At 49.5% G+C, this 66,574-nt stretch overlaps 4 protein-coding genes and 1 long non-coding RNA gene across 13 annotated transcripts; 2 read left to right on the top strand and 3 right to left on the bottom strand.

Moving 5' to 3' along the window:
• Nucleotides 1-7,499: 7,499 nt before the first annotated feature.
• On the bottom strand, nt 7,500-31,039 carry ST7L (suppression of tumorigenicity 7 like). 4 transcript variants are annotated; one of them, XR_012039521.1, is made up of 17 exons: nt 30,812-31,038; nt 29,611-29,693; nt 27,791-27,950; nt 27,187-27,241; nt 26,463-26,578; nt 24,765-24,843; nt 23,790-23,944; nt 23,122-23,219; nt 22,376-22,490; nt 20,493-20,565; nt 19,725-19,827; nt 16,384-16,534; nt 16,147-16,239; nt 13,223-13,362; nt 12,751-12,908; nt 8,285-8,363; nt 7,500-8,041 (listed from the first exon to the last, which is right to left on the bottom strand). XR_012039521.1 is itself a non-coding variant. In XM_072844609.1 (16 exons), exons 1-15 carry the CDS (start codon nt 31,017-31,019, stop codon nt 8,310-8,312), a joined length of 1,683 nt encoding a protein of 560 aa, XP_072700710.1. In that variant the 5' UTR covers nt 31,020-31,038; the 3' UTR covers nt 7,500-8,041; nt 8,285-8,309. The 4 variants fall into 4 exon arrangements, 2 of the variants coding, with proteins under 2 accessions (XP_072700710.1, XP_072700711.1); XM_072844609.1 differs by lacking the exon at nt 12,751-12,908; XR_012039522.1 differs by lacking the exons at nt 7,500-8,041; nt 8,285-8,363 and adding an exon at nt 8,370-11,633.
• Nucleotides 31,040-31,289: 250 nt separating this feature from the next.
• On the top strand, nt 31,290-43,329 carry CAPZA1 (capping actin protein of muscle Z-line subunit alpha 1). Its single transcript, XM_072844613.1, has 10 exons — nt 31,290-31,427; nt 36,230-36,293; nt 36,555-36,606; nt 37,453-37,516; nt 38,776-38,982; nt 39,398-39,477; nt 39,889-39,967; nt 40,465-40,536; nt 41,154-41,216; nt 41,791-43,329. Exons 1-10 carry the CDS (start codon nt 31,350-31,352, stop codon nt 41,929-41,931), a joined length of 900 nt encoding a protein of 299 aa, XP_072700714.1. The 5' UTR covers nt 31,290-31,349; the 3' UTR covers nt 41,932-43,329.
• On the bottom strand, nt 32,381-45,435 carry LOC140643150 (uncharacterized). 5 transcript variants are annotated; one of them, XR_012039526.1, is made up of 4 exons: nt 44,759-45,435; nt 43,628-43,799; nt 38,111-38,209; nt 32,381-32,932 (listed from the first exon to the last, which is right to left on the bottom strand). It is a non-coding gene; the product is annotated as an uncharacterized lncRNA (long non-coding RNA). The 5 variants fall into 5 exon arrangements; XR_012039527.1 differs by lacking the exons at nt 38,111-38,209; nt 43,628-43,799; nt 44,759-45,435 and adding exons at nt 35,389-35,851; nt 36,535-36,643; XR_012039528.1 differs by lacking the exons at nt 32,381-32,932; nt 38,111-38,209; nt 43,628-43,799; nt 44,759-45,435 and adding exons at nt 34,596-34,952; nt 35,389-35,851; nt 36,535-36,643.
• A 49-nt stretch (nt 45,436-45,484) lies between these two features.
• On the top strand, nt 45,485-52,832 carry MOV10 (Mov10 RNA helicase). Its single transcript, XM_072844608.1, has 22 exons — nt 45,485-45,714; nt 46,829-46,925; nt 47,047-47,180; nt 47,273-47,511; nt 47,591-47,831; nt 48,082-48,204; nt 48,311-48,464; nt 48,545-48,699; nt 48,832-49,008; nt 49,089-49,236; nt 49,327-49,488; nt 49,582-49,685; nt 49,905-50,002; nt 50,094-50,213; nt 50,299-50,401; nt 50,638-50,761; nt 50,842-51,033; nt 51,176-51,250; nt 51,365-51,490; nt 51,679-51,767; nt 51,952-52,073; nt 52,323-52,832. The coding sequence occupies exons 1-21, from the start codon at nt 45,581-45,583 to the stop codon at nt 52,064-52,066; spliced, it is 2,910 nt and encodes a 969-aa protein (XP_072700709.1). The 5' UTR covers nt 45,485-45,580; the 3' UTR covers nt 52,067-52,073; nt 52,323-52,832.
• Nucleotides 52,833-53,205: 373 nt separating this feature from the next.
• Nucleotides 53,206-63,798, bottom strand: RHOC (ras homolog family member C). 2 transcript variants are annotated; one of them, XM_072844614.1, is made up of 6 exons: nt 63,685-63,768; nt 62,223-62,295; nt 55,103-55,260; nt 54,702-54,822; nt 54,254-54,384; nt 53,206-54,068 (listed from the first exon to the last, which is right to left on the bottom strand). In XM_072844614.1, the coding sequence occupies exons 2-6, from the start codon at nt 62,227-62,229 to the stop codon at nt 53,895-53,897; spliced, it is 591 nt and encodes a 196-aa protein (XP_072700715.1). In that variant the 5' UTR covers nt 62,230-62,295; nt 63,685-63,768; the 3' UTR covers nt 53,206-53,894. The 2 variants fall into 2 exon arrangements, with proteins under 2 accessions (XP_072700715.1, XP_072700716.1); XM_072844615.1 differs by lacking the exon at nt 62,223-62,295 and having other exon boundaries at nt 63,685-63,798.
• Between the last annotated feature and the right edge of the window lie 2,776 nt (nt 63,799-66,574).

Below are 66,574 nucleotides of genomic sequence, written 5' to 3'. Positions count from 1 at the left end.
TATTTAGTGCACAGATATTTTATAGAGTCTGGTCAAAAGGTACAAATCCACACAAACAGCCTTAATGTACAAGACAGACAGTTGAACCTGCAAACTAAATTGACCCAGGTAAAAAAAAAAAATTACCTTAATCATTGCAGTTCCTGAGCATATGCTGAAGCTGATAGGAATGCTTCCACACTTCCCTCCCAGAGCTCGGCTGCCCGTTGCCCCAGGCAGGCTGTGCTTTCTCCCTGACCCAGGAAAAATGCTGTTAGTTTTCCTGATGTTGATGATCATCGCGCTGATGGGCAGGTAAGGATGTTTCACACACTCAAAGCAAGTTGTCATGAAAGTTGTAAGCTTACATCAACAACGGGAAAGGACAAGTCAACAGAAACATTCACTGTAAATGCTTTTAACTGGGGGCTGCTCTCACCCTGCTATTGCTGCTGAAGGGGCTGTCGAAGCTCTCCCAGGAGTCGGGGGTTTCTCCCGGCAGCAGCGAGATGTGTGGGCAGCGGGAGCCGAGCAGGCTACAACGGCGATGTCTGAAGGAAGGTCAAAGTAGCAGGATGGGGTTAAGGCAAAGAAGATTATTCTGGTCCTAAGCCACCCATCGGCTATTGCACGAAGAGCATCTCTAAATGGGGATTTTACCCAATGGCCCTAGGAAATATTAGTTTAAGTGGCAAGAGAAAACCACTTTGAAAACTGCTTTGATGGGAACTGCTCAAAGAATTTAAAGAGTCTGCCATGGGCCACATTAGAGCACCTTACGCCGTGCCGACCACCGAGATTGCTCATGCAGAAAAAGGACCTTCAGCAGAGCCACGGACAAGCAAAAACGTGACCTTCCTGCTGCCTAACCCATTTCTTACAGAATTAAACCATCTCCCTTTTGAATCCCGTACTGACAGCATGAGAGGGCTGAGCAGCACCTTTCGCCCTCTCTGCTCTTGCAGAACTTGCACTCAAGCTGGTGTTTACCTGGGAGGCTCCCAGGTCTCACCCCCGGCCCTTCGAAGCCCTCTGAATTTCAAGGAGAGGCAATTTCCCTGAAGATTTGCACCATCTCGGCTGTGCCGAGGAATGCTGGCAGGTGAGCGGGAGGTCTAAGCCAGGCCAAAGGCATTTCAAGCCTGCCGTAGCACAGCGTCCGTCAGCACACCGGCTAATCTACTGGGAAGAGCTCCCTCATTTATCTTCATTACTGCTCCACCTACCATCAATTTACGACAGGCTTTAAAAAAACGCTGCCCCCTCGGCAATCAATCCAAGCCTCCCTCCCAGAGCAGGACACGCTCTGTGGGCTGGGAGGGACCCAGGGCCTGGGGACCCGGGCTCAGCCGTCAATAAACATTTCTTCCTCTCCAGAGGACCCTGGGAGGTGTCTTCCAGCAGAAATACTGCTCCGTAGCAGACCTGTAGGCCCCCCGATGAATGACACCTTAGTCAATGGCTGCTGCCAAAATGTGTCTTCCCTTTGAATGCAGATGTTCAACATTTTAACACAAAGGAGAAAACTCCCGGGGACAGGCTGTCTTGGGTTTATTGGCTTCCCCTTCCCGTATCATCACAGAGATACTAAAACTGGATGCCTTCAGCACTTTGTAGAATAACCATCGCTGAGAAGGCAACGCTCTATAGCCCTGCCGGGTCCACTGGCACGATGGGACTCCCTGCCCAGCTGCCTTCCCCGTGACAGCACAGCAGGAAATCCAAGGAGTAAAAATACTTGGAAGCAGGTACCGGTATTACAGAAGCATCCGGAGGAGCAGTCGTGGACACAGCCCGGTGAGCTCGAGTCTACCCGACAGAAGAGGTGAGCGTTTCTTCTGCAAAGGGCTACGCAAGACTACACTCACTTCATGTTTATTAACAAGCAATTAGCAAAAGCATGATGCCTGGGAATCAGAAATACACTGGTTAGCTAGAGCTAACTCCCAGCTGCTTGTGCAAGAAGACGTCCCATTGCGGGCTGAAGGAAACTCAGACAGGTCTGTGTCTTCCTGCAGATGAGCCCTACCGAAGCTCCCCTGCAGCACACTCATCCTCACTCAGCAAGCAGATGTTTTCTATCTATAAACGTTTGTGAAGGCTGCAGTCTCATCAGGGAACACTCCGTTCCTGTCACAAGCCCCTCTTAAGTAATCTGCCTAAAATGTGCAGGGAGCCTTTTATGCAAGATCATCTTCTAATTATCCTCCAGTCAAAAGCATGTCTGAAGTCAAGGACAAGGAGCAGAATTAATTGCTTAATGAGCTTCTGAATAAATTACCTTCTCTGAAGAAGCTGGACAGGACAGAGGAGGCAGAAGGCATTGGAAACATGGGCTCCACACAAACTCAGGGTGTTCTCTCCACTAAACCACGTGTCAGTGAGAGCACGTCCTAGCCCAGGTGACACCGCTCTTCTTCTGGATGGATGTAGCGATAAGATCGATTAAGCTTTTGACCCCCAGCAATGCAGAGCGTATACACTGCTCAGCTAAACCCCAGTCCTAAAACCCCCTTGTCGCTGCCGTGGGCCCTTTCTCTTCACCCTCACGTTCATACTTACACAAGAGGCTTTGCTCGTGTACCTGCGCCAGCGACGGCAGGCTCTGTGGGGGTCATCTGCTGTAACAGGTCCAGCTCTCAGGGACAGATTTATTGGGGCATCTTGACTAACATTTGCATAGCCTGTCAAGGTCTGTGTGGGAGCTTTCACATCCCTTATTACTGAAGCCGAGTCACGGAGGGCTGCTCCAGCTAGCAGCAGGGGGGTTACTGCTCTGGAATCTCATCTGATGAGTCAATGCAGGAGAATGCAATAGTCACATACTGTGTCACACTGTTTTGTAACCGATGATAGCCTACAGCCAAATTAGAAAAGAAATCAAGAGGTTCGTAAGAGAAGGGTCTGAGCTGATGAGGCCATGACATGATTGCACAATGCAGTGCATGCAGAGTAAAAGGAAAATGTCACTGGCCAGAAATAACCGAAGCAAGAAGATCCCCAATGGAGAAACGTAGTCATCTTCGTGGATGCACCCTTACTGATGCAATAAGTATGGGTGTGTTATCTAGCTTTCCCCAATGACCAGACTCACCGAAGGGCCTACCAAAAAGCACAATACAACAATCGAAGCTGGAAATGAGGAAAATTCCAAGCACATGAGCAGCATCCCTGATCACTGTCTTCTTCCTACAGTGCCAAGGGCTGGGGCATGCAGAGCACGCCCCGCTCAGGAGGCTCAGGAAAGGGAGGAGGGAGCCAGGAGACCAGAGACAGAGCTGGAAACTGAAGCTGCCTTTCCTCTCTATCCACCTTTGTAAAAGTTGCGTGAATTCAGACCACAGAAGACTGAACACAGAAGCCCACTATGATTGCTACTGTCAACGTGACCTGCTGTTTAGAGGAGATTTTTGACCCATAAGCAGAAGATCAGAACAGCTCGCACGTCATCTATGCAGCCATACAGCCTCAACTGCAGAAGAGAGAGGGAGGAGTCTGTCTGTCCTTTGTAACAGCAAGACAGAGCACACGGGGTACTACTCGGAGGCTGGCAGTGTGAACCCCATCGGCTCTCCCTGCCCTTGCTACCAATACTGTCCTCTGCTACGAACACCGTGCACTTCTGCTCCCTACCTCCACAGCTGGTCCCATTCCGAAATCTCAGCACAGCCTCATGTGGCTCCCAACCACACACCCCATCTATTAGCAGTCTGGGAGGTGCATCTCCCCTCAGTGTCAGCTCTGGGCAGGGGGAAGGGCAAAATTAGTTTATGTCTGTACGAGCCCTGTATGTACAGCTCCTCTTCTCTAAGGGATTTTGCTCTCATATTTAACCTCTTCATCCTGCTGGCACTGGAGGTGGATGATGCAGTTGCAGAGAGGTGCAGGCACTTCACTCTCCCCCTCCCCCTGGAATCTTCCTCTCACTTGTGGTCCTTGGGATTCACCCAATGTTTCTCAGAAAAAAAAAAAAAAAAAAGAGGACCTCAAGACAAGTATGCATTTAATAAGCAGTGAGACAAATAAGCTCCAGTTATCCCAGCAGAATTACAACACCAGAGAACAATTTTCTGCATTCCTCTGAAGGCCTGAAGGAACCCAATTGCCTGCTCTCAGCCTAAATAGGTACCAGACACCAAGTGCTCCATAAGCAAACAGAGCCCCCAAAGTGCAAAAATGAAATAAGTAAAAAGCTTCACATTACATATAAACCAGCCGTTTGCACCTTGTTATTAATGGTCTTGACTATGACCTTTAAACCCTGCCTTGCTCAGAGTCATGGATCTACGAGCCTTGGCACCCTCACAACAATTCCAGGACGAGGAGCAGGGAATAAACAGCCCTGGCCTGCACCGGAGGAGATGCGGGAAGGGAACCGGCCTGCGACAAACCCAGACCGAGAACCACTCCAGTGCAGCAGCCAGAGCTAAGAGGTGACCATCTCCACTATGAATTTGTCAACGTAACCTCAGTGACCAGGGTTTCTGACAGCACGAAAAGTCCTCTTGCCACATATATACCTGCATAGAAGCTTATAACGCATGCATCTATCCCCGGTTTCAAAGAACAAAGGGCTCACAGCATGGTAAATAACTGCAACAACTCATTCCCTAGAGGATAATTCTGATGTGGTTTATAAGCCCACGTGAACTGGAGTTGCCTCGAGCAGACCCTGTTACCCAGAAATATTTATTAGTCTAAACTGCCTCACCGCTGCTTTGAGTTTTGTTATTATAATAGCACCAATAGCCAGAGGGAAGTTTTACCCCTCGAAAGCTGTTCAGTACAAAGTCACCACCTCTGGAGGAGACGACCCTGCAACACCAGGGGCTGGAGAGTGCCCTGGGGACAGACACGTGCTTGGCTTGCTCCTGCATCCTTCCCCGGGCAGCTGGTACCGGCCACTGCAGACCTGGTAGCACCCACTGAACCGCCTCGATACGCTGGGTTGAAACGCTCCTCCTTGTGCAAAGCGGCCAGTTACAGACTGAAGCCGTGGCAGTCACTCTTCCAAACTGATTAATTCCTCAGATAAGTCGGTATAAAGGAATAGTACACCTGATGGACATTTGTCAGGCTCAAAGGATTAGCGTGTCTAAATGACATCAAATAGCCAACAGCATTTAGGTATTAACTTCCAAATACTTCATCTGAAGTCAGCCAACATTAGAAAGTTGTTTCAATAACAAGATAACACATCATGCTTGTGTGATCTCTCCAGATGCATATGCAATAGAAGTCCTGATCCACAGAGATCTTTAGACACGTTTCATTAAAATCAGTGGTGAGATAGGGCAAATTCACACAAGAATTTAGTCGCCTAATTGCCTCACAAACAATAGCTTTACTATCTGTGGTCATACTTCCCTCCTTCCTTCCCTTCCTGCTCTTTTTGGAGATTACTTATGGAAAATAAAGGGGTTGGCAGGAAGAAAGGCAGCATTCCTCTTCCTGGACGTTATGATCAAAAACTAATCTGTCGTGACATGGTGAGACACTGCGAGCAACAAAAAAACCCCCAACAAACCAAACCCACGCCAAACTCAGACCCTGCCTAAATGAATCAAAGAGACTATCACTACCCTGTTTTACAAATACACGTATTAGCAGCAGGTATATAAATAAATGCTGATTTTCAAGTTCCTTGACTTTCATTGGCTACTCTGAATGAAACGAAAATTTGAGAAGTCCACTAACATCACATACAGCCTCGTGGAAAGGCTTTTGCCATCCCAATGGCTATAAGGTCACCCTAGCGCATGTTTCAGGGAAATGGCAACAATCAATGCTTATCTGTCCTGAGTTGTAATTGTAATTTTTATATAGATATACACATACATATATATACACACATGTGCAACTTAACTGCATGTGGACTGATATGGCATTACTATGGTACGGATCAGGTGGCAAGTTCCTGCTCCTAAGTGGCAAACAAATGTTCCTATAAAGCATGACCAATCCTGCTAGGAAATCATACAGAGAGCTCCTCCTTCCTCAAGAATTGCTGGCACTTCTAGAGACACAGGAAGATTTTCATTACATAGCCTGGTGCCAGCTCTACTTTCAGCATAAGCCCATCCCCTTTCTGTTACTGTTATGTCAGGGGAGGACAGTGAAAGAAAGCAGCTCTTGGGATGATACATGGGAGGCAGAGCTTCATTTATAACCCCACACAAATGCTGGAAAATGTTCAACTTTAAAAAGCATTAGGCTGGTTACCTTATGGGCCCCCGCGGACCAAGAAGTGAAATTACATGAACACAACATATCTATTAATCACCACAATGATTCCACAGTGAGAAACAGCCCCAATGGCACACAGTCAACTGGAAAGAAAGTTGAGAAAATTACCTACTAGTAGTTAGGCAACTCAAAAAAATTTGGTAGTACCTTTCTGTAGGGCTCCCCTCTTGACTCCTCAATGAATTCAAGTATGTAACTTGGATTAAAGCCCAGCCAACAGAAATATACAGTGGAGAGTAACAATGGCATTTCTACCAAAACACGTGTGTTTCCTCTAAGCCAGAGTTACAAATAAGCTACACTGTATGAGATGCATAGGTGACTGTCCACTTCATAGTACTTTGTTTACAAGGCAAAGAAGGATTTGGATGGGGGGAAATAAAAATAAATTTAAAAAAAAATTAAAAATCAGTCTTCTGCATCAAGATAGATTATAAGTCAATTAAAATTGACCTGTAATTGATTGATTTAGGTATTATTTCAGAGAACAGAGTAGGCTACAGCAAGCTTCTTCCATGCAGTATTCAGAAACTAGAATAACTTACAACACCTTTGAAGCCATCATCACAGCTTACATCAATCCTTCGCAAAGATCAGTGAAGATTAAACATGTAAAATCTCCCTAGTTATTATGGGTAAGTATGTGTGTTTATCTGTAAAATGTAAGATGATGGACAACTTTTCATGTGCTCAGAATTAGCATTTATCCCCAAGCCTGTGCTATTTTTATCGTTTCCACTTTTAAGAAGCCTCGGCTAACATGACTCCGCTTCCTCAATACCAAGCAGCAGACCCGAATGTGAAAAAGTAGACATTTTCTCTAATGAGGGAGAGTGGAAATGGAGGTCACACCAATTACCTCAAACCACTTGGCTGCCACAGCCATCTTTTCACCTTTGCAGTAAACAAACCCTTGTGGCTGGGCCGTATATGAAGCAATTCCTTTGAAGAGCGCTCCACATCTCAGTTCTCTTCAAGTCTTGATATCAACAACGACAGTACTTTGGACTAACACTTGAAAGTTCAGGTCTCCCAAAAAGACTCTCGTGTGGATATCACAACCACTTTTGGCAGTTTCAGAAACCATCCTGTTCTTCAAGGCAAAGCAGTTTGAAAAACAAAAGATGCACAATTAAATCTGAAGTAACAATATGAAATAGAGGAGTCTGTACTACAATTTCCTTGCGTAATGCAAGCTTACAGGATACGGAAGAAACAAATCTTTGTTTGCACACTATAATCTGTATTAAACAGACGCTTAAGAAGTCAACAAATTCAATGTGTTAAGAAGCAATCTTTTAATAAAGAAAGCAGAACCACACTTTGCTGTTAAACAATATTTTGAAGAAGGCTTATAAAATTAAATCTAAGCCAATTATCTGGTGCATCTGCAGCTGAGAAGGAAGTGTCAATACTCCAAACATCTGCTCGGTTTGTGTCCTCTCCTTTCTTACAGAGGAAGTATTAGCTTCCAGTTGTACAAGTGATTAAGAGAGCAATAAGGTATTGCTCAACAAAAACTACTTTCTTAGATGATTACAGACTAAGGCCAAAGAAGAAGTTCATATGTTAAGCACCATTACCAACATGGAAGCCTGTCAAAGATACCAGTTTGAATAGCACAGCTTTCTTCCTTGCCCCCCACGTCTAGGGGTCAGCTAACCACCGGGGGTGAGGCTCGTGAGAACAACGAAATCAAACCATCGTGGAAAGCACACTCCAGTCACACTGGAGTCAGCTGATGCCACAGACTGGACAGCAGGAGAACCTCGATGTTTTCCGTAATGAAGCTGAAGGGTGAAAGATTCCCAAAGCACTGGAAGAAACAGAACACAACAACAACAAAAAATTAGCTCAATTTCAAAATCAACGTCCTTTTACAGGCTCAAGGCAATGAACAAAAAGCCACCCTGTATCTTTCCCTCAAGGCAGCAGAGCTATGATCCCCTCAACGCTGACGCCATGAGACAGGCTTGCAGTAATCAGGAAATATTAGCAAAGACACACAAAAGAAAAAACCACCCTCTGGGAAGCCAGGGCTCCAGCCTTGTCCACTCACCCCCTGCGTCCCCGGCGCGGTCCGCTCAGCTGGAGGCCAGGACGCTGGGAGCACTCACAGGCCACAGCACCCGCAGCACCTAGGCAGAAGCAGGACGGGTTAGGACGGTGTTTCGCTGTGCTACAACTCTTCCAGCTGCTCTGAGCACTGCGCCTTCAGTGTTGAACAGACTGGGGAGGAGGGTAGCGTATTTTCTCAACTCAAATGTGTGAAAACTGAACAGACAATCCACCAAGACCGGCCTGTGCTTCCAGACAGGATCCATTCTAGATGCCATCTAAACAGTTCCAGAAATAAAGATTAGGCTAAAACAAATGGTGCAAACTCCCCTGCACCTTCTCAACCCATCCCCCAAGTATTCCGGTGGGACTCATGTTATCCTCGTACAAACCCTCTTTTCATGAGGCAGCAATGACAGGACTCATTTACTTTGAGGGTTTTACTTTGGCCCTCCTGGCTTATATCATAACCTCAAATATTACATTAAAAAGGCTTTTAAAACATAACATTCGCAGCAGTGCAGGAGCTTTTCACTGCAGCTAGCTTCTTCCCTGCCTGTTTGCGTGTGGCACCTTCACATTAAGTGCATGAGTTAAGATGTAGATTAGCAAGGCAAGAAACCTTTGCCCTTGGCATTGACACTCAGCTGTGACAGGAAACTTCAGGCTTTTTTTCTACGAAGTGTGGAACCACTCATTACACATTGGCAGGGAAGTGCACATCTCCAAACTATACACATTTTCTCTTAGATAAGCAAAAGACTCAAGTGTTTATAAATATGAAAAGTTCAGCAGCTGGCTAAAAAGTTAATTCTCCAGTCTCACTTAATGAGCTTTGGGGAAAGTGGTAGGGGGATTTGTTCAGAAAGTAAAGCAGAGTGTCACAGAAAGCAGGACTTGCCAGATGGGGCTCTGTTTAGGCCTATTTTCTGTCTCTAGATGGCTGCTATCAGCAAAATGGCAAGGAATCTGCTAACAGGGAGCTACGGAACAACCAGGATGAGAAATGTTTTCTCCTAATCTTGCAATCATAAGAATTAGCCAATTTTTAAGTCCCATGACTTATTTCTTTGTTGTGAAAATATCAAGCAATCCATATCAAAACACTTTGGAGCATGGACTGTCTTAGGATTTCGTCCAATTGTCCAAGTTGTTTTCAGTAGGACTCAGCAGGAACGCTGCTGCAACATTTTTTCAATACTTTAATATTCACTAATACTTGTCTATTCCAGTAGCATAAGGTTCGGAGTTAAAAAATGGGATCGATTTGCTTGGAAGGTAGGCATGTTGGTTGTTTTCAGGAACTTCCGAGAAGACTATTTACAGTGCCTGCTGTCACTCTGCATCTCTAGTTTTCGTGAAGACAGACTTCTCGGTGTCTTTATAAGATATTACAGAAGGAATTGTGCAACATCACTTTTGCAAGATGATACACAGCTACCCAGTTCTCCACCTATGTAATTATTAAAAAATAAAAATTCATACTGAATGGAAAAATAATCAGACCCTTTTGTCTGCAGTTTCAACAGAAGGTGTTTTATGTAACAGAATATTTTTTCAGCTTGCTCAGTGAACTGTCTAGGTTATTGTCATCCCTTTAGCGTACCTCCTCCCTTCTGTCACTTACTGAGAAAATTCTGAACAGCAACTACTTAAGAAACAGCGCTGTCTCTGATGATCAAGAACAGAGCGATTCTCCAAGAGATCAGAAATCTATCTGAAACCAACAGCAAGGCTGAGCTGAAATCTAGCTGAAACCAACAGCAAGGCTGAGCAAGTGCTCCCACGGGGAGCGCTTGTGCTCGTACCGCAGCTCATACGGAGCTCTCTACCACTGCCTGTTCCACTGTCCTCACCTGCACTGACTCACGCGGTACATCTTTCCTTAGTCAAAGAATATTAAAAGTCTGAGTTCAAGAGAACTAGTAAGCCACAGTTGGCTCTAACTAGGTCCACCAATGCTAAGCACTTCTGCCAGCACCAGTCCCCAGGGCCTGCAAACCCTTCCACCTGTGCAAGACACAACGAAAATCCCTCTGGCGCCTGGTCCCAGGGCCAGGGAGCGCGGAGGCAGGGCTGCCTCCCGTTCCAGAGGGAGCCGACTCGCAGCCGGTGCCAGTGCTCAAGTCTCTGTCGATGGTGTATTACGCTTGTATACATTGGAACTAGCAAATGCTTCACTGTGATTTTTGGCCACTTGGAATATTTTTAGCAATTTGCCAAGGTTTACCCTGTGATTTATTACAGAGGAAACAAACTCAAGCACTAACGAATGAAAATATGTAAACTCTGACTTTTCAAGTCAATAGAAAGGTATTCAACTTCTTAAAACCCTTTAGAGGCATGCAGTTCGCTGTAGATTCAATTGCTGGAAACAACCGTTTGATTAAGAAGCAACTGAAATGTAATCTAAGAAGTCATATTTAAGTCACTTAGAGATTGATAGTGAAAAATTCCACACACACGATACTTTCCAATTGTCATTCCCAAAACTGTGTTCTAGATTTGCTGGAAGTTCAACAATTTGTTGGAAATATATTTTGTATCGCTTTTTCACTGAGGCCAAAGCACTCCAGGTATCTACTATCTAGAACTTTATTATCTCAAATTACTATATTTAATAAGTTAAAACACAGTACCATGAAAAAATACTTGAAATAATGAAATACACAGGAAAAAAATGCATTTAGAAAGCTTAAAGCACTGGAATTACCTGCAGATATAACACTAGATACAGCAAATAATAATTGTTTTATTACAGTATTCTTGGGTGGAGAGGCGGGTTTCATTAAAGAGAAGGTAAATTTCCATTTTCAGTATGCAAATTCAACTAGATGCTACTGCCACATACCTCCAGAACACAAGAGATAATGCTTTATAAAATGCTAGCAGCCATCACAGCATTATCTATAGTTAAAATACTGAAGCAATCTATGAATAAGTGTTAGTTTGATAGTGAGTATCATTGTTTCTTACAAGTTTTCTGAATGCTTCCGCAAACATCAGGAATGGGATCAAGAGTACAATAATCTCATAATTAAAATAAGGAAGAATATTAGTCATTAGAGTATGATTGGGAGTTAACATTAATTCTATCTAAAATAGCAGAATACTGGAAGATGGTATTTCCTTCTCAGCTGTCAATCTCAAAAGATTAATACAGAATTCACTTCTTGTCTGTTTCTCTCAATACACAGTTTCCACTTTTGCCAGTATTAAGCTAGCACAGCGAGTGGCAAGAACCCCTTTGTCTGTGCCTGCCACCGCTGTGACTTGGTTGGTGGAATGATGCGGCAATATGCATGCTTCTTGATCATCTTTTCAGCTGAACAGACACTATCCATCCTTTCCTATAGAAAATAAGCAAAATAAACACGCTGCCAAGTGACCAAACCCCGGGAGTTTTTTCCCCACATTTGGACATGCCACTTGACATTCCAAATGCCATTATGCAAAGCCAACTAACTTGTACAAAGTCTTTTTTTGGTTCAAGAAACCCAGCAGAGAACTTCACCAAGCAATTCTTTGTTAGCATAACATTTGACCTTGTATCTCTTTGGAAATCATACAACTTTGCTAATGCAGTCCTTACAGAATTAACCAAGCAGATAGTTAGACCCTAGTTACTATGATCCCAGCCAATTATGAGCAGCACTGAAATTTGTCACTGGCATGTCCAACTACATTTTCCAACATAAAGATCAACAGAACTGTGTGGAAATGAGGCCCCACTCTCAGACCTGCATGACTTGGACGCTGTAGACTAGAATTGCTAGCAAAGCTTTTAGGAACAAAGTATTCTTAAGAAAAAAGGCTTACCTCCCAGGTCTCCATTACCTGCTGCATTAAAACAGCAAGAAAGCATAACACCTTTCACCCTCTATTTTGACTAGCAAAGCTAGAATAAATGATTCATTGAGACTTCAGAGCTCTTTATTTGCCACTCCACTCTACTGCATGAGATCCACAGTTCAATAAAGGCCAAATACACTGCATGGCTTAGTTTGAGAAGTGGGGAGGGGAAGCTGCCTATGCAGTTTCTCCCTCTGTCGAAGTAAGAGAGCACAGCTTTCAGCATCCAGGGAAAGATGGTAAGGTTACAGCCAACAGCAATATTAACAGATAAGCAAGGAAAAGAAACCCTAAAAGGAGCAGGGCAGAGAGAAGGAGAAAGGAGATGGGCACAGAAGGCACTCATAAGAACAAATGGCTCCACAGCAGACATATTTATATATATTTAAAGCAGTACAGATCAGAAACGTATCTAGCCAAAAGCACGTCTGCCATTGTCAAGTCCAATTTCTGTCCTTGAACAGGTACTCAAATGACAGAACTGTGGTCACTGAACATGTTATCCATCTAGTAACTGGAACCAGACGAGATATAAAACCATTGGTCTAGTTCCCAAAAGGTAAGTGACAGCTAACTAACTTCTGAACCTGGCTTGGAAGTTAACAGTTACTTTACCTCTGTTCTTGTCCGTTCCATTCACATCGTGCTACTAGTTTCCAGTGCTCAGCAAGAGACCTGTTTTTCCAGCAGTCCAGCCTGCCTTTTACTCACTTCTCAAAATCTCCAGTCAACAAATTTATTTTTTGAGGTTCTCACACTGCAGTCTTCCACTTCTATGAGAATAAAATCCATACTCAACACAGTGCTCTTTGGCAAAATTTCTCTGGTGCTGAAATGCTGCTCTCTCACCATAAGGGTGCATAAAGCCATGGTATGTTATAGTCACAGTTCACCTTCTTGTCAAAATACACATTTTGCCCAAATTTCAACAAATGCTTGTCACTAACTAGATTCTTACAAAAGGAGATAAAGTAATTCATGCCCCACAAGCATGAGACTGCCTAGCGCCTCCTTCACCATGGACCTCAAAACTCCCAAAGATCCCACAAGTCACCTAAGTAAGCCCCGTGATAGAGACAACACTTACAGCTTTAGCAAAAACGACCATCAGCTCAGGGAACTGGTGCGTGAGGAGGGCAAGCATGGCCGAAAACGAACATAGGCCTGCTGTGAAATGGATGAAAAAGGGAAGTTCCTTCTGTGGGTAAACGGAGACTTCGTGAAATGCTGAAAGGAAAAAATGAAGAATATTGACATTTGCTAATTGAGGAGTTTTCTAAATTATTTACGACCTTGTAACTCAGTTCCAGCCTTCCAGAAGGAGTAAGTGTGGACTCAAGACTATTGTGCAGCACATGTTAGGTCCCAGTATTTAAACTTCTCAAAATTTTTCCCCTACATTAAATGCTTGTCTTCATTATAAATAGTCATTACATCTTTCTCTTCCCAATCTTTTTTCACTTGCACAGGCTTTAGTTTTGAAGCATTTAATCAGGCTTAGTTTTTGGTAGCTACTCTTTTAACAGGACAGAGAGAACTGTAAAATTCACAAGCTGTCAAAATTACCTAGACCAATTTAAACAATTCAGGTGTTTCAACCCTCTGAAGCATTAACCCTGTTACGTGAAGAGAAGAGCACATCTCCCCATCCTATAAGAAGCTCAGCAAGTACAAAACCACCATCGTGTTATATATACATGCAAGGTAGCTCCTTAATGCTTTTCAAAGATTTCTGGTTGGTAGGCTACAGTAAATTTTTTCAGAGCAGCTGACAGAGTAGACCTCAAAGAAAATAGTGCCAGGACTAGGTTATAAATTCTGTACATAGCAGCTCCTTGCAATTTCCAATCTATGGTAACAGAATCAAAAGAAGGTGATTAGACAGGCTAAGGGCTGGCATGTGGAGCTTTCAGCACTCAAGACACTACTACTGGTTACTAGCTGAGGACCTGTTCAGTGAATTTGCAATTACTTACTGGCTCTGAATACCTGCAGCTCTGACTTTTATCCAATGATTTTAAAGGGTTTTTAAAGGAAGAAAAAAATAGTTTCTATGGACATAAGTAACTATGAAAGGGCTGCACACTTCTTGACAAGACATTTTTAAAATCTAACAAAAGCCTCAAAATTTAAGTAAGCCTTTTTGTAAAACAAGAAAATACAATTGTATTCATTTTTAAACTGAAGTCTGAGGAGGAAAAACACACTTTACCCTACCAGTGACTGTTTCTGAATGCTGGCATGTGAAAGCTACCATTGTAAGAGCAAGCCCAGCAAGAGGGGCTTGTGCTGTTGCAACTCATTAATGGCAAAGTGCTTGGGTTTTGTTTCGCTTTTAAGTATATGATTTTGGAGCACAACTAGGTAGAACAGTTGGAGTTCCATGTCTAACGCCCATCAGAGATGTTTAATGTTATCCCAGAGATTACCAGTTCACCTTCTTAACATGCAACCAGCCCTGCTAGGCCACAGTATGATAGTAACACACTCCTCTCTACGGCACAACCAAAGAATCCACTTGTCGACTATGGAACGCTGTTATGCTCTCATACTATGTAGAAATTCACCTGATTTTTATAGCACGGAGCAATATAATCTAGGAAAGGTCCCAACATAAGTTAGGAAAGTGTAAAAAAAAAAAAAAAAGGAAGGATTCTTTTTGCACTAGTTTTTCCGTACATTGGAAAATTAAAATCAAATCCGAAATAGATAAGGACAACTAAAGATAATTCTATACATTCACAGCCATTTGAGAATTGTTACTACTCAGACCAATACAGGATTTTTGAATCACTAATTTGGTCAACATTATTTTAAACAGATAAATTTTAAAAAATTAAGTGTCAGGATTTCTCGAGGAAGTACTGCAATAAAAGTGTTAAGATGATTTTATTTATGGGTAGTTTTATATTTAAAACATAACAGGAATGCGTGAGTGATCGTGTTGAAATATCTGCATGTGTTGGTGTTTAATTATGCTGGGAAGTCTACAATTTAGGGTTAGTTGCTAACCAAGGAATTCCTTGTGCAATATCCTGCATAAGTGAGAAATGAGTAATTTAAAGCAGTCTGGGGGCAAATTTAAATTACACATTTTAAATATAACTTCAGGCTTTTAAATAGAAACACGTATGTGTAGTTTTCCTTTCCACAGCTGTGGTCTCAGTGGGGCTGCTGGTGCTTTTGCAGTAGCCCTTTCCAGTCCCATGGGACTTGCATTTCTTCGTGATGTAGAAGTTCACCCCCAAAGGAATTCTATTAACATGTACAATTAGCAGTCAAATTCTAATCTAAATTAATGCTATTTTCCTAAATATGATGAGCACGGGCCCTAATGATTTAGTTTATTTGCCTTACCTAAAGAAAAAAATACGTAGGCTCACGATTGCATAAAGTAATCTTGAAGTAATGGGCAGCTGAAGAAGACTTACTTTTCAGTGTCAAGTGTTAGTATAAATCCATAAAAATACCTACATGGATAAAAAGTTCCAGGAAGCATACTGTCCAGCAGACAAATACGTACCAACAAATTAATGACAGAAAGCGATACATATTCTGTGAAGCTATAGATTAACCAAGGATTCTCTGTAGGATCGGAGGCAGGTTCTGCTAGATACCTGAACGCAGGACAGGAATCATGCGTTTATTTCCTTGCTAAACGGAAACAGCTCCTCTACACCAGCAGTCAAATCCATGACTTCTTTTAAAAGAAGTAATTTAAAGAGCTGGTCCACTTTGTTGTCCTCAAAGTTGGCCAAACTTAGCCTGAATGTACCACACACAGACTTCATCTTTGAAGGACTTATGTTACTACGGAATCAAGCTAACATTTACCACACACACACGTCAAGTGCTTCAGGATTGTTTGGGAGGGACATCGACAAATAACTGAATCGCCTTCACAGGAAGCTCAAACTAAAAAAAATCACAGTAAGGTAAATACAGACTACCACAAACCGAACATGTCCTTAGCTTATGTTTTATTATCATTACTGCTTAGAAACCACTTACTTGGCAACAGTTCTCTGTCTGCTGTTTCTGTGCAACTTGGATAGGGATAGAAAAGATGGCCTTTCTCTAATGGGTATGGGATCATCCTAAATGCTGAAAAAAGAGTGAGTGACATTAGATCTGTATCTAAACCAAGCGACCAGCTTCTCACAAAGAGAACCAATCGTGTTTGAGGTGAATAAAGGCAGAGAGATTAGTCTACTGTACAGAAAAAAGAAAACAAGGAGAGATACTTACTGCCTTCCCATGTACAGTGTAGCAGATTTAGAGCCCCTTCTATCCTCTTCCAGTGCTGGAGGTGAAAAAAAGCATATGCTACTGCCTCACTGTCCCCTCGTTTCAGAATATGCTCTGGAGGTAGCACTAAGCTTTTCATTTCTAGTAAATACTGAAAGTAAAAATGGAAAGCATGCTTGGTTACATGGAATATTCCAAAATCTTTAATTGTGAAACATAAATGATCATTTGAGGCATAACTGAGCATATCACACAGGGGCCAGCTTCCACCTGTTGAAGAAACAGCCCAATCCTGACACAGTGCATACAGCCCACACTCGCACGGGAAGTGAAAAGCAGCAAAACACAAATCTGTGTGTAAGACTCTTAAATTGGAGTTTTCACACACAAAATACCAGGGAAAAAAAAAATGCATCTTCAGTAAGGCAAAATAAAAATACATTCTTGTGGAATATACATGAAGTACAAAGCCACAGGTACAATACCAATGAGCTACATGTTTAGGCTAATAAAAAAAAACAACAACAAAACAAACAGTATTTTTGCTCATCATTTAATCACTGAAAGTTTCAGTGTAGGAGGCTGAGTACTTGTTAGCTCTCAAGTATGAGTAGCAAACCAGAAAGTGTCAGTATGCTAACCAAAGGAAGAATAATAAACCAAACGCAGGAAAATCTTGTTTTAATGTGGTTTTGCTGGACTACCACAAAGCATCTCTGATTTCAGATTTTTTCAGTTTCAGCCTTCCCCCTACCTCAGCAGAATATCTGATGCACAGAAGGGTCAAAGAACATAAGGATTAATCATTTTCCATTTCCCTTGAAACACAGGACATACCATCTTGTTTTCTGATGGTACATTAAAAAAAGACATGTATTCATTTGAACTTAGCTTTTAAAAGCAGATGACTAATTTCTACAAGAATGAAATGACAGTTTCAGCTCTAGTATTTACCTGCGAGTTGTTCTCTCCTAGCACATAGTGTCTCATTCAATAACAGCCAAAGTTAATCCACATCTTTGATCAATGTAGCTGGCAATTCCTTTGACTGTCTCCCAAAGTGTAAGAATGCAGCTAACTCGCCGATTTATTTCAGCAGATGCCACAAACTATGAGATTATTTACTAATCCAGTTTGAGGACTTAACTTTTCCCATTCAGATTCTTGAAGGAATGTAGGAGGGGTTGTGCCCCGGCCAAATAAAGCACATTTACTGCCTGGCTAGGTTCTTCTCTTAGTGCCTTGGGCCTACACTCCAGAGGGTAATATTCTTGCTAATCCCCTCTAATCCTCTTCAATTTTTTTTTTTTTTTTTTTTTTTAACACAGTAAAGGATCACTCACACAGGGCTGCTGTGGGAAAATGGTCTCAAATATCTGACCCTTGACCTGACTCCTCATGCTCTCCGCAGTGCCCACTTTTCCCTCGTACTAACCGTGCAGAGAGCAAGGGCGTATCAACGCAGCAGCGGCGGTGCAGCCCCACTGCAGGTATCGCCACAACATGCCAACGCTGAACTCCACGCTCTGGCTGCCTCTGCGCCCGTGTTACCACATAAACAGAAAAATTCCACAGTCTGGCAGGTTCTCATGTCCGTGTTTAACCATAAGACAGGCAATGTATCAGTACTGAAAATATCTTGGGTTTTGCAGATTTAAGAAAGTCTTTCTACACAATAAAAATTTGTAAGATATTCAGAAGATCATTGGAAAAGATTGTTTCATGCATTACCAAAATGAAGTTATAGATCTCTAATGTGAAATGCCTTAAGAGTACCAGTTTTCTAGCACTGTAAAATGCCTTCCTAACTTTCCAAACAAAAGCCATCCTTGTAAAAGCATAACTCAGAACAAAGAGAAACAAACATTATTTTATTTTCCTTATGCAAAATGATGTTATGTGCAAAGACAACCACTTTCATCAGATGTGAGAACAAAGGGATTTCTACTTTACATACTCATTTCTTTTTAGTCCACAGGACAGAACAGACTGCAAATTCAAATACCAGATTTTCTTCCCCACTAGTCCACTGTAACCCATTGGGCAAGTTACTTCACTTGTTTGTGCCCTTGTTCACTTGTTTGCTTTGACTATGAGCATTTCAGAGCTCTACATAGCCAGCACCAATAAAATTCTGCCCTGCCATCTAATGAATTGGTGTTTCAAGGCAATATTGTAATTAAAAAATCATGAAGACGACTGGATAGGTATACAATTAGAAGAGAAGATCAAATTACTGAAACGTGGAATCAGTTTCCATGATTGTCTGTAGAACTATGGAATATATTTTGCAAACAGCCTGTTTGAAATGATATCTAACTTATTTAAAATGGTACATGAGGCTCCTGAAACAACTGAAGGATACACAAAATAAAAGAACTTTTAGATAATGATAATGCGTTATAATCTTCTTCCCCTAAAGGCAGAGGCTAAAGAAAAATCTGTCTGAGACTGTCTGAAATGAACTTGCTACGCTCTTGATCAGTCATGCAAACAAGCAGCAATTTCTCCCAGCAATTAGCTTTCTCAGTGCACATTCTATTAGATTGGACAGGCAGACAGAATAGAGCGGCTGGATAATTCAAGCCTTCACAGCAATAGTCATTCGGACTCCATGATCATTTGCAGAGGATTAGGTCCAGGACTAAGCCAACCTTCTGCATTCAAGGTTTCAAACTGAATGCATCACAATACTAGTACAGTAAAAAGCAACGTAAGATTTTATTTTCACCCAATGCTCAGTGGAATCCATATCTTGGCCGCTTCAAGTAATGCCAGACATTAAATTACAGCCTGTAGCAATACTGACTCTTAATCTTGTTTACACGTGGATGAAGAAAATAAGTGACTGTAGGTCTTTCAATAACGCGAGTTCTGGAGCCATGCTTGGAAGTACAGCAGGAAAAAGTATTTTGAAATACTATGAGTGGTTATTGTTTGGAGAACTTAATTTGGCTTCAGGGATTTTAAATATCTAAACTAATATTTATTAATGCTTACCTTTACGCAACAAAGGGCCTTCACTGATACATTACTGGATTTTCCAATGAGTTACAAAATTTTGAGTTTGTAAAAACTCAAAGTTTTTGTAAAAACTCAAAGTTTTACAAAGTTTTTTGTAAAAACCCCAGTTTAAACATCACCTATTGCAAACAACTTATTCTGGCCACCAAACATTTACAATACAAATACTAGTGTGTTTAAGAACTCAATGGCTGGAGTTATAACCACCTTCAAGAAAACATGGGGCCAGAAAGGCTCAAATAACAAGACGATAACATAACACGACTTCTTTCAGAAGACAATAAAAAGTGGTCCAATAGGAAATAAAACACTCTTACCTTTGGAACATGAGGGTTAAATTCCACAGCTCTGTGAATTGCTTCCACAGCATTAATTTCTGCTGTACTGAGCCCTCTTTTGGAGGCAGTTTCTGGGGAGAACCTGAAGGGAAAAACCCATGCTGAGCAAAAGTAAACAATAAATGCTAAGCAGGTGCTTATTTGCATTGTAAGCTTGGAGTTCATTAAAAACTGACTGATTTATCAAAAAAGATAAACAAACCCTTCTAGGAGACAAATGTTCATGTTAATTTAGGTATCTTGACTGTCATCCATGCCCATATGACAGAGTTATGTTTAACTTTTTGAAACTTCACGCCAATCACATAAGGTAATTGAGTGCCCAGCCTTTCATAAGATTGTTACAACATCACCTACTCAGAGGTAAAGCTAGAATCAGCTGTGCAAATAGACCAGAACGAAAGTGAAATGCCAACACAAAGTACCACAAATATCCTGCACCTGATCCACAAAACAAAGAACTGCTGAACATGACAAGCACAACACTGAAAACAAAATTTATACAAAAGCACACGTGTGTACATGGGCTCTTGAAAAACATCTTCACCTGTATTAACTTTATGGATGCTTAAAAGCAACTTTAAGTTATGTTTAACTACACACACATATATATGTGTATATAAATACACTTAACTTGCTCTTAGAAACCTAACTGCTACATATTGGATTTAGACCTTTTAGTTCATATTTTACAGCATAACCCAAGATAAGCAACAAACCACTGTTTTCACAAATGTGCTTGCTTACCTTTCTGAAACGGCTCTGGCTTTTAACAGGGCTGCTGTGTAACATATTGCTGCTGATTTTGGAAGACTGATATCTATGATAAAATAAAATAATTAAGCTGTAAGATTCTAAGGCAAGACAAACATTTTAAACCCACATCCTTTGAGCTTAAAGATTTTTATTTGGGCAGACAATGAATGTAACATCTGGAACATTTCATCTATGATTAGAAACTTTGAATTTCTTTGCACAGTCTTCTTTCTGGTCACCAGTCAGTCTCGGATTAAAAACTCAGAGTTGTAGTTAGGTGGTAGAGTAATTTTTTCTTCTAAACATACCAAGACACTGAAACTGAATTCAAAGAGAAATGGATGTATAAACACACACTTAAGAACAGTGTACCTTTCCTGTATTAACCCACGAAGGTTTCAAATAAGTGTCTAATCTTCACCTAATTTTGCAACTGTACATTAACACAGAGTTTTACATAATACTGAAACAAAGACTGACTAGAAGCTGACCAAAAAAATTACATTATAGACAGGTAGACAAATTTTAATGAAAATGCAATTTCCATTCTTTTCCAGTTCCATGGGGAAAAATTCTATTAGTTGTAGATTTCGTAGAATATCTGAGGCCAAGTTTGAGCTGACAATTACAGATTAGAAGGTTAGCACTCCACAGTACAAGTTTACTTTAAAAGCAGACAAAGTCTGGGGTCTAATTCCCAAGTACCATGTTGTGTATAGTCAGATGGCTCTTGCTTTTTTTGTAAATCCCATCCTGGGCTTGTCCATCACTTACTAGAAGTCTGGCTGTCGTGTCAAGCAAAACACAGGGGCACTACAGAGAGTTTGAAGCTCATACTCATTTTTCCAGATGCTTAGAAAAAAAATCAGCAACCCCTTCTTAAGAAAGTGTCGCAATTCCTGATGTTAACATAAAGAAGCACCAGGAAAAGAGCAAACGGTTTTGTTAAATTAAGAAGACTCCACACAGAAGAACATGGATGGTCAAGTAACAGGAGCAGGCTGCTAGGGTGGCCACGCACAAGGGGCACAGGATTTGGGCAAGAATATCATACTTTTGATTCCCTGAAGCAATAAAGAACAGAGACACAAGAGAGAACATACCAGCTTCTCAAGGGCAGGGAACGATTGCCACAAAATACCCTTTCTATGTCCCTCCATTCTGAGGGATATAGAAAAGGGACAGCTTTGACAGCAGCACTTTGTACACTAATGATGTGTGCATTATCTAGGTGGCAAAACTCTGAGGACAATAAAAAAAGTAAGTATATATTTTATTAACCTTTAGCTAGACTTGCACAACACCTGAAACGTATTAGTTGAGATGGAAAGTGAAAGCAAACTACTGCCATTTAATGGGGCAATACTACTAATCTCTGGCAAGCAAGAGGCTTGCACATTGCTAATCTCTGGCGAGCAACCTCAGTATTACAGAATCACGAGGCCAAGCCTGGAAGACGGCAGAAGGGAAAACTACCTTTTCCAGCTTATTTACATCAATTACTTAGAGGGCTATGTGCTGACTGAAAAAGGCTGATGAAGTTAGGCATAACTAAGGATGTAGAAGAGATTAAAAAACGAAAATAATCCTTGAATTGAAGCAAAGTGAGCTCCAAGATTTCTTTACAGATTAGAAGTAACTTAAAAACATAAAAAGTAATTTATATGCAATTTAGCTTGCCTAAATTTGACCTCATCATTCAAAAGAAAAAACTCCACTTGCACTCTGGAAGCACCTATTTGCTGCTGATGAAGGGAATCTAGTCAACTAGCTGAGATCATGGGCAGACACTTGCTTTTGGACAGGCACACCTTGCCCGCCTCACCTATACTCTTACACGAAAACACCGGTATTTCCCAATAGGCATCCCTTACCATCGTACTTTGCTAGAACTGCCTGGACATCTGCATAAGCCTGTAACTCCAGTAGTGCCTCCAGGAGATTTTCATGAATATTCAGCATGCTGAGAAGTGGAAACTCTTTCATCAACTGCAAATCAGTAAAGATAAATTAATTAAGCACATATAATTAAGCACTTGAATCCCTGAAATACTTAATAGAAATCAGTACAATAATTTAAGCTTCTTCAATGTTCTGTTCTTTCACAGTGTTAGAAACTGGCATGTAAGCAGCATGAAAAGAATCGCATCATTTCTACCTTGCTTTTTGCTTATATTCACCTACTGGAAAATAAGTATACTGAGGTTCATACAACACGCTCTCAGCCCAAATTTGCACAATTCCCAGAGTGAGTTGGTTTGGTCAGTAATATTATCCTATGAAAAAAGAACTTATGATACACCTTGGGCAAGTGAAAGAAAAACTATGATGAAGTCTAAAGTTGACTATTTTGACAAGTTAGTTGCTGAGTCAAGCACGAGGCAAACTGGACAACAGAACTGTGAACGTATGACATTATATAATATAAAAATTTAAAATCTACATGTAGGAACCAAAAAAACCTGTTCTCAAAAAAAAAATCATGAATCATTATGTGCAAATCCCATTGGAAAATAATTCAATTAGATTCATTATGATGCCTAGAAAGGAACTTTAAACCATCAATTTGGACAATGTGACTGAAAACAACAGTTGCTCACTTTTTCTTATTTTTACTTACATCTCTCATCATTTTTACTGCTTCTCGTATTCTTCCAAGTTTTCTTGCACACATAGCTAGTCTCCTTTTCACATATACCAATACATTGGTGTCTCTTCCTGATTACAAAGACAAAAAAAAAAATTAGTCTATCAGTTTCAATCCTTGCCTCTCCTTCCCTCTCTCTCTCAAAAAAAAAACCAAAACCAAAAACCAAAACCCCGTACCAAAACCCCCACAACCTTTTTCCTAACCACAGGTACAAGCACAAAATAACTACTACTGCTGTCCCAACCACGGCCCATCTACACCAATGCTAGTAACTTTTAACTAGGTTAAATGACAAAAAAAAATATGTTTTTTTCCAACATGTTGCATGGAATAAAAGAAGGTGCTACTGACACACACTAATTGCTTCATTAGTCTGCTCTACCTATCCAGCTTTCCAGAACAATAATGTACCGAGCCTCAGCGAGACAACCCACGACGAATACACAGCGTAACTGCCACTTCCTCGGTTTCATTTGGGTACTACAAAAGATCACAGAGCACGCCATGCATAAGCATAGCTAAAATAGCAGGAACTGCCTCACTGAATTGGGAATCAAACTAGAATCACTGAGTATAATTTTAGTTTTACATTTCTGGTCACACAAAACCAAGAGTTTGTGTGACTCAAAAGTGCTTACTCAGCTGTGCTTCGTGCTGGGGACTCTGGGAATGGCAGTTCTGAGACTTTCTGTAAATCATTTCTCCTGCTTTCAGAGCCTGCTTGAAATACTTCTCAGCATCTACAATAGTTGTTGCTTCTTCCTCAGCCAGGAGGACATATGCAGTGGCACAACTGTAATAAGGAAAAAACCACTAATTATTCTGAGGGACAGAGCTTAGTATTTTTTGAATAAGTGTAAAAAGCATTAGAAATGGGCAGGTTTTGCTTATGTTTAATATCTAAGCATTGACAATATTAAAGTACCAAATATTGACTTGAGTTCAGATGGTGAGTGTCAGGAAAACAGAAACCTTTTCCATTTTACAGAAAAAAACACACATTTGGAGAAAGAACAAAAGAAAGAATTGTAACAGCAAGTCAAATTATTTTCCTTGAAATATTAAAAGTGTTCTGGTAACTGTCTGGATATTTTTTTTGTGTTTGGTTTGCTTTTTCAAAACAAGGAGGTAGGCATTTTACACAAAAACAAGACTACATAACAAAACGGATCACAGAAGTGCGTGAAATTCTTTGGTTTGTGTTATAAGAGTATTTTTAAATTCCTTACAGGAGTGGCATCTGTGAACTCCAAATACGGTATTACCACAATGCCATCTCTGAAACACATACGATCACATATTCAATTTAGACTGTTCCACATCTGAATAAGATTTCTCATTTGTTATTGCTACTGATACAAAGACTTTTAAAAAAAAATCCTTTCCAAGAAAAAGGGAGAACAAAAGCTGTTCTTTTTATAGAACAGTTCAATACTTCAGTGCAACTGACGGCCCCACGTGCAATTCTCATAGTCACAGAAGTCCCCCTTAAGCTATTCAGAACTTTGCTAAAAGTAAATTATAAGAAGAAGAAACTCATAGTGTGCTCAATATCCCTCTGCTTAATCTTTCACACTAGAAATACAGCAATTGAACGTATACTCTAAACTTACTCATTGTTCAACTCTAAAGCTTGATATGCTGCTTTAATCCGGGCTTGAGGGTTTCTCTCTCGCCATGCTTTCTGCATAACTGTTGCAAAAACATTGAAAGGCTGGTGAGGGACAGAGACACCGGCGAAACACCTGGGAGCCAATGGAGGCAACGCTGGCTGCTTATGCCTCAGCTCTACATTAACATTCACTTCCATTTTGCAAATTCCCGTTTGCTATATAATTGTTAGAGGGAAGAGTAAACAAGTGTTTTAATTCCAGCATGAGTTTCTACCACAAGCAGCAGAATCTTGCAACTTCTCATTACGCCCCAAATTTAATTTAAGAAAGCAACACCACCAGGAAGATTATTCACTGACCGTTTAAGAACTCCTACACTGAGAAGCAAAGACAGCTTACATAACCAGGCAGATGTACAATTTCTAAATTGCTACAGATTTTTGGAAACATTTCCCAAGACTTGCTGAAAGTTTGGCAGGAGCAATTGTTAAACACAGGCTCTTGCACAGACCTGCACAGAATTTTAATTTAAGCTTTCAAACAGAACTTCAAAGAAAAGAGTGATAGAGTAAGCTGTGTCTTGCACAGGTATAGATTCATACTTAAGTATTTAGACAACTACCAGATCATAAAGGGTTAAACAATTTCTTTTTAAATTTACAAAGCATATTTGAATGGCATAACATGGCAAAGCCAAGTCAAGATATAATATAATAATCATCTTATTAGAAAGTATTCTGGGAAACAATTAAAAAGGGTGAAATCTATCTATTCAAAAGGGTCGTTTGAATTTCAACTTGAATTCAAAATTACAGTCAGATAAGGAGCAAACAAAAGTTCAATCCAATGACTCTAAACCCCTCCCCACTATGCCTCCGTGAGGGAAAAATGGAATCCCAAACTGAAAACCAACTTCTAGCAAAAGAAAAACAACATCCTTGGAGCTACCATTTTCTATGCAGAACTAACAGCTTTCACACTAAGTAACAGTTCTGAAAGAACTCCAAAACCTTGCGTTCATGGAGTTACATATCTGGCCTATCTCAAGTACGATAAGAAAACTGAAGAATCTATACATGTTTCTTTTGGAACAAAACCTTCTGCTGTCCAGCAAGAATAAGGTGGAAAAATGTTTGAGTTTTCTTTTGGAAACAAAATATTAGTCTTGGCTTAGTAAGCGAGACAATACACTCCATTTGTGAAACAAAAACACATCGTTCATATCAAGCATGTCACAGCCAGCTGACAAGTAACACTTCCGGAACTTGACAAATTGACAATAGCTCTCACCCGGTCTGACAATAACCAGGTAGAGAACATTTTCGGCACTAAACATGTGGAACACAACGAAAAAATTCTGGAAGAAACTGCGCTATTCATTACTAAGGTTTAAATGAGACCACGTCTTTGGCTGTTGAGAATACAATCCAGGTTTTCAATATTGTGTTGTTAATTATTTGAAAAGTGTGAGATCTTAAAGTATGTCAGGATCCTGACAGCATTAAAGTCAGTAGAGAAAGCACAAGGTAAAAACACGTCTTTTCACTAAATACATCTATTAAACCTCCTTAGCAGTTGAGAAGGGCTATCATTTCACAAAATATTTGACACAATAGCTTGCGCTACCTTGAAGTACGTTAAAAATACCCACTTTACGCTCTCCAACAGTTATATACCTTATGCATATGACACTGGTACCTGTATCTGAAGGCCGAAGGGCATCTGTATCGCACGTGAAAAAGTTCTGATGATCTTGAGCAGACAAATTCATGTCATAGTATGTAAGAGGCTCCTTCCCAGTCACCCACATGTATCTTTAATAGGAGAAATTTCAGTAAGAGGCACTCCTAGTAAAAAGCAATGCTGATACCAAGGGGGCTATCTGATGTGCCTAACGACTGAAGCTAGTGCAGAAAATTTTTTTTAATAAAAGACTGGAGCTACTAACCAGAAGTTTTCAAGTACTACTGTTCCATAATCTGTACAGGTTGCCAGAAGGCTTCCTGCAGAGGCAAAAAAAAGTCTTTTTATTCCTAAAGTTCTAAACAACTTGAGAACCAGCTTCCCAGGAAGCAGCTTTTCCTATGAAATAACACAAGGACAAGACTTACAAGACAGCCCTATCAGTTTAATAAAAGATAATTTAGATTCAGAATCACTGTCTCAACCTCTGAATAAAGTTTTTCTCCCACTTTACTCTCAAAAAACCTGATTATGTTACAGTAGTATTTGCATTCTTAACATTGAAACTGCCAAAGCTTGGATAGGTGCCTTTTAAACAAAGGACTGGCATCAATCACCCCTATAATCCTGCAGGTCTCAGCTGTCTCCTGATATTACTAGTGCAAGCTCTGTGAAGAAGTCATGTGTATGCCCCCAATTAATTTTAAAAATATGCAAGGGAAAGTAAGATAATTAATACCTGCTATACTCTGCCCCTCTGAAAAGATTGAGAGGATTTCGCCACACTTTGCACTCTGGAGACAGAAAAAAAAGTACTTTTGTAATTACGAGCACAGGAAATACTACCTTGACTTTAAAATGCAGTAATGCCAATGCAGTTTTACTTTCAAAAGCTGCTTTAATGTTACTGTTATACAACCTGAGCACGATCATACAATCATCATCTTCTCCCTAAACTTCTGCTATCCCATAAATATTTTTGCTCCCCAACATTCCTGGGGTACAAAAGCACATGGTGGAAAGATTAAACACTGCCATTTACACTCATGCAATGTTTATCTTGCACATATTCAGAACAGTAAATATCTAATATTACTGAAACAGTTTTAGCTAAATGTGTAATACATTTCCTAAATCATATTTTTAATAATGCATGTTTTAGATCAAAGAAGCATTATTATTTAGTTTATTTTTACCATTATTAATAAAAACCATTGTAAGATGTAGGCCTGTCTCCAGTTCTTACAAGCACTAATGCAGAGTCAAAGCCATTTAAAAGCCAGTTCAGGTGAACCGGCCACCTTGAAGCTTAAGAAAAACTGCTGGGAGATATGAACAATCACCTGGCATATTCTGCCTGCTTGTCTCATTCTCTCCAGCCGAGAACGCTGCTGGTGCTGGAGGGCTGTTTTCTATGCCACCGATGAGGGGCCTCAAATGACTCACAGAAACCTGCTCAATGAAAGACGTGCCATATTTTCGGAAATGCCACCACTCAAACACCTGTCACAGGAGAAAAAAGCACCAGAAATTTCCTTAGGCAACACCTAACAAACATCAGATGAAGAGCCAATTGTTCCCAGCTAGTACATCCCCTTGCAAATGACTGTAGATAGAACATATCTACATACAAATTAACACTAATTGTCTGTTTTGGCCTGTCTTGTCATGCAGGATCACCCAGACAACATGAAAGAGACTGCAAATAAAAGTAAAATTTTAGTCAAACATATGTTCTTCCCTCCCCAAGTCATTAGGATAACTTCTAAACCCTTTCAGAAAGTGCCTGTACAGGGAAACCTTGCATAGAAGCAAGAACCTCAAGACAGGTGTAGTTTTTTCATGTCACAAAAATAATCTAAAAGAATAAAGCACAGAATGGACAGTTAAAGTGACATGTTCTGCCATTCAGAGAAGTCCAAAGAGGAAAGGCTGAATTAACAGCAATCAAGTTCACTTACCAGAAACTTTGGGTCAAAAATATTACCATCTCTCTCTTTAAAGCTATTAAAAATACCTGCGTATCACAGTTGTCAAGCACTATACCATACTGTCAACCCTGGACCAACTTATCTGAGTATTTTCATTAGCACGCAGAAAGACGTGATGTTTAGACAGACCGTATTCTTTGCATTACTATAAATAGTAGCTGACCAATAACCACTTTTTTCTCTTAAGAGCAAACCTACGTACAATACCTGTCACAAGCAGAATCCACCTCCTTATATGACTTTCCTCAAGTCCTTCAGTCAAAACACAAGCAACATTACTTACAGCAAACAAGTTGTTTCTACCACATAAGACACTTTTTTTTTTAATATTGGCTAAAAGAAAAAAAATTACTTATGAAATAGATTTTGCACGTTCTGCTAAATAGGTTTAATTGATGAGAAGAGATATTTTCTTTACCTTCTAATACTGAAAATAAAGATTAACCCCAAAGATTTGTATCTAGTACCACAGTTTGCATCAGGGTCAGATGATCATCACTGCAGAAACTGCTGCGCTAGCAGAACTGTGCCCCAGAAGCGTGCCCCACTCGTTTCGTGCAAAGTCAGCCACGTCGGTGCACAGTCATCTGAAGATGAGCTGAATTATTGGCTCATTTTCACACCAAAGTCGTTAAGATAGTTACATGATGACACATGCACAAAAGCCCCCCCCAAAGTTACTGTGGGAAGCTAAACTCTTAACTACTATTTTAGCAGTTAAAACTTAACTACTATTTTATTATAGTTAGACTAACTAACTACTATTTTAGTAGTTAAGACTTAACTAACTCTATTTAAAAGAGATAAAAATCTCAGTGTTTTCTTTACACAGAGAGGTCTGCAGAGTTTGCACGTGTATTTTGCATTTTTTATGTATCTACGTACAGACACGCATATATCCATACATACATATGGACATGTGCCTCCTTAAAACAAACCTGAGTTTCTAAAACAGGTACGAGTTATTTTCCTTAGACTCACCCCAACGTACAACACACATAGCAAAAGAGTATGTACAATACATCAGAAAAGCCATCAAATAACAAGTTCCTTCCTAGTACAAAGGCACCCTCTAGAGTCGGATCCAAAAAAAGCTGATTGCATTTACCCCAATTAAAGCATCCTGGAGGTGCTAAACTGGTTTAAAAAATAAAAAAAGGTGGACTACTTACAAATATCAGTCCAGATATAAAAGACGAAGTCACTGTAAGGGCAAAGTAGAATTTTGGAGTCAAAGTGCTTAAGAACACAGTCACTGTTAAGAGAAACAAAACCAAAGACTTAACAAGCAGAACCGAAAAACACAAACAGCTTTTTATTAAACAATGCCGAATGAAATATTATGCAAATATATAATACAATATAGCCCTAGTAACTTTACAGATAACGTTACTTTGTCAGAGCATCCTTTCCATATATTATTTTCTGTTTGTAACCATCTGTGACAGTGAATTAGGTTATAGACGCAATCTAGAAAACTCAGTGTAAGTTCTCAGACAAAGCAGCCTATGGTTTCAACCACCTCATAGCTTGCGGACAGCAACAAGCCCATTTAATGTATTATTTTGTTTTAATCTAAAAGAGAAACATACTGTTCTGAGGCAAGTTTCTAGTCAGGGTTAAGAACATACATTTTCCACAGACCTCTCCTTCCTGGTATTTACAGCACAAGGCAGGGAATGCGGTTTTCTAGCGCTGCTCTGACCGTGGTTTTCACCCAAACTGCACATCAGCTTTGCCACCCGCCACCAGCCCAGGCAGGGAGGGAGCGCGGGAGGGACGCTGGCGGCAAAGGGCACCCGGCTGGAGCGCCGGGCCCAGCCCGGGGGTGACGGCGAACTCGCCTGCCGCAGGCTCCCCCTGAATTCAGGCCTCCGGCCTGACAGGGCACCCCCGGGGGGGGAGCGGGTGTCTGCGGTGACACCCGGCCGGACGCCAAGTGACAGGGCGTGGGTTGGGGACACAGCCGGGGCACGGCTGGCATCCCCCCGGGGCCCCGGCCGGGCAGCAGCGGGGAGCACTCGGCGGCACCACGAGGGCCGCCTCGGACGCTTCCAGCTGCCCCGGCGCCGTCACGGGGCTGCCGAGGCCCGGGCTGCCGCCGCGGGGGCGGCCCCGGACACCGGGGTCCCCCCAGACCCGGAGGTGGCAGCACAGCGAGAGCCCCGGGGCCGGGTGGATGCGCTCGGCGTGTCGCTGCGGGAGGCCCGGGACCCAGGACCGGCCCGCGGGCGGCTGCCGGCTGGACCGGCCCTGTCCCGCCCCGGCGGCCCCGCAGCCCTCCGCAGGAGCCCGGCCGCCTCCAAGGCGGGCGGGGACAGCCCTTCCCCGGCGAAGCCCTCAGCCCCCCCGGCGCGGCCCGCCGCGTCTCACCGGCCGCCAGGCCGTCCCGGAGCCGCAGAGGCACCCGCAGCACCACGTAGAAGAGGCCGAGCCCGGCGGCCACGGCCAGGAGCCCGCGGGCCCACGGCGGCACCGCCGCCGCCGCCGCCGCCCTTCGCCGCAGCTGCTCCCAGCGCCGCAGCGCCGCGGCCGCCCGGGGGCACGGCGGCCCCCGGCCGCTCCCGCCGCCGTCCGCCATGGCCGCCGCCGGGGGACGCCGGGAGAGGGGCGGGCCGCGCGGCGGGGCGGGGCCCGGTGGGCTCCGCCAGCGCGGGCAGCCCGCTCCCCGAGCCCATCGCCGCTCCCTCGCCGGCGGGGCGCGGCCCGAGCGTCCCCCCCACGCCGCGGCCCGGGAGCCCCGAAGGTCCCCGCGTCGTCCCCGGCCGCTGCGACCCCACCGGCGCGGTCCTCCCCGTCCGGGCGGGCCCGCCCGCTCCTACAATGGCCGCCGCACGGCGTCTGCCCGCAGCCAACATGGCGCCAGCTTCCGGCCCAGCCCGGCGGCGGCGCCCAGTCCGCCGCTCCCGGCATGCTCCGCCCGGGCCGGGCCGGGCCCAGAGCTGCCAAAATGGCCGACTTCGAGGACCGGGTGTCGGATGAGGAGAAGGTAGGGAGGGGAGCGTCCCTCCGCGGCGGGCCGGCACCGCTGCCCCCGCAGCACCCACGGGAGGGCAGCGGGCGGGGGGTGGCGGGGAGGCTCACCCGGTGCCGGCGGGGCCGTCTGCGGCCTGGCCTCGCCTCCCACTGCCTCGGGGCGGGCGGGCCCCCGACCCCGGCCGGGCCGCCGCTGCCCGGGTGAGAGGCCGGCCGGCCAGGAATCAGCGGTTACTTATCAGCGCAGCGCTTTGCATTTCGATTTCCCTATTGCCTGGGTGCAGCTGAGGTGCCTCGGCGCCTCTTTGTGCATGAAAATGCATTTTCTGCTTTGCGGCTTTCTTTTCGCAGGTCCACAAAGTTAGCAGCGTCTTTGAAAGGTGCCGTGAAACCTATTCAGTTCCAAAACACCTTCAGAGCGTGTTTTCACGTTTTCTGCTTGCCCCAGCTGCTGACAGTAACTTTGATGTAGATCCTACAAATTATACTGGGTGGAAGGGACTAAGCAGGAGCAAACAAAGCAATATTTTCTTTTAGGAAATGGAGAAATGAACGGATTGTTCCTCTTGTGTAGGAATGTGGAAAAATGACAGTCTTACAAGCAGCACTGACGTTCATGTAACAAATTAACACGTAGCCTTTTCTGCAAGTCTATAGACACTAGTTACCTACAAAGGGTACTTAAAAAATCCACCACTACTCCTCCTTACATCATAAAAATATTACACGTAGCTTTTTGCTTTGTTCTTTAACATTCTGAAGTGGGGCTTTAAGGCTCATAGATCTTCAAGGATCCTAGAGTTTGGAGCCTGCTTTCATTTTTCCCTTAAACTGCTAATTTCAGTTTCATTACAGTGACGTTCATTGTGAAACAAGCAGATAGAGCTTTAAAGAATCCTTTAGTTAATATTTTAGATCACATGAGCATTGTTTGAAATGAGTTCCAGAACAGAATTCATACCGTCTTTAGCACATTACTGAAATCTATCCAATGCTGTATAAATATTTTACTCTATGTCATTTGACTGAATTTCATTTGAGCTCCTAAAATCAAAGGTATTGCCACATTTAATGTGAAAATTAAAAGAAAAGTAAAGCCTTATCACGTTGGGGGTTATGGTGGTACAGGTCTGAGAACAACAGAGGTGAAGTAAATTACCTTTGGTAATCTAGCAAGCCCTTAACAGAGCTGGAAGGAGAACTGGGGTCCCTGTTTGCAGGCTACACCTAGGTCTGGGAAGGAGCATCAGCGCTGCAAGAACCTGGGGTCACTAGGCGTTTTTCTCCCCCTCCCACTGCATTCACCTGAAGTCTCCGGTTCTTTCAAAACACTTGTCCTTCAAGAAGAGGCCCTTCAGAACTACGCGTGCCCAAGTATTTTGTTTGGCGGAGTAGAGGGGATTTTGCTTGAAATTGGAGCCTACGTTCTACTTCATGTCCCGGCTCAGGCAATCTCTCTTCAATTTAAAGTAGCTCCATGCCTAGCACAGGTAGAAGAGGATAATCTTAAGCGAGGATCTGAAAAAGAAACGTGCAGCAAAGATTTACTATAGTATCCATTTTATAACCATTCAGATAGGTCTAGAACTTTTATAGATGTTTCCTTTTTCAAGTCTGAGTTCACCAGTGCTTTACAATAAAGCAAAGAAACAAAAAAAATCAATAGAGCAACAAAATTAATTCATTCTATCCCCCCCAAGCCTCACTTCTTTATTCTCTGTAGGCATATTTTAGGTAAGCTAAGGGATTCATTTTAGTTTAAGGTCTACTGCAATGTACCCTATTGTCTACTTAAGTTCATTCTGCTGCCATTTTGCCAGCTTAAACTAATGGTTGAGCAGCTTCCCTCTCAGACACTTTCCCCATTTTAGAAACGGGAAGTTCGTTTTGCTAGCGTACTGCGAGCTACCTGAAATGGCAGTGATGGCCAGGAAGTAGGTCAGTTTGCAGAAAGTCTTATTTTTGTGCTTCTGCAAATGAACATCCTGCCAATGTGCTGACACGACTTTGAAACAAGTCAACTCTAAAAACGAACAGCGATTCAAATGCTTGACATTTAGAATTAATTACTCTTCAGCCTGTTTCCTGCACTGCACTCCTGATTTCAATAGTTTGGCTTAAATGCTTTGTATTTTATTGCTCCACAAGAGAGGCAGGGCTAGGGATACTTTATAAAAATGAACACTCTTCACTTGCAGTGTTTGCTTTGTTTATGGCTGGTTTTGTGATAACATTTGATTGAAATGCAGAGTCCTTTCTGTGTCGATTTAATTTTGTTCATCCTTCCACGTGGAAGAATTTGTGGAAGACTGCAAAAATCTCTCCTGTAATGCTTGTTTTTTTCACAAGGATCTGTTTATGAGAATCCATTGATCTAAAAGGCAACCTATTAAAACAGTCATCCCTTTATGAGGGTTCCCACATACAGTACAATTCTGCAGCCACAACATTGTTGCGTGAATTTGTAAGATACTAAATCTTATGGCTTTTTAGGGGCCTTATTTTTCCATATGTTGAATCTGTTCATCTGGGGAGTTAATTTGCAGGATGTATTCTAGTGCAATCCTCCCACTGAAAGACATCATGGCATGAAGTGGTACATATTTGTAAGCGCTCTAGCACAGTCTGATATGCCTGTACTAGTGCTTACACTTGCGCTTTCTCAGAAAAGCGCATGGTGTCATTTCAGAAGTCTTTCAGCCATTCAGGGCTGGCTCTCAGCAAAGTCCCAGAGGATGTAAAGCAGCAGTGTCCCTCTTAATTACCGATAGGTTATCTTCGCCATCCAAGTTCCCGATAGTGAAATCTAACAAGATTATGGCAGCAATGTGTCCTAATTACAGTTCTTTAAATAGTGAAAATTTTCAGACAGAGCTACATTTTTAGGATTGCTGTATGCTTACCAACCTTACCTAAAAATCAGAAAATTAGGAGAAAATGGTTTGACATTCTGTAGTGTATTGATTACACGTTACAGACTTTTTAGTTTTTCATTTATATTGCATAATTATTTAAGGCATAGAGAACATATGTATATTTTTTAAATAGATGCTAATTTGGAAAATGATCTATTTTTATCTGCAGCTCAGTCCAGTTAAGGCAGAGTTGTTACTTGATACTGTTGGAATAAGGTAGTATACCGTTTGTTTGGAAAGGTGTTTATTTCCTTTCATGGCTTGCTTTAAATCATTGTGCGACAAACAATACAAACAATGATTTCTAATTAAAACAAGGAAGACTGTTGAGAGAAGCAAGATATTTCCAGCTCTGGCAATAATTCAGCTGAAGTAGTTGGATATACACACACTCCTTTGTTTTAATGCTCAAAATGAAAAGTAGAAAAAGTAATCAGAGTTGCAGTGAGCACTGTTCTGCAGTCATCTCCAATAAAAGTCTAGTTGAGCAAGAGAGGCTTATTGCACAGCTTTGTTAGCTGTGCTTATTGGAAATGTCACGTTTTTATTATTCTAAGGGAGAGGTTTAATTTTGTGACATTTCCTGTTTCAAGTCTTCCAAGATGATTCTATTCCCTTTGGTCCTGTAAAAACCATAAAAGGTTTGATTATGAAAACCATAAACTCTTACTAATTTCAACAGAGTCAATACCTAGACCACCTAAATTCTAACAATCCGGGACGTGTATATTGAATTTCAGAACACAGTGCAGTTTTATTACTTTTTAGAATAGAATGGGTTTTTCTTTTCCAGCTTCAAAGTTTGCAGACATTCAAGTATTTTTCCTTACACTTGGCCTTTTCAGTTATTTATTGTATCAGTCACAGTTCCACATGCCTTAGTTCTTCCACTCCTGCGACACTTCCTGTCTGGACTGCAGTACAGTTTCCAATAAAATACTACTTCAAGATAAGAGGAGTAACGTGCCACAGAATGGCACACGTGGCGTGTCTACTGCTCAGGGTTAAAAGTGACCAGGGCAGCATTAGAGGATCAAGGGGAAAAAGAAAAAAAATCACCTGCTGAAGTTTGGATGGTTTCATTTGGAGCCTCTGTCTGACTTCTCGGGTTCATTTTGGCACTTCCCATCACCTCCCCCATTTCTGTCAGCTCCCAGCTTTTTACCTTGTATCTCCATACCCCTTCTGCACTCTGAGCACATCAGCAGCTTTTCAAAGTCCACGAGGCATAATTAACTCTGGAAGCAGTCCCATGGTAGTTGATGTAATTGATTTACTGCTCCATTTCTAGAGGGATCGACCTCTCATCCTTCACACGCTGTTTGCTGTGAAGCAGTGGCATCTCCTTCAGCCAGTCATCAGCAACAAACAAGTTGCATCACAGGGAAGCACAGTATCTTGCAATCTGTCAGACACTCCTTAGCTGTGTGGTTGTACTGTAGATTACCATCTAGTTACAGTGTCACTTTTACTGCAGTGGTTTCTTATTCTTTATATACCTTGGGATTTAGATTTCTGATTACTAGCAAGGATCAGGAAAAAACATTGTTTAAGAATGTCATCAAGAAGAGTGGCTAGCCAGCATTCATAGTCTTTAAATAGGTTAGTACTATGCAGGCCGAACAGTTCACATTTTTACAGGTGCCCATGTGAAGTTTGTACTTCTCCCTGAATACACTTGGAATTCTTCTGTTTGGTTACACTGAAAAAAATCTGCTCTTACAAGACTGACTATTTCCATTTTGACAATGCATGCCTAGATTTCTCCCTAAATCTGGCACTTCCTATCACTGTCAGAGTTGGTTTTGTTGGTGAATTGCTTCAGTGTAGGTTGCAGTATGTATGAACTCAGTAAATTATCTTTTGTCTTTAGTTTAATTACTTTTCTGCTTCATTGTAGGTGCGTATAGCTGCAAAATTCATCACTCATGCACCCCCTGGAGAATTCAATGAAGTATTCAATGGTAAGTAAATAAGGAAAAATGATCGGTCGTGTTTTCTTCACATTTCATCTATTATAAGAGCCTAAGGCTGCGTCACAACATACTGCTTTTAAGGTTAAGAAGTGGTGAGGGAAAAGCATGCTGTCATTCTGTGACTGCCTATGCTTAATGAAATGATTTAGTCATTTTAATGTTTGCATTTGTACAGTTGAAATTGAAATGCATAAAGAGAAACATTTGATCAAAAAATCCAATAACCTACCTGAATACTCTTTTCTCCAGATGTCCGGTTATTGCTTAACAATGACAATCTTCTCAGGGAAGGAGCAGCACAGTAAGTACTAGTATTTCAAACACAAGTCAAATTACCACCAGAGATGCATACGTTTTCTTACACCCATCTTTTTGGGACAAAGCAAGCCATTTGTTGTATTGAGAGCAATCTTCTGTAATTCCTAATCCCCCCAACAAAATACATAATGGAAAGCACGGATTATTCTTTTTAAAAGCCCTAAATTGGAATTTGTGCTGTAGAGGCTGTATAAAACTGACAGGAAGGCACTCTGCCAAAAAGTTTAACTCTGCAGCAGCAGGAATGTCTGATCTTGTTGAAGCATGATTTGTAAAGCAAGTGAAGCCTGAAATACAGAGTAATCCTTAGCCGAAGTTTAGAAAAAGAGCTGCCCTCAAAAAAAAAAGCTTTCAAAATATCTTGTTTACTTGCACACTCTCATCAGACGGTGCTTAAAGGTTATGCATACAAGCTTTTTGATGCTAAGATTTTACTTCAGGCTAGGTGACATGTCAGTCAGCAGGTCTCTACATAAGAAAATTGTTGTAAACATTAGTCTACTCGTTTGTTTACCTTGCTGCTGTCTAAATTGTAGCTGGGGTGTTCCTGTTTTGCCCTGGCTTGCTCATATTGCCCCAGGCTGCCTGGTGTTCTACTTTTGAACTCTGTACTTTCCTGGTAATCACTAAATAAACCTGGCTTTAGACCTGGGTTTTTATAGTTATCATCAATAAAAGGTATTGAAAAATCCTTTAACAGTGCTCGTGTGTATTATTTGCCAAATTAAATTGATATTTTCTGTACTATAAATCACACCATGTACTTATTCTTGAGTCAAAATAAATGTGCACGTACAGCTAAAGTTCATGTTCTTTTAATTCTTAACAGTGCATTTGCACAGTATAACATGGATCAGTTCACTCCAGTGAAGATAGAAGGGTATGATGATCAGGTAAGAGAAAACTTTTTACACTTGAGGTTTGTTACTAGTGCACTGTGCAAAAACAATAAAAATGTTGTTTCATCAAGATGTTGACTAGTTTTATTCCACTCACAAGTTATCACCTCTCCTCCTTCCCCCACACATCATTATATTACCAAACTTCTGTTCCTATAGAAGAAGCATAGGTGAAGTGTTCTCTTAAAGTATTGTCTGATACTACTTATTAACTCCAATTCATTGTTCCTTAAGTAAAGTTCCATGCTGAAGTCACTGGAATTCTACTTAGAGTATGAATGATTAAATATTACTGTTTATTTAAAGCTCACTTACAAATTCTTATGTTGCTACCTGCTTACAGTTCCTACTGACAATCGGTAGTAGATCCTTAACAGGTTGGGGTTTTTTTTCATTTTCTGCATTTTTAATCCATTCCCAGCTACCCTAAAAAGCATATTGTATCTTTGATTATACCAATCTAATACTATCCAGTTTATGCCAGCAAAACAAATTTTTTTTTTTTTTTTTTGAGAACAAGAAGCAAGTCCTACAGAAGATAGAGAGCTGGCCTGACCATCTGGCCTGTTCTCTGAGCCAAGTACTGACCTAGCTTTTCTGGTGTCCCAGATACGTTCATGGGAGGCAGATATTTTTAAGAGGGCTGTCCATAGAAGTAGCTTTGACAAGAGAAAGTTACAGTACAACCTGCAAAAAAAAAAAAAAAAGTGTTTGGGAAGCCAGAGAATGACAGTGAATAAGACAAAGGAGAGGGGAGGTACAGTGCTGCTTTGCTGGGTACTTTAGTTTGTGTATATTAGAAGTAGCCACATCTATATACCCTTCTTGACCAGAAGGAGAGCTATTGCAACATGGAACATGACAATAAATGGTAAAGTCCAGAGTAAAATTCTTTGTTTCCTTTAGAAATGGGGAAGGAAAATAGCAAAAATAACTTTAAAAGCAAACCCACCTGTTTGTATTGTAAGGATGCCCAACTTTAAGCTAAATCTATACATTATTATAATAGAGCCATTTCTGGGACAGAAGACTAAGTGCAGTATTACTGTGAAGAGCTGAGAGTTTACCTACAGCCTCACTACAACTACTCTTAGTTGAAATTATTACTGAAAATCCTTGTTTCTTTATGTGATATTATAGCTCAATGAAAGAATCTGTTGAAACATTGATATCTATTGAAATAGGGAAAAATGCAGAACAGCACATCTACAGCAGCATAAGTGTATGTATCTTAATTTCAACTTCTTTTACAGGTCTTAATCACGGAACATGGTGATCTGGGCAATGGCAGATTTTTAGACCCAAGAAACAAACTTTCTTTTAAGTTTGATCATTTAAGGAAAGAAGCAAGTGACCCCCAGCCTGAGGACACAGAATCAGCTTTAAAGCAATGGAGAGATGCCTGTGACAGTGCATTGAGAGCTTATGTGAAAGATCATTACCCCAATGGCTTCTGTACTGTTGAGTATCCGTCTTGTTTCACTGAAAGTTCATTGCTCCGTGTCAGTCAGTACCTTGAGTGGACTTTGTGCTGGGCAGTGCTGTTTGAATTCTCCATCCTCACTAGCGTTTTTGCTAACTTTGGAATAACGAGTTCCAAAGAGGGTGCAAATATCTTGGTGTGCACACAGTGGTAAAGATGTATTAGCCTTACTTTTCGTAGTCATGACTGCCAAGCACCTTAAAACCTGCAGTTAATGAAAAGGAGGCTTTTTGTGCACACATGTGCAAATGGAGGTGTTGGACAACGTAACTGGTGGTACATGTTCCCAGTGAGATACCACAATAGCAAGGCTCCACAATGCTGCCAAGAACAGAAATTAAGAATGGCTTTCCTCAGCTCTTGGGCCTTTTTAACTCTTTTTCTAAATACAGGTTTACGGTAAATCTATAGATGGGCAGCAGACAATTATTGCCTGTATTGAGAGCCACCAGTTCCAGCCCAAGAACTTCTGGTAAGACTATTTCAACATAGTGTATTTTCTTCCTTTACTAGTCCTCAAACAAACCCATCCTCTGTGTCTTCTGACACAGTCTGAAGGGCAAGTAGTCTTGGGCTTCCCAAGAAGTTCTTCTTCTCATTCTGTAGTCTGTTTTCCGTGCCGCCCCCTTGGCACTTTGCTAAAGCCTTGATAGCAGAGCTAGATAGATACCCCCTTACATCTTCCAGAGCACAAGTACGCTGGAGCTAGTCTGTACTGAAGCTGCATTGTATTCAGCTGTGCAGAAATTTAATTCAATGCCACGTAAGGCACTGTAATATGGGTCATAAGGTGACAGCAGAAACAACTTGCTCATGTTAATTTAGTTCTTTCTGTTGTTAGAGCTTTTTGGAAATACAGTTTTCATGCTTTGCTTGTTTTTAGGAATGGTCGTTGGAGATCAGAATGGAAGTTTACCATCACACCACCAACAGCTCAAGTGGCTGCAGTGCTCAAGATCCAGGTGAGTTACTTTTTCTGGCAATAACGGGAGAAGCTGCATTGTGCTTCTCTTAGGCTAATGCATTCGACTCAGAAGGAGATGCTGAAATACAGCAGAGATGTCCTTCTCAAGTCAAGATGCTATTAAACTATACAATTCAAGAAATTAATTCTTAAAACTAGTGTTTCAGACATTGTCTACAGTCTGGCCTGTGGTTTATTATATAGCATTACCCTATATGCCTCCAAGTCTGCTTCACTTTATAGGGCTAAAACCCATACCATGAATTCTTTTATAATTGCTCTTATTTCAACTCTAGGCGTTTACTGCATTAACATAATCTTGAACAGTCTTGACAAAGAATGAAACCTTTTAGAAAACCCATCCTGCTTTTAGTCTCCACGTAAGCAGAGAAGACTGGCACAACAATGCCGTTGTGCCATTCTGGCAGCATTTGGGGGCTCGAGGGATTATAAAATGAGTGTTAATGATAACCTGCGTTTTGTCTCTTTGTTCAGGTTCATTATTATGAAGATGGCAATGTTCAACTGGTTAGTCATAAAGATATCCAGGACTCTGTACAGGTTTCAGTAAGTATGGTAGAAGACTTTTGTAATAAAGCAACTATTTTATTTCTTAAACTGTCGTGAAGCGTACACTTCTGTGACTACATTCTCTTGACTTTAAAGTAACGTAATTTTAGGGTGACTAGTCAATGTAGTTGTAGTGTTTAGAGTTACACAGGAAACCCAGAGTCTCAATTGCTTAAAGTTAGACTGTATTAGAAAGTACAGTCTCTATTGGAAAGCTTATCTTACGAGTTTCGGTTAAAGAGGGCAGAATACGCGTTTCTATCTGTATGCAAGGGAAACAAACAGAGCAGTGGACTAAGGGAAGATAAGTCCTGTAGTACAGTAGAGGGAGCAACAGTCACAGAATCTCTAATCTATACCATGATGGTCTACTTCCCTTTTCCTCACTAGGGTGCAGTCCTGTTTCAGTTTGGAGCACAGGCTCGATAATACTCTATCTCGAGCCTCACTGAGACATCCGTAGTGAGTGAAAGGAACCCAGCTACAAACATGAGGCGGAAGCTGCTGATGTTATCCATTTCATCTATACGCAGCATATCATTTGAGAAGAAATCTGTTGTGTAGCTTTTGTAAGTTGCTCTTAAACATATAAAAATGTATTTTTCTCCTTGTAGAGTGATGTCCAGACAGCTAAGGAATTTATTAAGATAATAGAAAACGCAGAAAACGAGTACCAGGTAAGATCAGTGGTTGTTAAATAAATATGATGGAATCATATCAGTCTCCACTTACAGTTAATGGAAACATGGAAAATTGACCTCTAATTCTGTTTCTGGCTGAGTCTGGTATTGACTATAAGAATTACTTAGAAAAGGGCAGTAGTATTTGTTTAAAGAATATAGTTGTAAAGTTATGTGTAATTAATAATCAAGTTTGCTGTATAGTTATTTTAAAGGGTTGCAAATGATGCCTGGAACAAGCGTGGAAGGGGAGTGGGTGAGTCTAAATGTTTTCCTCTGTGAAAGTTAAAAATACTGAAGAGGAAATGTGTGTGACAGCTTTTTACATTGTCCCAGCCTGTGTGCAAGGAGACTCAACATAGATAGGTCAGTGAAACACCTAAGAAGACACTGCTACATTCACAGGGGAGTTTAATAGAAACCCTTTTACTTGCACACACACTGGTGACTGCGTTATTAATTTAGTTAGTGTGCCTTTGCCTTGTAGAAAGGGTTTTGTGGCTTTAACACCGAGTCACGCTTTTTCAGAGTAGCGTATTACTGCTGTAACTGAATCTGCTTGCCATTGCAGACAGCAATCAGTGAGAACTACCAGACTATGTCAGACACCACTTTCAAAGCCTTACGCCGGCAGCTACCCGTCACCCGCACCAAGATCGACTGGAACAAAATCCTCAGCTACAAGATTGGCAAAGAAATGCAGAATGCTTAATGCGGAATTAAGGAGATTTATGAAATGTTTGTGTGCAAAAAACAAATGTGGTCCTATGCCAAGTAGATGGTTGCTAAACCAGTGCAGCATTTTTCTAGGGCTTTCAAAGTTAACAGGTTTTCTAGCCTCAGAGCGAGCTGTGGAACAAATAGCGTTGTCTTTGTGTTTTGTGTTTCCTGCCTCATAAATTTCCTGTTGTGACTGCATTTACAGATAGGTCATTTTAATTAAGCCACATTCATGGTTCGGAAGCATAGCTCTTTTCAATCACTGATTGCACTGGTTGGAAAACTTCCTAGCTGGAAAAGCCCTATTATAAATACAGCTGAGGGTGCAGAGCATTCCCTTCACCCATATACAGCACTCCAGGTACTCCAGTAAGTTTGTCGAATCTGCCAACAGCTCAAGGCGCTATGCTGCAAGATATAATAAATGCAAAAGACAGTAAGTCCTCATGTATCCTTATTACTGACCTCCACAAAGCAAAAAGCCTGCAGGCTTAGATTTTACTATATAAAATGAGTTTACAAGATCCTTTACAGAAATCCCTACGCAGCCAGCTCTTCCAGGGACATAATGTATTGGGTTTTTTTTTTAATCTGAAGATTTGAGCCATGTTCCCTAAAAGTGAACATTTTTGCTCTCCCCTCCCTCATGTATGTACGGTTATCAGATGTCTGCATTTTTACAGAACTACAAGTTCCTGTGTTGAATCACTGCTGATCCACGTAGGCTGGATAGTGATTAAAAATGCAAACGTCTACAGAATAATAGGTATGTTGTGCTTTAATGCTTTGTGGCAGGTTCATAGAATTTGTATCACAGATGTATGGATGGATAGTGTACAAAATAAATAAACTTGCACCAAAGTGAGAGAAAAAACCTTTCCATTTTGTCTCAATTGTGGCCAGTTTCTTGTCATACTTAAAGGGGATTTTGGAATTAATCTCTTCATTGCTCTCTAAATGCTTGCTCTATGTTTTGTTTTTTTTTCCTGTAAAATCAAAAATAGCAGTCCTGCCAGTTTCTCTTAAGGGGAGGTTGCAGGGGCATGCATCTGCCTTTCTCAGTCAGAACTCGGAACATGGGTTCACTGCAAAATGAAACCCCTTTGGTGAACTCGCTTTGCTTTGTTTGCACTTGGTTATCACTGGGCCTTCTTGTAGGTTCTGGTTTTTAAACTGGCTAGTGTCTTCCTATTTTTAAATACACAAAGAAAGGGGTTGGGAAGATAGGGATGGGACTGCCTGTGCATTACACTGCAGGTTTTGCACAGTAATACCACAAAATAAGCGTGTCTATCCTTTGTGAGAAGTTTTGTCTAAATAAAATATATTTGTATTTGCTGTTGAGACTGACCATTCATCCGACAGGCATCCTCTGTATCAAATAGTCTAGTAGAAATACAGCAGTCTTTGTTTTAAAGCCATTTGTGTCTGTTCTTTCACGGTCTCACTTCTGTTAGCTCCTGATGAAGGCAGGTCCTACAGGGAACAGCCTGAAAGCAGGGCTGGTATTGCTTGCAAACCCACAGGTGATGCTCCCGTCCTGGTACGCAGACCAGGGAACTGGAGGTCTAAGAACTTTCAAATTAAAGCAGTCACACAGCTCTAATGAAGCACTTCACCCCAGGGAAAACATAGCGGACAAGGTTATTCCACTCATCATCTGTGTGTTACTGTAACGCCTACCTCACCTCTTCGGCTCAGCTTGAAAACGCTAACTGCTGGCTGCGTCCTGCGCCGGGTGCACTGGACAGAGCAGGACTGTCTTCTGGAGGATTCGCGCGCCGCTGCGCAGAGCTACTCAAGGACAGCGCTTCTGCCAGCGGGTGTTTGTAGAAAGGGCTTCCTCCCTGCCCGCAGCACCTAGGGGAGATGAAAGGTCACGTGGACGAGCACCTAAGGTGCTGTGGTCTGTGGCCGTGGTCCCATCCAGAGCAGCACTGCAGCAATTCCAAGAATGTGGAGCTGAAGTGGGGCCCAAGATAAGGCTGCGCAGACAACAGAGCTTTTATCTGCCTCAAGGCTAGTCTTTTGCCGCTCCGGGTTAGTTACACCGTGAGTCACAGTCACTTGTTCCAGCCTTAAGACTGTTTCTATCTCTCTGTCCTTCTCCAAATCTTCAGCTAATCATCCTTTAGGCCGACTCATTCCCTGCCTGCCTCCTGGCCCTTCTCCCCCACCAGCCTTCTCTACAGCAGGCTCAGCTATCCCAGTCCTAGCTCCTTCCAGCTCCTATTTCTTCCTTGGAAACGCAACCTTGACTCTAAGCAAGTGCCAGCCCAGCGGCGACACGTGCCCAGAGGCATTCTAATCCTTAAAGCCATCGGCTATTGCCTGCTGGAGACCGGAGTCTTCAGCAGAGACTGAGGCCAGCTCCAGAGCAATGCGTATCTTGGGCTGGCTCTGTTGAGGAGTACAAAAGTCAAAGCCTGACACCAGATGAAGCACAGTCAGCAGGCACTGCAGCTTACCCGAGCCAGGGAAGGCAAAGCCAGCCCAGCCCAGCGCTGCAGGATGGGTCCTGCCAGCCCAGGCAGCAGCTGGGCTACCCAGCTGCCCCCCATGGAAAGAGCTTTCCTATCTGTTTGCAAGATCAAAGCTCAAAGCTCCAGGACTCTGCCTGCAACACATGACAGAAAGACTTACAAGCAACTTCTCCAAAGGCAGCACCCCCCATTTTTCAAGCCTCAGAGCCTTCCCACAACCTGCAAGGGGCCCAACCCCATCACAGTCTATCAGCCACCTCCAGATGGTTGCAGGTCATTAGCAGATCTTGGGTCAGAGGAAAACCCAAGCCAAGGCGGGGAGAACAGCAGACTTACCCCGACATCCTTGGGCTACAGACAAGGCAAAGGCAGCACCCAGGCAGCACCCAGTCCCAGGGTCTCGAGCCCTTTTGCAGAAGCCTCTCAGGGATCACCATCCTCACTGGGCAGGTCAGAGGGTGAAAGCACAGGGAACCAGAGGCAGAGACAAACACAGCAGCCAGCTCTTACTGCTGCTGCTGCCCTATTTATAGAGCAGCTGTGGGAGCTCCTGCCCCTCATCACTGGCTACAGCCACGCAAGGCACCAGGGCCCCTCTCCTGCCCTAAGCAGCGCGGAGTGAGCTGGCAGCCTCTGCTCTCCCTCCCTGGGGGCGATGACTGCCAGGGCTGCAGGCCAGCGGATGGCAACCAGCCCAGCCCTTTGGCACCGCACAGCTCGGCTCCCCCCAGCCCCGCAACCGCAGCCCGGCTGGGACACGCGTCCGTCACGTCTGGGGTACCCCGCCGGGGGTGCGCACCCCTCGGGGTCCCGGGCTGGGCCCGCCCCCGCCCCAGCCCCAGCCCCTCCGCACGCAGCCAGGGCAATCCCCGTCCCGTGTGGGGTCCCGCGCCCCACAGAGGGTCCCGGCTGCGGGACCCCGGCGAGGCTCTCCCCCGGCCGGGCACGGGGCGATGCCCCGGGGCTGCGGGGCCGGAGGCGCCGGGCAGGAGCCGCCCCCGGCCCCCCCGGCTCCGGACGGGCGGGCCCGCAGGGCGCACGGCCCCTTTCGCTTTCGTTTCTCCGTGCGGGACCAGCCCTGCCCGGCCCAGCCCGGCCCAGCCCGGCCCACCTCAGCCCGGCTCGGCGCGGCGCGGCACAGCTCGGCTCGGCTCAGCCATGCCGCGGTTCAGCGTGGCGGAGGCCCGGCGGTGCGGGGATCAGTTCGTGCAGTTCCTGCGGGACACGGGCCGGGAGCAGGAGAGCCGGCGGGACGCGCTGCGGAGCATCTACAACCAGGAGTTCCGGGGCAGGTGAGAGCCCTCGGCCAGAGCCGGGCAGCGTCGCCTGGGACGGTCCCCAGCCAGCATCATCCATTCCCCCGGCCACCATCACCGGTCCCGGGCCAGCTTCGCCCGTTCCCCTGGCCAGCATCGCCGGTCCCCAGCCAGCGTTGCTGGGGCACCACGTGGGGTGTCAGCCCGGCTCTGGCCAGGAGCTGGGTGTGAGGGTAGCACTGGGGAGCAGGCGGGGGCTTCGGGGGCTCTGCTTCATCGCCTGCCAGGGTGGGATGGAGGAGCGTGTGCTTTCTGAGCAGTGAGGACCACCTGGACCAATTAAACTCAAATTCAGGGGCTCCGTTCGCTCCAGGCACGGAGAAAACAGAGCAGCATTGCTGGGGCAGCCCGTGTCCCACTGGGCTGCAGATGCAGCGAGAGGCAGAGCTGCCTTTCTGGACACCGCATGCTCCCAAGCCCCTCCATCTCGCCGTGGCCCTGCTGGGATGTTCCCTGGCTGCAGAGACCCACCGGCAGCCACCTGGGCACAGCCGTGGACACCCACTGCCTGCCACACACCCCGCCTCACCCCAGTGACACCAGTCATGCTGGCTTCTGTGCAATGTCGCTGCTGTTAATCATTGGCAAAGCTGGGGTTCAGCCCACCACAGGCTGCGGGACGTGCCCCGGGGTGTGGGAGGAGGTGCCAGCGGAGGCTTTGATGCTGGGAGTGCTGTGGCCCTGCCTCGGAGAAGCCCTCATCTGTGCTGGCTCAGGCCCTGGAGGATGTGGGGACAGGGACGTGTTCCTGCCCCGCTGCCGCCTGCGTGCTGGCAAGGACAGTGACTGCACGGCCAGGCAGTGATGCCGTGGCACAGCTGGAACGGCCGTGGCACAGCTGTGACAGCCGTGCCACAGCATGGAGTTGCTGGAGCATCCTGCAGGGATGTAAGATTTCCATGGGCCAGTGAAAAGCCCCAGTCCTTCTCCCTCTCCCAATGCAGAGGGGAGACACCAGAGTGCCCCTCACCCCAGCCTCAGTGCCCCGCTTCACCCTCCCTTCCCGCTCCCCTCCTCTCAGCTGCCTGTGCCCCTGGCAGCCCAGCCGTGCTCTGGCCCACGCAGAAACCTCTCTCCCTCATCTGTGCAGGACGGATACAAAAATGCCCAATTTCTCCTGCGTCTTGTACGCGCTGAGGCTGAGCCACCGGGCGCAGGTGCACGGGGAGTCGGTGCACTTCAAGAAGGTGAGGGAGGCCCCGGGCTGGGGCAGCGCCGCGGCTCCTGCGCCCACCAGGACTGGCTCCGCGGGAGCCCCCAGCTGCAGCCGGACCCTGGGGCCACGCTGATGCTGGCTGCTCCTTGCAGGAGAAGAGGCGCGTGGTGGTGGCAGACCAGTACCGGAGACCCAGAACGAATGCAGAGGCGTTGGCGTCCGCATCCGCCTCAGGGCAGCAGCCCAGCTCCGATCCACAAATGCCCCAGAGCCGTGCCAAAAAGTGGTACGACCGGCAGCACCCTGCCTACACCTGCTCCGGCACGGCCCCGGGGACCCCGGCCCTGGCTGGGAAGGCCTGACTGTCCCTTCCCGCAGGGCTGAGTTCATCCGCGGGAAGCACGGGGTGGAGATCGTCTCAGAGCACGACCAGGGCAACGGGTACATCCGCTTCCCGGTGGTGCTCGGCGAGACCCGGACGGTCACCATCCTGGTGCAGAACCGCGGGGCAGAGGCCGTGACGCTGCGGCGCTGCCAGCCGCTCCAGCAGTCGCGGGAGCTCTCCTTCACAGACGAGCAAGGGGCGATGCAGGGCCGGTTCCTGCTGCTGCACCCAGGTAGGGCCCCATCCCCTGCCCCATGCCCTGCCCCACCAGAGGAGCCGCAGGACCCAGCCCTCGCCTCTTCGCCTCGCAGGCGGCACGTACCCCATCCAGGTGCAGTGCCTGACCACCTGCAATGGGTACTTCCACGCGGTGGTGGTCTTCGAATTCACCAAGGAGCCTGACGAGCCCTTCAGCATCAGGCGCTCCATCGCTGCTGTCGCTGAGAGCCAGCTGGGCAAGGACCTGGGGCCCTCAGCACCTTTCCAGCCTTACCAGGCCAGCCTCCAGCGCCCTGTCACCGTCGTCACCGAGGACGGCATCCCCCCGGACAGGTACGTGGCGGGGTCACCTGCTGCCATCCTGCACAGAGGGCCCCAGCTTGCTCTCCAGCTGGGACAAGGCTCAGCTCCTTGGGACCCGGCTGTCTGGCACCCCGGGACGGTGCTTCATCCCCGTGCGATGGCTGGTGACGGTGGGGTTGGGGACACCCTGCTTGCTGGGGCCATGAGTGGTTGCAGCCAGGGGCAGGGGGGGGAAGCCCAGCCCTGCAGTCCCTGTGGCACCACTGTCCCCTCTGCCCAGCTCCCTGAAAAACGAACTGGAGAGGGAAATCCCTCTGGGCACCTACCAGTACCCGAAGAGCCTCAAGGACACGATCCTGCTCGGACCCAATGCCAGAGCCAGCTCCAGCTGGGCTGCCATGCGGTGAGTGTCGAGGGGTGGGGACAACGCCGCCCGGCCCTGCACCTCCCACCCACTGCCCCTTGGCCGAGGTGTCCCCGGGGCACGGTGACGTCCCTGCTGCCCGCAGGTCGCTGCTGGAGGCCCCCCTGCAGGCTGGGAACTACCAGCAGAAGTTCCAGCTGCTGTTGCACCTGGAGGAGATCCAGATGGAGGTGGACATCCGGCGCTACGACATGCAGGACGTGCCCATGGTGCAGGACAGAGCGCTGCTGGTCCTCGATGTGCGCAGGGGGAACTGGCGGGGCAGGAAGGGTGCCGGGGCTCCCGGGGTGCCCAGCGTCACGCTGGCCGTTCTGCACAGGTGCCCGGCGTGGCCGAGAACCGCCCGTCCGTGCTGAAGGGGGACCACCTCTTCGCCCACCTGAGCAGCGAACGGGACCGCTCCCCGCTCGTCCAGTACAAGGGCTACGTGCACGGTGTGGAGCTGGAGAAGGTCAGGCTGGGCTTCTCCTCCAAGTGAGTGGTGTCCGGCCCCGGACGGGCTGGCAGGGCCACAGCAGCCCCGCTCGGACGTGCCGAAGGCTGGGCATGGGCTGGGGAGGGCATGGGGGAGCGTCCCCATGCCCTGCTCACACCGCTCCTTCCCAGGCTGCTGAAGAAGTTTGTGAACAACCTGAGGTTCGACGTGACCTTCACCTTCAGCCGGCTGCCGCTGCAGGTCCAGCACCGGGCTGCAGCCCTGGCCATGCAGCGCGGCTTGTCCAGCCTCCTCTTCCCCTCCGCCTCCTGCCACAAGTCCCTCTTCACAGGCACCTTCCAGCCCCGGTGAGTCCCCGTGCCTGCAGGGCGGGAGGGGAGGGGACGGGCGAGGACGGACCCGGCGTGCTCAGCCTCTCCTCCCGCAGGTGGTTCGATCGCAAGCTGCAGGCGAATGAGGAGCAGTGCAGAGCCGTGACGCACATCGTGACGGGGATGTCCCGGCCAGCCCCATACCTCATCTTTGGCCCACCCGGGACTGGCAAGACGGTCACCGTGGTGGAGGCCATCAAGCAGGTGAGCGGCCGGTGCCCAGGTCCAGCCCTGGGCATCGCTGCCCACCCTGGCCCGTGGAGCTCAGTGCCATCGCCCCCTCCTCCCACCTAGGTATGGACGTGCTTCAAGGACGCCCAGATCTTGGCCTGCGCCCCTTCCAACAGTGCTGCAGACCTGCTGTGCCAGCGCCTCATCAAGGACATTGCCCCCCGGTACGTCTACAGGCTCATCGCCAGCTCCAGGAACTACCAGGAGGTGCCTGCCGATATCAGGGTAGGTCCCTGCCCCTCCGTCCCGGCACCCTGTGGCACGTCCGGGCTGGCAGCCCCAGGGAGAGCAGCATCCCACTGAACGCCTGCGTTTCAGCCCTGCTGCAACTGGGACGATAAGCAGAGCTGCTACGTGTACCCGAGCAAGGAGCACCTGGGGCGCTACCGGATCCTCATCACCACGCTGGTGACAGCGGGAAGGTCGGAGGACCTGGGATTGTCCCCACCACCCACGGCGGGTGGACCCAGGGGCTGCCCTGCAGCCAGGCTGTGAGGGCAGCCCCGCTGGGGTGCAGTGGGTAGAGGGTGCGGGGGGCAGCAGGGGGGACCCCTTCTCTGCAGGAGGACGAGGGCGAGGGGAGGAAGGATGGCCAGCCGGGGCAGGGATGCTGAGGCAGCCTCACTCCACCTCTCCCCCAGGCTGGCGTCAGCCAACTTCCCCCCAGGGTTTTTCTCCCACGTCTTCATCGACGAGTGCGGCCAGGCGGTAGAGCCGGAGAGCGTGGTCGCCATCGCGGGTGAGTGGTGCCCGGCTGCCGTCTCGGGGACCAGCGTGTCTGCGTGGCCCAGGGACCCCCCTATCCCCCGCTGAGCTCTCCCTCTGCCCAGGGCTCCTGACCGCCATGGACCAGAAGACCAACCCCAACGGGGGGCAGCTGGTGCTGGCAGGAGACCCCCAGCAGCTGGGCCCCGTCCTGAGGTCGCCGCTGGCCATCGAGCATGGCTTGGGTGAGCGGGGAGAGGGCTGGGAGCGCTGCTGGCGCCCGGGGGCCGAGCAGCCTTGCAGGGAGTCACGGGGTCTCGCTGGGTGCAGGCACCTCGCTGCTGGAGAGGCTGATGCTGCACAACCCCCTGTACAAGAAGTCAAGCGGAGGATACGACCCGCAGTTCGTCACCAAACTGCTCTGGAACTACAGGTGGGGACGGGGCCAGCGTGGGGACGGGTGCAGGAAGGGATGGGGCTGCTCTGCTCTGCTGAGTGCGGCTCAGTGCAGGATCTGTGTGTGCACCCTGGGCTCCGGCTCCCCAGAGCCTCGTAGCGCCCCAGCCCGTGCGGGAGATGGGAGCGCACCCGCTGTCCCGGATGCACGGTGCCCGGGAGGGTGCTGGGGCCGTGCAGCATCCGCACCGGGCACTGTCCTGCCTCCGCCAGGTCCCACGAGGCCATCCTCAGGATCCCCAACGAGCTCTTCTATGACAGCGAGCTGAAGGCCTGCGAGAGCGACGAGCTCGACGTCCGGAGTCTGTATTGCGCCTGGGAGGAGCTTCCCAAAAAAGTGAGGGGGGCAGCAGGGAGGGGACCTGGGGGGAGCCCCCAGCCACAGGCAGAGCAGAGCCCAACGCTCTCCACCCCCAGGGCTTCCCCATCATCTTCCACGGGGTTTGCGGGGAAGACCGGAGAGAGGCCAAGAGCCCCTCATTCTTCAACACGGCTGAGATCGAGGTGCTGGTCCACTACCTCAAGAAGCTGCTGCAGAGCCGGGGCAAGGGGGGCTGCCCCAGCGTCTCGCCCAAGGAGGTCGGCATCATCTCTCCCTACAGGAAGCAGGTGAGGGGCACAGCTCTGCAGGCAGGGGACGGGCAGAGACCTCCCCAGGGGACAGGGGGCACTGGGACAGACGGGCAGCCCCGGGGCTGGCACGCGAGGACAGCTCCGTGGTGGCTGGACCCTGCTGCGTGCCTCCCCCCAGGTGGAGAAGATCCGGAAAGCCATCACCTCCCTGGACCCCGTCCTGCGGAAGCTGCCGGACATCAGCCTGCTGAAGGTACAGCCCTGGGCACGGGGGGGAGAGGAGCCCACCCCACCGTGGGCGGAGGGAGCCCCGCGAGCCCCGGCCCGGGGGTGCTTTCCAGCCCCTCACCTGCTGTCCCCGCTCCAGGTGGGCTCCGTGGAGGAGTTCCAGGGCCAGGAGCGGCGCGTCATCCTCATCTCCACCGTGCGCAGCTGCAGCGAGTACCTCCAGCTCGACCAGACCTTCAAGCTGGGCTTCCTCAAGAACCCCAAGGTACTGTGCTGCCCGGAGCAGGCCCCTCTCCCTCAGCACCCCCCACTCCCCTTTGGTGCCCCGCAGGCAGGCAGAGCTGCTCTGGGTGCTCGGCGCCGCACCAGAGCGTCCTGCACCCGGGTGGGGCTGGGGAGGGGGCCGAGAGGTGCCGCTGCAGGGTAAAGCCCGCGCTCTTCTTCTCTTTTCAGAGGCTCAACGTGGCCATCACCAGGGCCAAGGCTCTGCTGATCGTGGTGGGTAACCCGGCCGTGCTCAGCAAGGACCACCACTGGCAGAGGTGAGCCGCGCCCGGCCCCGCCCGGCCCCCTCCGCAGACGATGCTCGCGCGCGCCTGCCTGCCCCGCCCTGACGCCTGCGGACGGCGCCCGGCCGTGCCCAGTGCTGCGGAGGCAGCGAGGCCACTGCAGGCAGCGAGGCCAGTGCCACCTCCCGCCCACGCCCCCCTCGCTCTGCGCCCGCAGGTTCCTCAGGTACTGCAGGGAGGAGGGCGGCTACACAGGCTACCCCTACGAGGACGAGAGCCCGGCAGAGGATGGCCTCGCCGCCGACCTCCACGCGCTGCACCTCAGCAATTAGCAGCCAGGTAAGCGGGGCTGGGAGCTGCCAGCGGAGCCCTGGCAGGAGCGGCACAGCCAGCCGCGCGGCACCGGCACCGGCACCCTGGGGCAGCAGCGTGGCCGGGGCCGAGCCAGGGCACGGGTTCACGTCTGCGAGGGGCGCTGGGAGGCTTCTCCCGCAGCCAGTGGGAAAGGGCTCAGGACGGGGTCTCGATTAGGGGCTGCCTGTCCCCTCCCGAGTCACGGGCCGGCTCTGCCACGGGGTTTCTCTACAGGAAACCTGCCCGGGAAAGGAGGAGAAGCCCCGTGGAGCTCCAGCAGCCCTCAGCCTGCCCCTGGCCCATGGCAGCCACCTGCCCGCCGCCTGCCCGGTCCCGGGGTGCTCAGTGCACCGTGCATCACCGGGCAACGGCGTCCTGCCGGCCCAGAGCCCCGGCACGGACCGCGGGGCAGACAGCTCCCTCGCAGAGCGGGACCGCGCCAGCGCTGGACTGGGACCGCTCTCCATTTTAAACAGTTTTTGACACGGCTGTGGAAAGCCAATTCTCTGTGACTGGTCTCACCGTTCAATGAGTGGCCTAAGCGAGAGTCCGGCCTCCAAAGAGCATCACTGGGTGCACGGGGGAGCTCAGTGCTGCTGTAGCGGGTGACTGGGGTGCAGGCAGGGGCCAGGCCAGGCGCAGGGCGGTTGGGGTCTCCCGCCAGGCAGCTGCCTGGCCCGACGGCTGGCTCAGCTGCACGGGCACGCTTCACTTTGTTTCCCTGGAATAAACATTTAGAAGAAACAGTGTGTTGATGTCGAGTCCCGGGCCCTGCCACCACAGCTGGGGCTGCCAGAGCAGGGACGGGCTTGCTGCAGCCCTGCTCCGACCTGCTCCAGGACTGTGACAGAGGAGGGATGGCTCCAGCGGTGACCGCAGTGCCCATTGCACCAAGGACTGGGTACGGCTGGGGAGCTCCTGCCCAGCCCTTCCCACGTAAGCTGCTCCCAGGGTCTTACCCAAGTATGTGGTGACGAGCCCTGATGCTGCAAGAGGGGCTGGGCACCGAGCAAGACCCCCACCCTGCAGCACGTGGACCCGGCCCGCAGGCAGCCGCCCGGACCAGCGCAGAGGCACGAAGGACAGCCAGAAGGATGCCACGCAAGCAGAGTAATAATTACTGAAATACCAGTTTGCATTTATTCCCCCAATTACGCAGTTCAGTTTACTGGTGCTAAGTCCATGACCGATGCAGACTCAAAGAAGGCGTTACTGGCAGAGCTGGGCAGAGGCGCTGCACCAGCACGGGTCCCGGGAGCAGAGCGCTTCTGGCAGCGGCCAAGCACGGCTCCCTGGGGAGGCGGCCGAGCCCGGCTCTGCACACAGACGGGGCTGAAAGCTGCCCTGGGCAAGTCTGTATAAAATGCTGGTGTGTGCTGCCCGCATGGCTGAGGGGAGCGGGCAGAGCGCCTGAGGGCCCAGCAGACCCCACGTGCGAGCTGCGGGCAGCAGCACCTCCCGCTTTTGTGGCACCTGCCCGGAGCTGGAGAGGGAGAGCGAACACAGCAGCAATCCCCATGGGAGAGGCGAAACCAGGGAGATCAGTACAAAACGGGGCGACACGGAGAGCTATGCAAACGCCCAGCCCATAGAGAGCAGTGGGGACTGAAGGCACTGGCCCCTCACGGCCCCAGGGTCATGCAGAGACACCCCACGGGCTTGGGTGGCAGCTCTTGTGCGGAGGGTTCGGGGCAGGTACTGGCACCACGAGGTCCCGCTTCGGCCATCTGCCAGCGCTCCCTCCCCGTGCGGCGCAGGGCAGCTGGGTGCCGGCACAGGCAGCTGCCTCCGGGCCCAGCGGGCTGCTCAGAGCAGCGGGCAGCCTCTGCGCTTCTTGTTCTTCCGGACCTGCAGGCCCGCGCGAGTGGCCATCTCGAAGACCTCCCGCACGCCCTCCTTCGTCTTGGCCGAGCACTCGAGGTAGCCGAAGGCGTTGATCCTGTTGGCCATGTCCCTCCCCTCCTCTGGCTTCACCGGCTCCTAGAAAGCATTAAACAGGGGGTTCAGGAGCATCGCCAGAAAACAGCAGCAAAAGCACAGTAACTGCCCTTGGGGCATCCGGCCCTTAGCGCCAGGATCCAGCATGGCAAAGGGGAGCCCCAGCGAGGGGGCATGGGGAGAGGCGAGTCGCTGGCCGAGGCAGCGGGACCCAGGGCTGCCCCCACCTGCTTCATCTTCGCCAGCTCCCGCCGCGTGTGCTCGTCGTTCCGCAGGTCCTTCTTGTTCCCCACCAGGATGATGGGCACGTTGGGGCAGAAATGCTTCACCTCCGGTGTCCACTTCTCGGGGATGTTCTCTGCAACAAGCACGTGTGGACCCCCCTGAGCCGAGGGGCTGCTCCCCCCCCAGCCTCCTCGCAGCCACGGGAACCGGTGCCGGGCTTTTCCCACGGGCAGGGGGAAGTCGCCCCGCAGCATCGTCCTCTCCCACCACCTCCACCAAGGCAGCAAGGTCCCAGCGTTTTCCTGGAGCACACGCAAAGCCAGGAGATGGAGGGGAGGGACTGGCATCCCCCAGAGGGGTGGCACAGGGGCTTCCTGGACCCTGGGGGGTTTAGCAGCAGCACCCAGTCCTGCGGGAGCCCCGGGCCCCCCCTCACTCCCTGGGCCCTACCGAGGCTATCCGGGCTATCGATAGAAAAGCACATGAGGATAACGTCCGTGTCGGGGTATGAGAGGGGCCGCAGCCTGTCGTAGTCCTCCTGTCCCGCCGTGTCCCACAGGGCCAGCTCCACCTGGTAGGGGAGAGGGATGCGGCTCAGCAGCTCGCAGGCAGCCTGGCAGGCCAGGGGCGAGCAGGTTTATCTTCCCCAGTTACAGCTACGGTCTTCCTCAAACTGGGGCAGGTTTGGGGTGACCCAGAAATGCGGGAGCCGCGGGGCGCCCCGAGTGCTGCGGGTGCATCCGAGCCACGCGGACCAACCCACGTGGCAGCACCGGGCGGTGGCACTGCCAGTGCGGGACCGTGGGCGTGAGGGGACAGGAACAGCTCCGGCACCCCGCAACGGTCCTTACCTGCTTCCCGTCTACCTCTATGTCAGCAATGTAGTTCTCGAACACAGTCGGTACGTAGACCTCGGGGAACTGGTCCTTGCTGAAGACAATCAGCAGACATGTCTTTCCACAGGCACCATCTCCCACGATCACCAGCTTCTTCCTGATGGCTGCCATCGCTGCAGGGACAAGAGCGGGTGAGCGGGACAGAGCAGCTGTGGGCAGCCCACGCTCCCGGCCTCTCCTGGCCCCCGCGCCCCAAAGTCTCTCGCACGACTGCCCGGCAGGGTACCAGGCACAGGCACATGCCAGCCTGAGCAGCCAGTGACTGCCAGGACAGAGGCTCCCCGGCCCCCCGCCGGGCACACCTCCAGCTCCCCACACAGCCCACATGGGCACCAGCTCACAGGCACCGCAAGAACCAGCCCGACCGGAACCATTCACATCCATCACCGCAGCCACGGCCAGGAGAACCGTCACACTGATGCCCTGGCAAGTGCCGGTGGCCGCACGCAGGGACCTGGTGCAAGATGATGAACCGCTCTGCCTTACCCACCCCACCGGGCAGCAAGGCTCCTGCCCCGGCCACCCAACCCCTCCCGTGCTGGGCTTTCTTGCTGTGCCACCACCCCAGGCAAAGGGCATTTTTGACAACCTCAGTCGCGCACGCACACTGGTTTCATTTCAGATTATAAACTCTTCAGGGCAGAAACTGTATGCCGGGTTTCACCCGGACACGCTCACCAGCTCCCAAATAATCCGATCAGCAGCTGGAACGCACCAAGCCGAGCTCTCGGAGGTCCAGGCGAGCACAACCTGCGTGCCTGGCACCCGGCGCCGGGCTGGCCCTGTCCCAGCCCGTTTGACAAAGGAGCCTTTGCCACATAACCGCCAAGAGCCAATGCTGGCACCGGCTGCAGGAGAAGCTGCCAGCCATCGCTCAGCAAACAGAGCTGAAATCCCGCAGTAAAGCAGGTTGCTTTCTGCCCCCCAAAAAAAGGATGCAGTCCTGCAAGTACAACTATGCCTTCACATCCCGGAGTTTCAAAAGGAGATTACAGCTGAGCCTAGGAATCGCCCGGGATGATGCCACGAAATGCCTGCCATGGCATCTGAAGGAGGCACAAGAAAATCAGCCGTGGTGGGATCATATCCCTCCCCGACCTCGGGCCCAAAATCTCTTTCCCATTCCCAGCTGCCCAGATGCTTCAGTCCAAAGAGCCCGGCCCACTCCTCAGGCACCCACAGCACATCCCCAGCTCTCTGTCCCGGGCAAGACGCACACTGACAGCGCAGGGTTTAATCCCTGGAAAGGCGCATGCTGCTCTGCAGGCTGGGGGAAATTACGGGCGACCAGAAAACTGCCCACGAAGGCAGGGACGCTCCACGTCCTCCAGCCAGCCCTGCCCCTCTCCAAACCCCCTCTGCCCGGGGGCGGCAGGACTGGAAGGGGCAAGGCTGTGCTTGGAGCCTCGGGGAGGTTCAGCGGGGATAACGGTGCAGGAAGGACGCACGCACCTACACGAACGCACCGCGCTGCATGCGCTGGGAAGGCCCGGCCATTGCAAGCTTTGCGTTTAACCAGGGCACTGACACCAAGCCTTAAGGAGGGCCTGGCGCAGGTCCTCTCCCGGGGCGATCACACCCGCACCCTGCGCCAACAGAAAAGGGAGGAAAAGAGAAAAACCCGAGTAAGGCTGCATCATAATTAGCTGCAAGTGAAGGATTAAGAAAGTAGACTCAGTGGCTGACTTGCATTTCAAAAGCAGCATGAAGAGAGCTCCTCTCATCTGCATACTTAGCAGGTCACCGCTAAGCTCCTGCCTGGAGGAAACCTCCCCAGGGCTGTCACACAAACGCCTGGGAAGTCGTGGGGACCAGCCCAGCTCTCACAAGCTAAGCTGCCCAACCGACCGTGTGGCTGGGGCATAAGAGAGAAAGGTTTCACCCAGATCCGGGACAGACCCCGCCACAGCCCCAGATCTTTGCAGGTTACAAGGACCTTGGCTTACAAGCCGAAGCAGGAATGGTTTGTGGCTGCTAAGTGCTGTGGAGCCATTAATAAAAATAGTAAGCTGGCACTCATAAGGTGAGAAGAGCGAGGACGAAGGGCCCCATCCAGCAGGATCCAGCACTCCTCAACGAGGAGCCTCGGCGTTGAGCACACATCCCAGCGGAGCACCACGTCTATCCAGAGGGCGAGCACATTTGTGCAACACTAAAGTTGAGGAAAAAACCTCACGTGCCCGAAGGGTCCCACTACCAGGGGCTGAGCACGGCGGGGAAACCCTTGGCACGGCTCCTGTCCCCTTTTCCTTGTGCCCTCCCGCTCCCGCCTGTCCCAGCTGGGCCAGGGACGCCCGCAGCCCCACGCGCGGGATCTCCTCCTGAGGAGACACGACGTTTGTATTATGGAGCCAGATAAAAGGGCTGGAGGAGTCTGCCGTCTCCTGCCCACATGAGGAGGGAAAGCTCTCGAGGACAGCGTATCCCTGGGGACACAAGCAACGCATCACCCCTGTTGCAAACCATCCTTCTCGTCCGACCAAAGGCTCGGCCTCTCTCCAGCCATCATCTCCACAGCACAGGAAAAGGAGAGCTCATGGGCAAAAAAGTCTGTTTACTTAGGGAGAAGGTTCCTTTGCCCACAGCAAAACGTGAGCTGCTGCTTTGTGCCTCCGTATCTCAAACGGAGGAAGAAATGTGGTGTGGGACACACCGCTATCTAATCCACAGAACACAGGAGACATATCTGCAGCGCAAGGAACAGCGGATGGCTGGGGAGACAAACACCCGCTCCCAGACAGACAGCAAGACCCGCCCGTGCCCAGGCTGACGGACATTGCACCTAAAACAAAACCAACCAGAGTGGCGGAGCATGGTGCTGCAGCCAGCCCTGCACGGCTGCCCGCTCCCCTCCACCGCTCCCCTGCCTGCACGGCTGCCCGCTCCCCTCTGCCGCTCCCCTGCCTGCACGGCTGCCCGCTCCCCTCCGCCGCTCCCCTGCCTGCACGGCTGCCCGCTCCCCTCCACCGCTCCCCTGCCTGCACGGCTGCCCGCTCCCCTCCGCCGCTCCCCTGCCTGCACGGCTGCCCGCTCCCCTCCGCCGCTCCCCTGCCTGCACGGCTGCCCGCTCCCCTCTGCCGCTCCCCTGCCTGCACGGCTGCCCGCTCCCCTCTGCCGCTCCCCTGCCTGCACGGCTGCCCGCTCCCCTCTGCCGCTCCCCTGCCTGCACGGCTGCCCGCTCCCCTCTGCCGCTCCCCTGCCTGCACACCGTCCCCGCGAGGAGGGCGGCAGCTGCCTGGGCTCTTGCTGCAGAGACAGCCAGGCTGGGGCGGGGTGGGAGGAACCAGAGATGCTCCAAACCAAGAAGAGTCGCTGCACCCAGAGCTCCTTCCCACGGCCTCCGGCATCCACCCTGACCTGGGACGGCTCCGGGCCCCAGCAGCTCCCAAGCCCGGCGTGATGCCGAGCAGTGACTCAGTGGGCAGAGGCACTGTCCCCACCCAAAATCTCAGCACAACTCATTCCATTACTCACGAGAGCGGCCCAGAAATAGCCCATTACTAATCCAGAGCCGGCGTGCAAAGGCGAGCGGGGCGCGGAGGCTGTGAGCACCGTGCTCCTCGGCAGCCGGCTGGGCTGCCCCTGTCCGTGCCCTCGCCCCAAGGGCCAACCGACGCGACGCCGATGCCAGATGCCGGTGGCACTCTGCTCGGGGAGAGGTTAGCTCCTCTGCGGGGGGATGCTCTGACACGCAGCAGGACGAGGCCTGTCCCTGGGACAGGGCTGCCCAATGCAAAGGGCCTTGCGCTGTTCCCAGATCACGAGCGGGTAAAAGAGAGTGGAAAAGGTGGAGACAATTTGAGGAGGATAGCTTTACTACAGCTGCCAGCAGGACAAACGATTAAAAGGACAGAGTCACCCACATCAGACATGGAAATTCAGATTTTAAACTCTGCCGAGCATTAAACACCCCGAGTTACAGCAAAGGGTGCCCAGCCACGTTGGCAATCCAACCCGGCCCGTACAGCAACCACGGTTTTGGGGCACGAGCAGCACTTTGGGTGCCTCCTGCTCACTCACAGAGATACCAAAGGGGAGCGGCAGCTTTGTGCCGGCACCTCCCGCAGAGCGGCACTGCCAAACCCCGCAGGGCTCCCGCGCCCAGCCCTGCGCCCGCTGCTGTGGCACGCTGGGATGACACCGGGACGGCCACAGGTTTAGTCTGCATCACCGCTGCGGGCAGTGCCCGCACTGACGGCACCAGCCTCATCCTGAGCTCCTTCAGCACGCCAAGAAATTGCAAAATGGAACCAAATTGCTCTGCTCTACTTTCCAAGCAGCTATTCTAAAGCCGTCACCATAAAACCAGCCAGGGCTCCAGGACAGCCCTTGCGTTATTGGCCTCTCCCAGCTTCGTGCCTCAAAATGTGAAGTTCCTGCTGAGCAGGAAACAGGGAATTCCTCTGGCAGCAGGATGCGACCATCACCAGTGTCTGCTATGGGATCTCAGGAAATGGCAGAGAAAGATGTTAACGCTTTGAAGAAGGAATCCCACTAGGGACAGAAATCTTGCAACGAACCTCCTTGGCGAGACTCGAGCTCCCGGAGCCAACAGAGGGGTTTTGTTCCAAAGCAGAAATCCCCAAGCGCTGCTGCTGACGGCCCCACCCCGGCCGGACCTGTCACACCACCTATCAGCAAAACCAGCTCAATTTCTGTCCTGCCCGCAGCCCTGGCCGCAGGCACAACCCTGAAGCCTGGGCAGGGCTGGGCTGGCGGGGACCGAGCCGTGCCGGGAGCAGCCGTTTCACGGGGACACTGCCAGCACTGCCTGCGCGGCAGGGACAGCTCCCCACAGCCCCCAGGCCCCGCAGATGTCCCATGGAATAAAACCTCCTCATCCTGAACGAGAGGAGAATGCAGCAAGGAGCAGGGTCAAGCCTCCAGGCAGCGCTCGCGCAGCCCCTGGCATTGCCCCGGTGACGTTCTTGGCCAGAGACGGGAGAACAGACCTGGGGCTCATGTTCCTGCCTTGCCGAGCTGCCACCAAGCATCTCCTCACAGGCTGCCTGTTGATGCTTACGGAATATTTCTCTGCCCCAGCAGCTCTCTGGTCGCTCCCCTCGGACTGGAGGCTCAGGGAACAGCCAGCCCAGTGCATGCAGCCCCGTCACCCCGCAGCCCAGGCACCCGCCTGGGGCCCCCGGCACCGCGACACAACCACAGAAGGAAAACCACCTCTTTGAACAGACCGAGATCTCCCTGGCATTGCTGTCTTCAGCTCTGCTAAACTTTTCAATGGTTTAACAAACAAAAGCATCCAAGTGCTCAGTTGGACTGTTTTGATTTAACTCTTGTTTGGGAAGGAGCTGGGCTAATGCAACACAGAGCGGGCTCGAGGCTAGAACTGCCGCGAGGCATGTAACTGGATTTCAAAAAGCCCCCAAAACACGCCTTCAGCTCAGGCTGTGCAACCTGTAATACAGACAAGACCGAAGGGAGCTCGCAGCATCCAGAGAGCACGAAACACTAGCAGGGAACACAGAAAATGTTTTCTAACCAGTGCAGCCAAGGACAAGCTGTCTCCACTTCTAAACATGGCTGTGTGTGTGCACAGGGCTGCTGCCACCGCCCGAGCACGCCAGCCGAGGGCACCTCGGGACAGGGCCCCGGAGAGCCACCACCGGGCAAACAAGAGCCGCTTTGGACAGCCCCAGGCCACCACCGGCACTGCCAGAGCCCGAGGGGATGGGGGCACGGGGCAGGGGGGGCCTCCCTCCAGACCCCCCAGGAGCAGCTCTCCTCCCGCCCCACCAGCAGGTCACGGCTCCCATCAGCACAAGCAGGGAGCCCCCCAAAAGTGTGTGTCAAGGCAGCAGCTGCCCCCAAATTAAAGTAACGGGAAGGGGGTTGAAGGCGTTTGGGGATAGAATGACAGAGGCACACGGGTCATTTGCGAGCATTGCCAGCAGAAAGCCCTGCAGTGGCGTTTCACAACAGAAACGGTTTTAGCTGGTAGGCCTTGTGGCACAGCTGGAGCAATGAACAGTAAACTTCCAAATTAAAATCTGACAGGTATGCCCATCGAGGGGAATTTAATTTGCCGAGACTTCTAAATCACAGCCAAGGTAGCACAGGACAAGTGTCCTGGTAAGTGTCTCGGGTATCAGAGGGACTCTCGTAGAGAAGCACAAAAGAGTTCCAAAAAGGGCTCGAAGCGAAGAGCAATGCCAAAGGAAAATGCAACGGCCAGGGCAGAAGGCGGGCTCCGAGCTCCCGGGCGGATGGCAGCTTCAGGATGATCAAAGTGGCGCTGGTTTTGGCACAGCAGCACCTGCAATTTGAGGCTCGCGTAGCCCCTGGGCAGGCCAAGCTGTGCCTTTCTGCGTAGCACAGAGACCAGCCTCCAGCCCTCGCTCACGCCAGCAACCATCGCTGACACCCAGAGCGGGACCCACACCCACCAGCAACGCCGGCTCCCGCGGCTCAGAGCCTCCCCGTCCCGCCTGCCACGGCTGCCAAAACCCCCCGGCACTAAGGAAAGTCTGCATTTACCCCCTGGGAAAGCTGCCCGGAGCTCTTTCTTAAGACCTAGACCTGCCATATCCAAATGACGTGTGATCATCAAAAAAGGAGCTCAAACGCAGTGCTTAAATTTTAGATCTTATAAATTTTTTTCTAAAGTTGTGAGCTATACTTTAGGCACGATCAGACAGCCTGGGTTTACAGCACGCTCCAGCGCAGCGGCGAAGGGCAGCTGCCCAGACCCAGACCCGGAGCAGAGCGGCCAGGCTGGCTTGTTTTCATTGCTAAACCCCACAAAAACATCCACAAGCAAAACAGAGAGAAGGCCTTGGACGAGAAGAATTTTAAAGCCTAAACAACGCTTGAACCGCAAGTGCTTGTGCTTTGTGGGAAAACGCTGCCTGCCCTTACCTCCTTTTCCAAAAGACATCATGCCATGTTCTTATTTTACCTCCCGTGGAAGTGACAGCCTTCCCAGACTCACAGCAGTACAAGTGTCTTGCTGAAAGCTTCAAATAACGTGCCACAGTCTCAGCAGATGCCTGTACTTGTGCAATGCCTGCCTGTCGCTGCCCCAGGGCCAATCAATATTTGCTAATACGTTCCTTACTTTTCATGTCAATACGCCTCTCCAGTGTAAACAGCAAGTTAGGAGATGAGCCTGGTTAAATGCTCCCGATAACCTGTTGGAAGACAGTGACTTGGCTTATTTTCCACTTAAGAAAACATTTCCCTGGAGAAGCTGTAGCTGTCAGGAACACGGATTCAATTTAAGGTCCGTAAAATCCCACACAGCCTTTAGCTATACCACTTGTCGCTGAGGAGGAGCTAAACATAAACTGAAACTGCGTGGACACCAAAAAGCACTTGGAAAAATGAAAATAAAATGCAACTGGTCTCAGTGAAATGCAGACACCAAAGCCACTACCTCCCGTCTCCAGTTTCACACCCTGAACACTTTGCTGGGGATGTGGCCGTGCCACTGCCCGGCCCGGGCGGCTCAGCCGGGCCCCAGCACCCAGCCCACCCCGGCACGGTGCGCCCCGCGAAGCAGCCCGGGGACCGCGCTGCCCTTTTCACGGGGTGTCGAGCGGCTGAGGCTGGATTTAGGGGTTTGGCGGCCACTGGGAGGACTTGGCTGCCAGATTGTTAGTGCTGGAAAGGGCCGCGCAGTCATGGTTTTGGAATGCTCCCTTGCTCCTAAGACATTACACAATTATTTCTCCTCCCCCGCAAGCCCCCCTAATATAAATGTTTAAAAATGAGCTCAGCAGTAAGCAAAGGGAACTTTTTTCCTTTTTCTGAAGAAAACACGCTCTGTGGCTGCTCTGCGACCAAGGCCACACGCGGGGACGCAGCCGGAGCGGGGGGACATAAGGAGGGATGGCGGGATGGTGCAGCAGCCCCCAGGCTCTCACCCCAGCCCGGCCCGGGTCAGTCACCGGCTGGGGGGCGGTGGGGAGCCCCGTCCAGGCGGTACCCGCGGGTTGGGACCCACAGCCCAGGGCCACCCTTGAGGAACAACCCCTGGCAGCCGAACCGCCACTGACCCATCCCTGCCCCCAGCCCAGGGACCCCCACCCTGGCCCAGGCACACCCATCCCGTCCCATCCCGCTGCGCCCCACCCAGCCCGGCCGGGGCATCCACCCCCATGCCCTGGCAGTGCCCCGGACCCCACCCCAGCACTGACCCCAGACCCCACCAGTAACCCCACACCCCAGTTCCCCCAGACCCCAGCACTGACCCCGGCCCCCCGCTGCCCCCCACCCCAGCACTGACCCCAGACCCCACCAGTAACCCCACACCCCAGTTCCCCCAGACCCCAGCACTGACCCCGGCCCCCGCTGCCCCCACCCCAGCACTGACTCCACATCCCACCAGTAACCCCACACCCCAGTTCCCCAGACCCCACCATAACCCCACACCCCACCAGTTCCCCAGACCCCACCAGTAACCCCACACCCCACCGGTTCCCCAAACCCCAGCACTGACCCCACAGCCCCCAGTCCCCCGCCCTCAGCTCCCCCGGCCCCCGCACCCCGAGCGCTGCCCAGCCCAGCCCAGCCCGCACCTCTCTCCGCCGCTGCCCCGCTCCCGCTCCCGGTCCCGCTCCCAGCTCCAGCCCCGGCTCCGCAGCGCGGCTCGGGCGGCACCGCCCCGTCCGGGGGCCGCCCGCGGAGGGCGGGGCGGGAGCGCGCCGAGCCGAGCCGAGCCGAGCCGAGCCGAGCCGAGCCGAGCCGAGCCGCGGGCGGTGCCGGGCCGAGCCCCTTCCCCGCGCAGCCCCCGTCCGGCTCCGGGGTCACCCGGGCCCTGCGGCTGCTTCGCCGCGGGCGCCATCCCCGGGTTGGTGCCGGGCCGCGGGGCACGGCCCCGGGTGGCCCGGCCGGGCGGGGGCGGGGGTGCCCGCAGCCTCAGCCTCAGCCAGCCTGGGCTCCCCGGGGAGTTTTCTCCCGTTTCAGGTGACTGACGGCAGGCAGGGAGAGGGGCGATCCCGGCGCCGCCGGGAAGGGCTGAGCTGCTGCTCCCAAACCCCCCTTCCAGGACCAACGGCAAAGACCACGCGTGCTTTGCCCCCTCGCCAGGAATCCGCCACCACCGGAGCAGCTCTCGAGGAGCCGCCTTTCCCCCCGTGAGCGTTATCTGTGGCAGCGCCAAGAGCCACAGCTAGCGAGGGGCAAGCTCTGCCAGGGAAGGCAGATCCCAGCAGAGGCAGCGGGGGCCAGCAGCCGAACCCCATCGCTCCCCCCCTGCATCCCCCCTGCATCCCGCCTGCATCCCCCTGCATCCCGCCTGCATCCCCCCTGCATCCCCCCTGCATCCCCCCTGCATCTCCCTGCATCCCCCTGCATCCCCCCTGCATCCCCCTGCATCCCTCCTGCATCCCCCTGCATCCCCCTGCATCCCTCCTGCATCCCGCCTGCATCCCGCCTGCATCCCCCCTGCATCCCGCCTGCATCCCCCTGCATCCCCCTGCATCCCCCTGCATCCCCCTGCATCCCCCCTGCATCCCCCTGCATCCTCCTGCATCCCCCTGCATCCCCCTGCATCCCTCCTGCATCCCGCCTGCATCCCGCCTGCATTCCCCTGCATCCCCCCTGCATCCCCCCTTCATCCCCCCTGCATCCCGCCTGCATCCCCCTGCATCCCGCCTGCATCCCCTGCATCCCCCTGCATCCCTCCTGCATCCCCCTGCATCCCCCCTTCATCCCCCTGCATCCCGCCTGCATCCCGCCTGCATCCCCTGCATCCCCCCTGCATCCCCCCTGCATCCCCCTGCATCCCCCCTGCATCCCCCCTGCATCCCTCCTGCATCCCCCTGCATCCCCCTGCATCCCCTGCATCCCCCTGCATCCCCCCTGCATCCCCCCTGCATCCCCCTGCATCCCGCCTGCATCCCCCTGCATCCCCCTGCATCCCCCTGCATCCCCCTGCATCCCTCCTGCATCCCGCCTGCATCCCCCTGCATCCCGCCTGCATCCCCCTTCATCCCCCTGCATCCCGCCTGCATCCCGCCTGCATCCCGCCTGCATCCCCCTGCATCCCCCTGCATCCCCCTGCATCCCCCTGCATCCCCCTGCATCCCCCTGCATCCCCCCTGCATCCCCCTGCATCCCCCTGCATCCCCCTGCATCCCCCTGCATCCCTCCTGCATCCCGCCTGCATCCCGCCTGCATCCCGCCTGCATTCGCCTGCATCCCCCCTGCATCCCCCCTTCATCCCCCCTGCATCCCGCCTGCATCCCCCTGCATCCCTCCTGCATCCCTCCTGCATCCCTCCTGCATCCCCCCTGCATCCCCCTTCATCCCCCTGCATCCCGCCTGCATCCCCTGCATCCCGCCTGCATCCCGCCTGCATTCCCCTGCATCCCCCTTCATCCCCCTGCATCCCGCCTGCATCCCGCCTGCATCCCCCTGCATCCCCCTGCATCCCCCTGCATCCCCCTGCATCCCCCTGCATCCCCCTGCATCCCCCCTGCATCCCCCTGCATCCCCCTGCATCCCCCTGCATCCCCCCTGCATCTCCCTTGCGCTGCCCACTCGGCTGCTCGCTCCTTGGGAAAGTCCCCTTTTCCCACCGTAACAGACACAGGGAGGGGGCGAGGGACATGCCCCGTCCCCAGGATCTCGAGTCCCCTCCGCGGGGGCACGGGCAGAGGGGGGCCGTGATGCATCGGGCCGCGCACCGAGGCGACCCCAGTGCTGCAGGCGGGGGCTCAGGCTCTCCTCGCCTGCAGCAGGCTGTCAGCAAGGGAGACCAGGGTGCTCCTCCCTGCAACACCCCAGCTGCAGGGCTGAGTCCCTGCGGCTCAGCCAGGGAAAGGCAGCCCCAGGGTCCTGGCCCAGACCCAGGCTCATAAACTGCTGCTATTTTAAGGGCTCGGAGACAATTTTTCTTAATTTATCAAGCCCCAGGCCAGGAGCTGGTTCCAAAGGAAATGTTTCCTTAGTATAAAAGGGAACCACAGAGGAAGCTTTAAATGCAGCCTCTGCCTCCTTGCCTTATCCAGCAGCTCCCAGGCAGTGACCTGGAAAAGCAAAGCCAGTTCTCAGCCACCGGCACGAAGAGCACCGCACCAGGGGAACAGGGCTGTGCAAACAAGCGTGGGGGGGAGCTGGGCGTGTGGGGAAAACGTGTGTGAGCATCAGGAGCACCAGGGGTAACGGTGGCAGTCAGGGGACGATGTGACAGCAGGGACCCTTCCAGCGGGCAGCCCACCCTGAGGCAGGGGGTAGCTGCTGCTGGGATGCCTGAGCTCCCAGAGAGGGGTCCTGCCTCTCCAGCACGGGCACATCTCTGGGATTGCAGCCTGCAGAGCTGTGCCTCCATCCACAGCCCACCCCCCTCCCCGAAGGAGGGACCCGACCCCGCGAGTGGGGAAACCATCGGCCTTTCCTCTCCTCCACTCCCCGTCTGCGTCTGGGCGCTGCCTGCGGCAGGGAGGAGCCGGGGGGGGCCCAGGC

Source organism: Ciconia boyciana, chromosome 23 (assembly GCF_034638445.1).
Source record: "Ciconia boyciana chromosome 23, ASM3463844v1, whole genome shotgun sequence".
Classification (NCBI taxonomy): Eukaryota; Metazoa; Chordata; class Aves; order Ciconiiformes; family Ciconiidae; genus Ciconia; species Ciconia boyciana.
This window is presented reverse-complemented; position numbering and strand designations above follow the sequence as displayed.

Excerpts from the sequence above, each read along its gene's own strand:
- MOV10 (XM_072844608.1), top strand. The coding sequence starts at position 45,581 with ATGCCGCGGTTCAGCGTGGCGGAGGCCCGGCGGTGCGGGGATCAGTTC. Across the intron at positions 46,926-47,046 it reads AGTCGGTGCACTTCAAGAAG|GAGAAGAGGCGCGTGGTGGT; the intron begins GTGAGGGAGGCC and ends TGCTCCTTGCAG. Across the intron at positions 49,237-49,326 it reads TGGTGGAGGCCATCAAGCAG|GTATGGACGTGCTTCAAGGA; the intron begins GTGAGCGGCCGG and ends CCTCCCACCTAG.
- ST7L (XM_072844609.1), bottom strand. The coding sequence starts at position 31,019 with ATGGCGGACGGCGGCGGGAGCGGCCGGGGGCCGCCGTGCCCCCGGGCG. Across the intron at positions 27,951-29,610 it reads TTATATCTGGACTGATATTT|GTGTTTGAGTGGTGGCATTT; the intron begins GTAAGTAGTCCA and ends CTCCTGTGACAG. Across the intron at positions 24,844-26,462 it reads CCTTCGGCCTTCAGATACAG|TTATGCAGAAAGCATGGCGA; the intron begins GTACCAGTGTCA and ends TTTTTGCAACAG.
- RHOC (XM_072844614.1), bottom strand. Across the intron at positions 54,823-55,102 it reads TAGAGGTAGACGGGAAGCAG|GTGGAGCTGGCCCTGTGGGA; the intron begins GTAAGGACCGTT and ends CTCCCCTACCAG. Across the intron at positions 54,385-54,701 it reads CGATAGCCCGGATAGCCTCG|AGAACATCCCCGAGAAGTGG; the intron begins GTAGGGCCCAGG and ends TGCTTGTTGCAG.
- CAPZA1 (XM_072844613.1), top strand. The coding sequence starts at position 31,350 with ATGCTCCGCCCGGGCCGGGCCGGGCCCAGAGCTGCCAAAATGGCCGAC. Across the intron at positions 36,607-37,452 it reads CTCAGGGAAGGAGCAGCACA|TGCATTTGCACAGTATAACA; the intron begins GTAAGTACTAGT and ends AATTCTTAACAG. Across the intron at positions 38,983-39,397 it reads ACCCCAATGGCTTCTGTACT|GTTTACGGTAAATCTATAGA; the intron begins GTTGAGTATCCG and ends TTCTAAATACAG.